At 38.1% G+C, this 72,089-nt stretch overlaps 2 protein-coding genes across 3 annotated transcripts; one reads left to right on the top strand and one right to left on the bottom strand.

The window, feature by feature from the left end:
• Window positions 1–28,779: 28,779 nt before the first annotated feature.
• Window positions 28,780–30,728, top strand: LOC104117016 (6-phosphogluconate dehydrogenase, decarboxylating 3, chloroplastic). The gene has a single exon (XM_009627995.4). The coding sequence runs from the start codon at window positions 28,955–28,957 to the stop codon at window positions 30,440–30,442; it is 1,488 nt and encodes a 495-aa protein (XP_009626290.1). The 5' UTR covers window positions 28,780–28,954; the 3' UTR covers window positions 30,443–30,728.
• Window positions 30,729–40,514: 9,786 nt separating this feature from the next.
• Window positions 40,515–45,972, bottom strand: LOC104117017 (BTB/POZ domain-containing protein POB1-like). 2 transcript variants are annotated; one of them, XM_009627996.4, is made up of 6 exons: window positions 45,612–45,972; window positions 44,544–44,690; window positions 43,969–44,093; window positions 43,820–43,883; window positions 42,048–42,327; window positions 40,515–41,580 (listed from the first exon to the last, which is right to left on the bottom strand). In XM_009627996.4, the coding sequence occupies exons 1-6, from the start codon at window positions 45,865–45,867 to the stop codon at window positions 40,767–40,769; spliced, it is 1,686 nt and encodes a 561-aa protein (XP_009626291.1). In that variant the 5' UTR covers window positions 45,868–45,972; the 3' UTR covers window positions 40,515–40,766. The 2 variants fall into 2 exon arrangements, with proteins under 2 accessions (XP_009626291.1, XP_018633436.1); XM_018777920.3 differs by having other exon boundaries at window positions 40,578–41,580; window positions 44,544–44,696; window positions 45,612–45,951.
• Window positions 45,973–72,089: the final 26,117 nt, after the last annotated feature.

The raw sequence follows: 72,089 nt of genomic DNA, 5'->3' as shown, positions 1-72,089 counted from the left end.
AACATAAATGCTACTAAGCGTATGCTCAATAGCAAGTTTGATATGAAAGACTTGGGAGTTGCTGATTTAATTCTGGGAATTAAGATCAATAAGACTCCTCAAGGTCTGGCATTGTCACAATCTCATTATATTAAGACAGTACTTGAAAAATTCAAGCACTTGGGCTTTAAAGTTGCAAAGACTCCAATTGACGTGAATCTTGCATTAGCAAAGAACAAAGGCCAAAGTATATCACAATTGGATTATGCTCGTGTATTGGGATGCTTAATGTATATCATGAATTGTACACGACCAGACATAGCTTGTGCTATAAGTAAAATGAGTCGATATACGAGCAATCCAGGCCAATCTCATTGGATGGCAATGAAACGAGTTTTGGGATATTTAGAACATACCCAGAACTTTGAATTGCACTACAGTAATTTCCCTGCGGTGATTGAGGGATACTGTGATGCAAATTGGATCACCGGTTCAACTGATTCTAAGTCCACGAGTGGATATGTATTCACTATTGGTGGAGGAGCGGTATCTTGGAAGTCGTCCAAACAAACATGTATTGCCCGCTCTACAATGGAGGCTGAATTCATAGCCTTAGATAAAGCCGGTGAAGAAGCTGAATGGCTCCGGAATTTCTTGGAAGACATTCCATTTTGGCCCAAACCGTTGGCATCAATATGCATACATTGTGATAGTCAAGCGGCAATTGGAAGGGCTGGGAGCGTCATGTATAACGGTAAATCTCGTCATATACGACGAAGACATAAAACCGTTAGGCAATTACTCTCTAGAGGAATTATCACAATTGACTATGTAAAGTCAAGTGATAATGTGTCGGATCCACTTACAAAAGGCCTAACTAGAGAGGTAGTTGAGAAATCATCAAGGGGAATGGGGCTATGGCCGAGAACAAGTCATTGTGGCGGTAACTCTACCTAGAAGACTGGAGATCCCAAGATCTAGGTTCAAAGAGATCAAACAAAGTCATTAATGACGGTTCAACATTGTCAAATAAAATTTTAGTCCATTCTCGTGATGAGACAATGTTCAGTACCAAGGATAAAGCATTAAGGCTTTTTAATGATTTCTAAATTTGATACGGGGTATATCAAATAGTGTATCTATGGCGCGGCAGTGACTATGTTTCCTTAGGTCATATTTGATGGGTCAGAAAATTTTTAGGCGATCGGGGTCCGGGGGGCAATGCATGCATCAACAGTTCTTTTCCAAGTCATTATACGAAACATAATCACAAGAAGCTATTGTCAAGTCAACGACAATCACTTTGACTAACCAAAACTAGCAAAACTTTCCACAATCAAAGTCCACATTCAATTTTGATGCTTATCATTTCCAAATGGAGAACATATCAAAGCATAATATTTAACATTCCAGATTTACTATGGCAATCAAAATCATAATCCAACCCGATATCAATCAGGCAATAACAAAACTCGAATAGTCAACATTAAATAGTCAAACCTCGATTAAATCGAAGAGAATCAAAATTACGAATATCAAACTGAACTGTGCTGAAGTCTAACACATGTGATAGGTCGGCATGATACTTCCGGAGCATAGATACGTGAAAAATTGGATGAACTCCCGATAGGTTGGGAGGCAATGCAAGCTCATAAGCAACCTCCCCAACTCATTTCAACACCTCAAATGGGCCTATAAACCTTGGGCTCAACTTGCCCTTCTTCCCGAATCTCATAATTCCCTTCATCGGCGAAACCTTCAAGAGAACTTTTTCACCTACCATAAATGATATATCACGCGCTTTCTGATCCGCGTAACTCTTTTGTTTGGACTGTGCTGTACGAAGTCGTTCCTGAATCAACTTTACCTTTTTCAAGGTATCCCTTACCAAATCGGTACCATATAACGTAGCCTCACCTGGCTCAAACCATCCAATAGGTGAACGATATCGCCGACCATATAAAGCCTCAAATGGAGCCATCTCGATGCTGGATTGGTAACTGTTATTATAAGCAAACACGGCCAAAGGCAGGAAACGATCCTACTAAACTCCAAAGTCAATCACACATGCCCTGAGCATATCCTCCAAAATCTGAATTGTCCTCTCTGACTGTCCATCGGTCTGCGGATGAAAGGCTATGCTGAGCTCTACACGGGTCCCCAACTCACTCTGTACTGCTCTCCAGAAATGTGAAGTAAATTGAGGACCTCTATCTGATATGATGGAAATTGGCACACCGTGCAACCGAACTATCTCCTCAATATAAATCTGGGCCAACCTCTCTGAAGTATACGTAGTCACAACAGGAATAAAATGTGCCGACTTAGTCAACCTGTCAACAATCACCCAAACTGCATCAAACTTCCTCAAGGTCCGCGGCAACCCAACTACAAAGTCCATAGTAATTCGTTCCCATTTCCACTCTGGTATAGTCATCTGCTGAAGTAGGCCACCTGGCCTCTGGTACTCGTATTTAACTTGCTGGAAATTTAGACACCTAGATACATACTCAACTATGTCCTTTTTCATTCATCGCCTCCAATAATGTTGCCTCAAGTCACGATACATCTTAGTAGCACCTGGATGAATAGAATACCGAGAACTGTGTGCCTCTTCCAGGATCTTTTTCCTCAGTCCATCCACATTAGGAACACATAGACGATCCTGGAGTCGCAGAACAACATCCGCTCTAATAGTAACTTCCTTGGCACCACCTCGTAGTACCATTTCACGAAGAACCATCAAGTATGGGTCATCATACTGGCGAGCCTTAATCTGCTCAAATAGTGAAGATTGGGCCACCACACATGCAAAAACTCGGCTGGGCTCTGAAATATCCAGCCTCACAAGTTTGTTAGCCAAGGACTGAATATCTGAGGCTAATGGCCTCTCCTCTGCTGAAATGAAAGCCAAACTACCCATACTCTCCGCCTTCCTGCTCAAGGCATCTGCAACCACATTTGCTTTGCCCGGATGATACAAGATAGTAATATCATAATCTTTTAGTAACTCCAGCCATCTGCGCTGCCTCAAATTTAGATCCCTCTGCTTGAACAAATGCTGCAAACTGCGATGATCAGTGTAAACTTCACAAGACACCCCATAAAGATAATGCCTCCAAATCTTTAGAGCGTGAACAATCGCAGCTAACTCCAAATCATGTACTGGATAATTCTTCTCGTGGGGCTTCAGCTGACGTGAAGCATATGCAATAACTCGCCTTTCCTGCATCAATACACAACCCAAGCCAACGCGTGACGCGTCGCAATACACTGTATATATTCCCGAACCAGATGGTAACACTAACACGGGTGTTGTAGTCAGTGTTGTCTTGAGCTTCTGAAAGCTTGACTCACAATCGTCGGACCATCGGAACTGAACACCCTTCTGGGTTAATTTGGTCAAAGGTGCTGCAATAGATGAAAAACCTTCCACGAACCGACGATAATAACCTGCTAAACCCAGAAAACTCCTGATCTCAATCGCCGAAGTGGGACGATGCCAATTCTGAACTGCCTCAATCTTTTTGGGATCAACTTTAATACCTTCGCCCGATACAATATGTCCCAAAAATACTACAGACTCTAGCCAAAACTCATATTTAGAGAACTTAGCATATAGCTTTTGTTCTCGTAATGTCTGAAGCACTAATCTCATATGCTGCTCATGTTCCTCCTTACTGCGCAAATAGATTAAGATGTAATCAATGAAGACAATGACAAACGAATCAATATATGGCATGAATACTCTGTTCATCAGATCCATAAACGTTGCCGGGGCATTAGTTAAACCAAAGGACATCACCAGAAACTCATAATGACCATATCTAGTCCGAAAAGCAGTCTTCAGAACATCCGAATCGCGAATCTTCAACTGATGGTACCCTAACCTCAAGTCGATCTTAGAGAATACCCTAGCACCCTGCAAACTGGTCAAATAGATCATCAATACGCGGCAACGGGTACTTGTTCTTAATAGTGACTTTGTTTAATTGGCGATAATCAATACACATCCGCATTGTTCCATCCTTCTTTTTCACAAATAATACTGGTGCACCCCAAGGCGATACACTCGATCTGACGAGCCCCTTGGCTAGTAACTCTTCAAGTTGTTCTTTCAATTCTTTCAATTCTCGGCTTCGGCTACGGCTACGGCTTCGGCTTCGGCTTCGGCTTCGGATTTGGATTTGGATTTGGTCAAATGATCGATTGATTGATTAATTTTTTGGACCAAATTTATTTGTTAATAGTAAATATTAACGTAAGATTATCCGTATTTGTAAACGGATATTTTCCAATCCGTGTATTGATAATTTGGCAGCCGGATAATGGTCTTCCCACCATGAAGTGCTTGCTCCACAAATATGAAGTGCTTGCTCCACAAATATGTAATGCTTGATCCACCATGAAGGGTGGACGTTTGGTCTTGCACTCCTTCTTGGCTGCTATATATATGAGCAGCAAATGTTGAAGAAATACTCAACTCAACAAATTGGCTATACATTGCATTCCTTCCTCTCAGAACTTCCATACGTTTTTCTGAGTATATACTCCTTCGTTCTGCATTGTTTTTTAACTTCAAACAAAGCAACTGTAAGTGTGATTTGCTACCGAACTTTGTGTTCGCCGAAACACTGGGGTTTGAAGTACCGCTACACCAGTGTGTTATTCGTTCTATCCTGGGAGGAAATAATCCATTACCTTGGGTACTAGGAGGGGATTAAATTCCTTAAGGAAACACTGTGAATTCAGTGGGCTCGAATTTATTATTATTGTTTCATTACGTTAACTTATATTTTGCAGAATTAATATTTACAAATACAGCAATATTGACCGGGAATAACAAATTTGTTCTCCATCGTTACATAAAAACCGAGCAAGTCTGTGCAACCTCTATTTATGATATCCATGAATATTAGAGCACAAAATTATGTCACAAAATCCCATAATGTCAAATTGATTTCTCTTTCCAATTAAAGCTGGTTAAATTCATTAGTCATGTAGGAGTATCATCTTTGGTTTCTTGATGCAAATATGCAAAAGATCAATTTTTCCAATATTGCAGTGAATCAACTAAATAAAAAATTAGAACGCAAAAATAAATTCGAGAAACGGGAGAAATTATCTAAGTGAAATGATAACTTGAAGGCAATGATAGAAGATTTCCTATTGAAGCCAGTGCATAATTCAGTGGTGAAAGCTCTGGTGGTTGTAGGAATATGATAGAACCAGAGGATTGGGTGAGCGGAGAAGATGACGGAAGTGGGAGTGATTGAAAATATATTATTTTTTTTCTAAAAATTTATTTTTAAATTATTTAGGAACAAATGCCACATGTCATCGTTTCATTTGTTGTTTGCCACATAAGCCGCATGTGAATTACACTCTTTGTATTTTTGACTAGTCAGCATTTTGTGTTTAAGTGGCAAATGAGTAAATGAGTTACAACAAAAACAACCCAGTATAATCTCACTAGTGGGGTCTGGGGAGGGTAGTTTGTACGCAGACTTTACCCCTACCCTGGGATAGAGAGGTTGTTTCCGATAGACCTTTGGCTCCCTCCCTCCAAGAACTCCTCACTTTGCTCTTGGGGTAACTCGAACTCACAACCTTTTGGTTGGAAGTGGAGGGAGTATGAAAATGAGGAAATGAGTTGAAGTATCAAAATAGAAAAGGCCCGAGTAAATGTATCAAAATGAAAAACGGAACCAATTTTAAGGGGCCGCTTATGGGTTCCGACTTTTTTTAATTTCAAATATTTACTGTACCGCAGTCAAAGAAAGAATCAAATCAAATTAAATGATTGTTTTGAAATAGTTAACTCACTCAATTTCTTGTCGCTTGTTGTTCATCAAGTATTCAAATTAATCAGCACTCAGGATAAATCCAATATCAATTAATTTATATTTGAAAAATTACATAAAAATACTGAGATATTGTCATATCAAAACGACAAAGGAGAAGAGCAAAGATACATGCTTGAAACTAGAAATAAATAACCCTATTTGAACTAAAGGAATTTGGTCAAAAACCTTAAGAAACTGGTGGTTCCCACCATAGATATGTGCAAACCAGAGTTGAAAGCAGGCACTGAACAGTGGGACTCCACAAAAATTCAAGTTTTCCAAAAGCAACTCGAAAGGCCATGTTTGATATTGTGTCAACAGAGTTATAGAGTAAATATGGCCGGCAACAGAGAAAGGCATTCCCTTCAATTATTTTCAGTGCCAAAAATCGGTTATCCTATAGAAGCACCAAAAGAACTTGTGAATGAACAACACCCAAAACTATTCAAGCCCTATGATTTTCTTGCTTATGCTCAGCATATTACAATTAGAGAAAATCGAGGATTCCTGATGTTCTCAAGGCTTTTGTTGGTGTTTGAATTTTTTTTTTTTACATTTTTTAAACTTCTGTTTATTATATTTTAATTATATTTTATGTTGGTACGTAGGTTAAGCATGGTCTTTATTCCTCCGGATTAAGATCTTTGATAAAATTAAAAGGATTTTACGAGGATTTTCTTTTTTGTGTTGTGGCTTGTAACAGGTAGTATTGTGCTATATATGCTATATACGTGAAGTACTGTGCAAAAGATTTACTAGTGTTTACGAAAATGTACTTACAATCTTTTTAGGTTACTTTCAGATGGAAAGCTGGCGATTAAGAGAAGCTAATTTCAAGAATATAGGTTGATTAGTGGTACTAGATTAATGCCTTTGTAGTTACGTTTGTGTACCTTTGGTAGCATAAAACTGTAGCATTATATCCTGAATGAGTAATGAGCTTAAATTTTAAGCACGGACAGTATAATATGTATTTATAAAATTAAGTTAGTTAAAAGATAAATATATTAAATGGGTATGTGTAATAAACATTTACGAAATTGTGTTTTAAGGAGGTAAAGAGGAAGATCATTGTACGTGAAAGGGCTAAAGAATTTTAAATTACATTTTAGTAAGATCTTTTAATTGGTTGAAGTCAAAGGTGGCCCCAGTTTGTTGTTGTCCTTTTGGAGGTCACTCGTAATGTCCTTTGGCATAAGGAATGTATGACGTTCATTCAACTATTTCAAATTATCTGTTAAAGTTATTTTTTTTTTTTGTAATAACAAAGGTACTTAACTATGCATATAGCACTCAGAAGATTACTCAACTAAATTTTCCAAATTTTTGATCGTCAAATACCTATTTTACACTCTAAATTATCAATTTTTATTTTTTTTAAATATTATAAGTTTTTTCTCTTTTTAATCTACATTGTGGACTTATCAATAGAAAAATATATTTTATTTTTTTTAAAAAAGTTTTCAGCTCATATAATGACGGAATAATAATATAATTGAGCATAATTTTTAACAATATATAATGTATATTATAAAAATACCTTTATTTAAATAATTATTTTTATATTACATGCATGGAATATATATTTTACAAACTTTATTTTCTTTCATTCTCAATTCTTTCATACTAAAATTATTACGAACAAATTATTCTAATTAATTTTTTTACTATGCTCATTATTTTGTTATTCCAGCATTATATATGCTTAAATACTTTTTATTTTTTTAATTTATAAATAAAATTTATTTATTATATAGGTAAGTCCATAATATAAATTAAAAAGGAAAAAATTATAATATTAAAAAGTTTAAAAAAAAAAGAAGATAAATATTTATAATTTAGAGGGAAAAATAGGTATTTGACAATCCAAAATTTGAAAAATCTGGTTGTAGGCATAATTAAGTGACTTTGTTGTTACAAAAGAAAGAAAAGTGACTTTAACAAATAATTTGGGATAGTTGAGTGACTATTTGAGTAATTGACTCATATTAAGCTGCAATTTGCATTAAAGGATCTCGTTTAGATTTTCTTTTATAGAACAAATAATTTTCTGCCCTTTGTTTGTTTCATCATATATGTATGTTTCTAGGGGAAGGGTAAAGATGCAAATGAACCGGACCTTAATGTTGTACCCTGACTTCATTACATGTTTAATAACTAGCACCTAGTTTTTGACAACAATATTAATTATTAGGTCAAAAAGACGTATTTATATTAACTTACAATTAGTTTCATTTCAAAGATGGAAAAAGTAGCAATGTTGTTTTCGTTTTTTCATTTATTTCTATCTCGGTATCCGTACCTTATTGGGATCCCGAATAATTTGAATTCGCGACGCATAAAGTTTATTAACGGAGAAAGCGCTTCCTACAAGATCTTTTTATTCTCATCTGAATAAGGGTGAAGGGATCCGGATCCCTACCACTACCTTTAGTAGTTTTTGAACAGGGGAATAAAGGAAAAAGAAATGTTTTTCCGTAGTTGGTTGCCTTATTTTTCTAAAATGAGAAACATAATTTTATTTGCTTATGAGTAGATAATAATTCTAATATTGACTAAAAGCATATAGTGCATGGACGAGCCCCTTCAACTTTGAAGTAGCTTTCTTTGTACTTTCATTCCCCGACCTTTGCACTTCTCTTTTGTTTTTCTACTGCACCGTAACACTAACTTAACTTTCTATTATATTAATAAAGTTCTACCACACTACAACTAGCATAGCAGCTTGCGAAAAAAAGCTCTAGAGCCCATACTCCTAAGTTGAAACAACAAGCAAGGAATTGAGCGCATCTTTCCCCATTTCATAGTATTTATTGATGCAAATTCTCGTACAACTTATTCTTAACTTTTGGGATACAAATCTTAAAACGTTATTACTTGCCTAGGACATAGAACGGGACACATAAGAGATGGAAAAACATTACAATAGCTTTGGCATTTATAGTTTGACAATTTGAAATCGAAATAAAATAGAAGTTAGATTTTCGATCTGGCTCTAAACTAGGAGAACAATCAATTTCACAAATGAATAAGCTCAATTAAATGGAGAAATATTATTGTGCAGTTTAATATAGTATTATCATTTTCAGCTGTTATATACCTCATTGTAACGACCCGGTCGGTCGTTTTGAGAGTTAGCCCCGAACCCCTAATTATTGCTCCCTCTATTTCATGTTATGGTTACGCAACTTGCCGGAGGATTTGTCTTTGGTTTCGGAGTAAAATGGGACACATAGTCCCTAAAATAGAAGCTTAAGTCATAGGAATTATCCGTAGTTTGAACTGTATCAAGACGACTCCGGAATGGAGTTTCGACGGTTCTACTAGCTCCGTAGGGTGATTTTGGTCTTAGGAGCGTGTTCGGATGTTGAATCGGAAGTCTGTAGGTCATTTTAGCGTCAATTGGCGAAAAATGGTATCAGAGCACTAGGTTCATAGGTGTTATGAGTCACAAGTAGGTTTAGTAGAGTCTCGCGGATCGGTACGGAAACGTTTGTACTTATCTTCGAGAGGCTATGGAACTGTTAGGAAAAGCTTCACTTCTTTGATTCCTTATCGTGCGAGATTTTGGTTCCTCGGGAGATCCCTTGTACTGCATATTTACTTTGGGACTACAAGGCGGTTCCTCGGGAGATCCCTCTGTACTGCATATTTACTTTGGGACTACAAGGCGGTTCCTCGGGAGATCCCTTGTACTGGATATTTACTTTAGGACTACGAGACAGTTCCTCGAGGGATCCCCATATACTGTATATTTACTTTGGGACTACGAGGTGTTTACTCGGGAGATCCATCTTGTCTTGCATATTTACATTTGGGACTACTACGCGGTACCTCGGGAGTACCCCTGTTATTTACCTCTAATTGCTGGGCTGTTATTTTTCTGAAATTTCTTATTGTTTAAATTCTTAGTCATGTCAAAATATTATTATATCTTCTGCCTTGCTTATCTTTTAAACTAGTAGTGCCCTGACCTGACCTCGTCACTACTCTACCGAGATTAGTCTTGGCACTTACTGGGTACCGTTGTGGTGTACTCATACTACACTCTACATATTTTTTTATGCAGATCCAGGCCCTTCCTACCAGGCCAGATACTAGTGAGCTGGACTGTACGTGGAGACTTCAAGGTATATCTGCCAGCGTCGGCAGACCTCAGAGTCCCCCTCTATTCTTATTATGTTGTTTCCCATATTATCTTTAGACTTTGATGTATAGAGACACTTACTACTTTTTTTTAGAAGCTTGTGACTTATTTCTACCGAGTTTTGGGAGTTGTAATTGTTACGACCCCAAATTCCCCCCGTAGGATGTCGTGATGGCACTTAGTTTCTAAGACTAGGTAAGCCTATCAATGCGGAATAATCATAAATATATGAAATAAATAAACTACAATTCAAACAATTTCAACTCTCAAAACCCGATAGAAATAAGTCACAAACTTCTAAGAATTTTATTCTCAAAGTCTCTATATATCAAGGTCTAAAGAAAAATAAGGAAGCAACATAAAAATGATAGAAGGGGACTCCGGAGTCTGCGGACGCTGACAGATATACTTCGAAGTCTCCGTGCGCAGGTAACTCACTGACGTCTAGGCTGGTAAGATGTACCTGGATCTGCACAAAAAAATATGCAGAAGCGTACTATGAGTACACCAAAGCGGTACCCAGTAAGTGCCAAGCCTAACCTCGGTAGAGTAGTGACGAGATCAGGTGAGGCCCTACTGGAATATAATAATGGCATGGTAAAATGTTTAACAATATAGTAAAATAAAATGACATTGGAAATGAATCAAGTAGTGTGTCACCATTTAATTAAGCAAAATAATGGAAAATAATATCTCGTGGAAACAAAACAGAATTTCAAATAAAATCTCATGGAAACAAAACCGAATTTCCTTTCAACTTTAAGAAAATTACAACAAATAATCAAGGCAACTGCGGTTATAAATCAATATCAACAAGGGCACTCTCGAGGTACCGCCTCGTAGTCCCAAATCATAAGCAAATTCACAATATCTCATTTCCTAATCTCACCGCGGGAGCCTTAACAATTTATTTGAAAGAAAACATTTTTTCCGAAATAGTATCCCGCATTTTAGCCATCCTTATCACACCGCATGACTTCTAGTAGTTTCCCCCTACTAGCCACGCGTATCAAGCCACTCTTAACTCACCGCATGCTTTTCAATACCCAGACCTTATACCACTACATGCGTATCAATATCACAATATATCATAATTTGTACCTCAAGTGCTCAAATAATGTAACTTGTCAAAATAATTCAACAATAATATTTTTTCACAATAAAGAGCTCACGGCTCATGCCAAAATAATTCAATAATAATAATTTTCCACAATAAAGAGCTCACGGATCATGCCAAAATAAATCATCAATAATATTTTTTCCACAATAAAGAGCTCACGGCTCCATCACAATGAGTACAAAAATCTTACAAAATATTCAAGAATAAATAATTCAGAAAAATAATATTTCAAAATCTTTAATACTTTGCTTTAATATTAAATTTAAAATGTCAAATACTTCATATTAATAATATTTAATTTAAATAAAATCACCCTTCAAGTAATGCACAGAATAAAAGAAACCAAGTTTCAACTAAACAGGTATAACAATTAGCAGGAAAAGGTCAAACAAATTTAAGGTATATATCTCAGATCAATGATGAAAAATATAACAAGATAAAATAATTTAATAAATGCGCAATAATGATCTATACAATTTAAAAATATAATCTCACATTTAGCCCGTGTACACACTCGTCACCTCGTGTACACGACTTTCAACACGTTTTAATAATCACATTAATATCAATTCTAGGGAAACTTCCCCTCACACAAGGTTAGACAAGTCACTTACCTCGACTTGCTCCAATTTAACCAAGTAGTATGCTTTTTCCTCGATTTTTCGATTCCGATTGACTCGTATCTAGTCATAATTAATTCGATATAGTCAACAAAAAATATATAATCAATTCCATAAGAAAATACTATATTTTTCAATAAAATCCGAAATTAACTCAAAAATGGGTCTCGGAACTAGACAAAAGTTACAAAATACAAAAACTCGTTCAACCACGAGTCTAACCATACCAATTTTATCAAAATCCGACCCCAACTCGACCCTCAATGCTTCAAATCTTATTTTCAAATCCCTAAGTTCCAACCCCCAATTTACACCTCAAAAACATGTAATCTAGTCGGATTATTTGATGATAATTCAATATTATGGAGTAGAAATGATCATAAGGGACTTACCTCAAGTTTTCCCGTGAAAACCTTGCTCAAAATCGCCCAACCCGAGCTTGAAATGCCCAAAAATGGCAAAAGCTCGGAACCCCTCTGTTTTTGTACTGTCCAGGGATTTCGCATCTGCGACAACTTGGCCGCTTCTGCGCTAACCGCATGTGCGGAAAAAGTCCCGCATCTGCGCCTTTGCCCGCATCTGCGCTTGTTTGCGCTCCTGCGCAGGCCGCTTCTGCGCGCGTCCCTCCGTATCTGCGCTCACGCAGGTGCGGAATTTCCCTCGCACCTGCGACCACTTCCCCATAGTCCATTTGCGCATCTGCGCTTGCGATACTCGCTTCTGCGAGCTCGCACCTGCGATAGAATTTCCGCAGGTGCGAATGCAGCAGAGGGCAGAAACTTTAGCTATTTCTTCTACGTCCGAATTTGATCCGTTAACCATCCGAAACTCACCCGAGGCCCCCGGGACCTCAACAAAATGTACCAACAAGTCCTAAAACATCATACGAACTTAGTCGAGCCTTCAAATCACATCCAACAACACTAAAACACGAATCACACATAGATTCAAGCCTAATGAACTTTGAAATTTTTAATTTCTACAAATGACTCCGGAACCTATCAAATCACGTCCGATTTACCTCGAATTTTGCGCACAAGTCATAAATGACATAACGGAGGTATTCGAATTTTCAGAATTGGATTTTGACCCCGATATCAAAAAGTCAACCCCTCGGTCAAACTTCCCAAAAATTTAACTTTCGGCATTTCAAGCCAAATTTCACTACGTCCAAATAAAATTTCGATCACGCTCCTAAGTCCAAAATCACCATACGGAGCTGTTGGAATCATCAAAATTCTATTTCGGGGTCGTTTGCACATAATTCGACATCCAGACACTATTTGAATTTAATCTTTTAATTTTTCTTTAAAATTTCATATCTCGGGTTAGGGAGCTCGGGAATTTGATTCCGGGCTTAAGCCCAATTCCCAAATCACAATACGGACCTACTGAAAGTGTCTAAACACTAATACGAGTCTGTTTGCTAAAAATATTGACCAAGGTCAACTCAGTTGAGTTTTAAAGCTCTAATTCACATTTTAATTCATTTTTCGCATAAAAACTTTTCGGAAAAATTTTACGGACTGCACACGCAAGTCGAGTAATGATAAATAGTGCTTTTCGAGGTCTTAGAACACAAAATTAATTATTAAATTTAAATATGATATTTTGGATCATCACATTCTCCACTTCTAAAACAAACGTTCGTCCTCGAACGGAGTTAGAAGAAATACCTGAGCTGGTGAATAAGTGTGGATAACAGCTGTGCATATCATGCTCAGTCTCCCAAGTCGCCTCTTCGACCAGATGACCCCTCCACTGAACCTTCACGGAAGCAATGTTCTTTGACCTCAGCTTTCGAACCTGCCTATCTAAAATAGCTATTGGTTCCTCAACATAAGATGGATCCTTGTCCAACTGAACCGAACTGAAGTCTGTACCCAATAGTCTAGCCTCGCCCGGTTCGAATCAACCCACTGGAGACCGGCACTGCCTACCATATAAAGCCTCATACGGAACCATCTGAATGCTTGACTGGTAACTGTTGTTGTAAGCAAACTTCGCAAGTGGTAAGAACTGATCCCAAGCACCCCCAAAATCTATCACATACGCACGAAGCATATCCTCCAGTATCTGAATAGTGCGTTCGGACTGCCCGTCTGTCTGAGGGTGAAATATTGTACTCAACTCTACCCGAGTACCCAACTCACGTTGTACTGCCCTCCAAAATCGTGAGGTAAATTGTGTACCCCGGTCAGAGATGATAGATACTGGTACACCGTGAAGTTTGACAATCTCGCGAATATATACCTGAGCTAGCTACTCTAAAGAGTAAGTAGTAATCACAGGAATGAAATGAGTTGATTTGGTCAGCCTATCCATAATCACCCAAACTGCATCAAACTTCCGCTGAGTCTATAGGAGCCCAACAACGAAATCCATAGTGATCTGCTCCCATTTCCATTATGGAATCTCTAACTTCTGAAGTAATCCACCCGGTCGTTGATGCTCATATTTCACTTGTTGACAATTTAGACACCGAGATACATATCCCACTATGTCTTTCTTCATCCGCCTCCACCAATAGTGCCGTCTTAAGTCCTGATACATCTTTGCAGCACCAGGATGAATGGATTATCGCGAACTATGAGCCTCCTGGAAAATCAACTCACGCAAGCCATCTACATTGGGTACACACAGCATGCCCTGCATCCGTAGTACACCGTCATCTCCAATAGTGATTTCCTTGGCATCACCGTGCTGAACTGTATCCTTAAGGACAAGTAAATGAGGGTCATCATACTGACACTCCCTGATACGATCATAAAGAGAAGACTGAGAAACCACACAAGCCAAAACTCTGCTCGGCTCGGCTCGGCTCGGAAACATCCAACCTGATAAACTGTATGGCTAAGGCCTGAACATCCAAGGCTAAAGGCCTCTCTGCTACCGGTAAACATGCTAAGCTGCCCAAACTCTCCGCCTTACGACTCAAGGCATCGATCACTACATTGACCTTCCCAGGATGATAGAGAATGGTGATATCATAATCCTTAAGCAACTCCAACCATCTTTGTTGTCGCAAATTAAGATCCTTCTGTTTAAACAGATGTTGTAGACTCCAGTGATCGGTGTAGACCTCAAATGGACACCGTACAAATAATGCCGCCAAATTTTTAAGGCATGAACAATAACTGCTAACTCCAGGTCATGTACATGATAATTCTTCTCATGCACCTTTAACTGTCTGGACGCGTAGGCAATCACCCTACCATCTTGCATCAACACTGCGCCGAGACCAATACATTACGCATCACAATACACAGTATAAGGCCCTGTACCTGTAGGTAATACTAATACTGGGTTGTAGTCAAAACTGTGTTGAGCTTTTGAAAGTTCTCCTCACATTCCTCGGTCCACTTGAACGGAGCACTCTTCTGGGTTAATTTGGTCATAGATGCAGCAATAGAAGAGAAACCCTTTACAAATCGGCGATAATACCCTGCCAAACCAAGAAAACTCCGGATTTTCGTAACTAAGGACGGTCTGGACCAATTCTGCACTGCTTCAATCTTCTTCGGATCTACCTTGATCTCATCGGATGAAACTATATGACCCAAAAATCCCACCGAATCAATCCAGAATTCACACTTTGAGAATTTTGCATATAACTTCTTTTCTCTCAAAATCTGAAGCACAGTCCTCAGGTGTTGTTCATGATCTTCCCGACTCCAGGAATACACCAGAATGTCATCAATAAATACAATGACGAATGAATCAAGATAGGGCTGAAATACACAATTCATTAAGTGCATAAATATTATTGGGGCGTTGGTCAACCCAAAAGACATCACAAGGAACTCGTAATGGCCATACCGAGTCCTGAAAGCAGTCTTCGGGATACCTGGCTCCCAAATATTCAATTGATGATAGCCTGAACGTAAGTCAATCTTAGAGAATACTCTGGCACCCTGAAGTTGATCAAATAGGTCATTAATACGTGGCAATGGATCCCTGTTCTTCACGGTAACCTTGTTCAGCTGGCAGTAATCAATACACATCCGTATAGAACCATCCTTCTTCTTCACAAATAAGATAGGAGCACCCAAGGCGATACATTAGGCTGAATGAAACCCTTATCAAGCAATTCCTATAACAGTTCTTTTAATTCTTTCAACTCTATTGGGGCCATACGGTATGGTGGAATAGAAATGGGCTGAGTGCTCGGTAATAAATCAATGCCAAAATCAATATCCCTATCGAGTGACATACCCGGAAGATCCGCTGGAAATACATCGGGAAAATCCCTTACTATAGGAACCGATTCCACGGTAGGAGTATCAATACTAACATCTCTTACATAGGCCAGATACGCATCACACCCCTTCTCAACCATTCGTTGAGCTTTAAGAAATGAAACAACCCTGCTAGGAACATGATCCGAGGTACCTCTCCACTCTAGCTGCGGTAGACCTGGCATAGCCAACGTCACCGTCTTGGTGTAACAATCAAGAATAGCGTGATAGGGCGACAACCAGTCCATGCCCAAAATAATATCGAAATCCACCATACTGAGCAATAATAAATCATCTCTGGCCTCAAAACCATTGATAACAATTAAACACGACCGATACACACGGTCCACAATAATATATTCACCCAGGGGTGTAGATACATAAACAGAAGAACTCAAGAAATCACGTGATATGCCCAAATACGGGGCAAAATAAGATGACACATAAGAGTAAGTGGAGCCTGGATCAAATAAGACTGATGCATCTCAATGAAAGACCAGAATAATACATGTGATAACAGAATCGGATGTAACGACATCTGCCTTAGTAGGAAGGGCATAATATTTGGCCTGGCCTCCCCCTTTAGGGCGATCTCTACCTGCCCGACCTCCACCTCTAGCTGGCTGTGCAGGTGGAGTAGCAACTGGTGCAGTAATCATGGCTTGGGAAGCCTGAGGACCCTGCGGAATAGGTGGGGCCTGAGAAATCCGTGGAGGTGCACCCCTCCTAAGTCTGGGGCAATCTATCATGATATGACGAGTGTCACCATACTCAAAACAAGCCCTCGGAGTACATGGCTACTAGGACTGACTCGGGTCTGATCGACTAGACTGCCCGCTGAAAGTACCCCATACCGGAGGTACAGAAGACACTGGCGGTGCATAATATGAAACCTGAGGTTTGGGAGTAGCGGGAATACCACTGGAAGCTGGAAGTGCTGAATGAATAGGACAGCTCACATAACCTCTACCATGACGGGCTGCAACTGGGGCACAGGAATTATTATATATGCCAAAATCTCGGGGTCTCTTAGCTTCTCTCTCTTCCCTCTCCCGAGTCCGCATACCTTCCAATCTCCTAGCAATTGACACCACCTGTTGGTATGTGATATCACTCTCTAGCTCTCAGGCCATACTGTATCTGATACTAGGGTGGAGACCCTTAATAAATCTGCGAACCCGCTCTCGAATAGTAACAACTAAGGCTGGTGCATGCCTAGCCAAATCACTAAATCGGACCGCATATTCTGACACGGTCATAGAACCCTGGCGTAGCTGCTCAAACTCTGCGCGCCATGTATCTCTAAGACTTTGAGGAACATACTCCCTTAAGAACATATCTGAAAATTGAGTCCAAGTAAGTAAAGCTGCCTCAGCAGACTATCCAACTCATATGCCCGCCACCACTGATAGGCTGCTCCTCTAAACTGGAATGGAAAGAAACCCCACTGGAATCCACAATACCCATAGTACGAAGGATACAGTGACATTCCTCCAGAAAATCCTGAGCATCCTCTGAAGCTAAACTGCTGAAAGTGGGAGGGTGGTACTTCTTATACCTCTCGAGCCTGAGCTGCTCCCCCTCTGAAACTGTTGTCCTAATCTCAGGCCGAACTGGGACAACTGGCTGCACTGGTATAACCTCTGGGGCATGGCCAACTTGGGCCCGTGGCTCTGGAGTACGGGCGGTGGGAGTCTGCGCTCCTCCCCCTGGCTGAGATGTGGCAGGAGCAAGTGGAATTAATCCTGCCTGAGCTAAAGTGCCAGACATGCTCATAAACTGGGTAAGAGACTCCTGAAGTGCAGGAGTAGTAACAAGCGTCTCAGGTGCCTGCTCTCCAACTGCATCTACTGGTCGCTTTGGTGCAGCAGCTCGTGCAGGTGCTCTGTCTGCACCACGTAGTCTTCCTCGGCCTCTGACTTGGCCTCTGCCCCATCCCCGGCCTCTTGCGGCTCCAACGGGGGTGCAGGTGTCTGATCATCAGATCCAGTTATGTGTGTCCTCACCATTTGTGAGAAAATAGAAAGACAATTGTTTAGAACTTTGAAATCAACAAAGGCGCATGATAAGGAATCAAAGAAGTGAATATTTCCTAACAGTTTTATAGCCTCTCGAAGATAAGTACAGACGTCTCTGTACCGATGCGCAAGACTCTACTAAACCTACTTGTGACTCATAACACCTATGAACCTAGTGCTCTGATACCAACTTGTCACGACCCCAAATTCCCTCGGTAGAGTAGTGACGAGGTCAGGTGAGGCCCTACTGGAATATAATAATGGCATGGTAAAATGTTTAACAATATAGTAAAATAAAATGATATTGGAAATGAATCAAGTAGTGTGTCACCATTTAATTAAGCAAAATAATGGAAAATAATATCTCGTGGAAACAAAACAGAATTTTAATTAATAGAATTTCCTTTCAACTTTAAGAAAATCACAACAAATAATCAAGGCAACTGCGACTATAAATCAATATCAACAAGGGCACTCTCGAGGTACCGCCACAATTTATTTGAAAGAAAATATTTTTTTCGAAATAGTATCCCGCGTTTTAGCCATCCTTATCACACCGCATGACTTCTAGTAGTTCCCCCTACAAGCCACGCATATCAAGCCACCCTTATCTCACCGCATGCTTTTCAATACCCAGACCTTATACCACTGCATGTGTATCAATATCACAATATATCATAATTTGTACCTCAAGTGCTCAAATAATGTAACTTGATAAAATAATTCAACAATAATATTTTTCCACAATAAAGAGCTCACGGCCCATGCCAAAATAATTCAACAATAATAATTTTTCACAATAAAGAGCTCACGGCTCATGCCAAAATAAATCATCAATAATATTTTTTCCACAATAAAGAGCTCACGGCTCCATTACAATGAGTATAAAAATCTTACAAAATATTCAAGAATAAATAATTCAGGAAAATAATATTTCAAAATCTTTAATACGTTGATTCAATATCAAATTTAAAATGTCAAATCCTTCATATTAATAATTTTTAATTTAAATAAAATCATCCTTCAAGTAATGCACAGAATAAAAGAAACCAAGTTTCAACTAAACAGGTATAACAATTAGCAAGAAAAGGTCAAACAAATTTAAGGTATATATCTTAGATCAATGATGAAGAATATAACAAGATAAAATAATTTAATAAATGCGCAACAATGATCTACACAATTTAAAAATATAATCTTTCATATTTAGCCCCTGTACACACCTGTCACCTCGTGTACATGACTTTTAACACGTTTCAATAATCACATTAATATCAATTCTAGGAAAATTTTCTCCCACACAAGGTTAGACAAGTCACTTACCTCGACTTGCTCCAATTTAACCAAGTAGTATGTTTTTTCCTCGATTTTCCGATTCCGATTGACTCGTATCTAGTCATAATTAATTCGATACAGTCAACAAAAATTATAGAATCAATTCCATAAGAAAATACTATATTTTTCAATAAAATTCGAAATTAACTCAAAAATGGGTCTCGGAACTCGACAAAAGTTACAAAATCCGACCCTCAAATCTTCAAATCTTATTTTCAAATCCCTAAGTTCCAACCCCCGATTTACACCTCAAAAATATGTAATCTAGTCGGATTATTTGATGATAATTCAATATTATGGAGTAGAAATAATCATAAGGGACTTACCTCAAGTTTTCTAGTGAAAACCTTGCTCAAAATCGCCCAACCCGAGCTTGAAATGCCCAAAAATGGCAAAAGCTCGGTACCCCTCTGTTTTTGTACTGTCCAGGGATTTTCGCATCTGCGGCAACTTGGCCGCTTCTGCGCTAACCGCATGTGCGGAAAAAGTCCCGCATCTGCGCCTTTGCCCGCATCTGCGCTTGTTTGCGCTCCTGCGCAGGCCGCTTCTGCGCGCGTCCCTCCGTATCTGCGCTGATGCATGTGCGGAATTTCCCTCGCACCTGCGACCATTTCCCCATAGTCCATTTGCGCATCTCGCTTGCCAGGCTCGCTTCTGCGAGCTCGCACCTGCGATAGAATTTTCGCAGGTGCGAATGCAGCAGAGGGCAGAAACTTTAGCTATTTCTTCTACGTTCGAATTTGATCCGTTAACCATCCGAAACTCACCCGAGGCCCCCGGGACCTCAACCAAATGTACCAACAAGTTCTAAAATATCATACGAACTTAGTCGAGCCTTCAAATCACATCCAACAATACTAAAACACGAATCACACATAGATTCAAGCCTAATGAACTTTGAAACTTCTAATTTCTACAAATGACTCCGGAACCTATCAAATCACGTCCGATTTACCTCGAATTTTGCGCACAAGTCATAAATGACATAACGAAGGTACTCAAATTTTCAGAATCAGATTTCGACCCCGATATTAAAAAGTCAACCCCTCGGTTAAACTTCCCAAAAAGTCAACTTTCGGCATTTCAAGCCAAATTCCACTAAGTCCAAATAAAATTCCGATCACGCTCCTAAGTCCAAAATTACCATACGGAGCTGTTGGAATCATCAAAATTCTATTTCGGGGTTGTTTGTACATAATTCAACATCCGTACACTATTTAAATTTAATCTTTTAATTTTTTTTCAAAATTCCATATCTCCGGTTAAGGACCTCGGAAATTTGATTCCGGGCTTACGCCAATTCCCAAATTACAATACGGACCTACCAAAACTGTCAAAATACTGATATGAGTCCGTTTGCTAAAAATATTGACCAAGGTCAACTCAGTTGAGTTTTAAAGATCTAATTCACATTTTAATTCATTTTTCACATAAAAACTTTCCGAAAATTTTTTACGGACTGCACACGCAAGTCGAGTAATGATAAATAGTTCTTTTCGAGGTGTTAGAATACAGAATTAATTATTAAATTTAAAGATGACATTTTGGATCCTCACATTAATTATGAATTTGCGGTTTTATATTTATATATATCATGTGTTGAGATTGGAATTCAGTTTATTATTCATTTATTCCGCAAATTATTAGGCTTACCTAGTCTTAGAGACTATGTGCCATCACGACATCCTACAGAGAGAAATTGGGGTCGTGACAAGTTGCAAATGCGAAGGAGGCAGCGCAGAAGCGGAAGGGACCTGGCATGGGAGGCTCCGCAGAAGTGGCCTTCGTCTCGCAAAAGCAAGTCCGCAAAAATGTATTTAGGACCGCAGATATGGTAGAGTTGACCGCAGGAGCGTGTGAACCACAGATGCGGGTATGTTGTCGCTTCTGCGATGCCGCAGATGCGGGTAAGTGTTAGCAGAAGCGGAAATGTTGGGCAAAAAGTTAAATTAATTTAGTATCAACTTCGTACAGCCTAGTCCAGGCAGAAGAGTTATGCGGATCGAAAAGTTCACGATGTTGCATTCATGGTTGGGGAGGAGGCCTTGCTCCGGGGTTCGCCCATGAAGAGTGTTATGAGGTTTGGAAAGAAGGGCAAGTTGAACCCTAGGTATATTGGGCCTTTTGAGATTCTTGAGAGGGTTGGAGATGTGGCTTACAGACTTGCATTACCTCCTAGTCTCTCTGCAGTTCATCTAGTATTTCATGTTTCCATGCTCCGGAAATATCACGGCAATCTGTCTCATGTGTTAGACTTCAGCTCAGTCCAGTTGGATAAGGACCTATCTTATGTTGAGGAGCGAGTGGCCATTTTGGACAGGCAGGTTCGAAAGTTGAGGTTGAAGAACATCGCTTCAGTGAAGGTTCAGTGGAGGGGTCATCCAGTCGAGGAGGTGACTTGGGAGACCGAGCATGATATGCGCAGCCGTTATCCTCATCTTTTCACTACTCCAGGTATGTCTCTATACTCGTTCGGGGATGAACGTTTATTTTAAGAGGAGAAAGATGTAACGACCCGACCGGTCATTTTGAGAGTATTAGCCCTGAATCCCTAATTATTGCTTCCTCTATTTCATGTTGTGGTTACGTAACTTGCCGGGAGAATTTATCTTTGGTTTCGGAGTGAAATGGGATAGATAGTCCCTAAAATGGAAACTTGAGTCATAGGAATTGGCCGTAGTTTGAACTGTGAGAATACGACTCCGAAATGGAGTTTCAACAGTTCCAATAGCTCTGTAGGGTGATTTTGTCTTAGGAGCGAGTTCAGATATTGAATCGGAAATTCGTAGGTTATTTTAGCGTCAATTGGCAAAAGTTGATATAAGAGCACTAGGTTCATAGGTGTTATGAGTCACAAGCAGGTTTAGTAGAGTCTCGCGGATCGGTACAGAGATGTCTGTACTTATCTTCGAGAGGCTATGGAACTGTTAGGAAAAGCTTCACTTATTTGATTCCTTATCGTGCGAGATTTTGGTTCCTCGGGTGTCACGACCCAATTTTCCCTCCGTTAGGTATCGTGATGGCACCTAGTCTTAGGGACTAGGTAAGCGTAACATTTATTAAATAACAACAATAATTAAATAATATCTAACAATCTTTGAAATGAAAATCTCCAAAATTAAATTTAAAATTCCCAAAACCGGTAGTACAAGCTATAAGCTCTACAGAGTGTTTGCTAGAAAACTTTTAAATACAACTGTCCAGAATTTAAGAATAAATAGTGCCAAACGAAAACTTGAAGGTGACTCCGAAGCCTACGAACGCAACAACAGGTTTACCTTGAGTCTCCACAGCAACGACCCGCACAACTACTATCGAACAAATACCTGGATTTGCACAAAAATATGCAGAAATGTAGAATGAACACACCACAACGGTGCCTAGTAAGTATCAAGACTAACCTCGGTGGAGTAGTGACGGGGAACAGTCAAGACACCCACTGGTCTAATAAATTAAACAAGTATAAGTATATGAACAACAGAAATATGATATCCACATAAAGATTATGCAATATGGCTCACAATACAAGACTATGCAATATGGCTCACAATACAGTAATGACAATAAGAAAGGAAACAACAAGTATCAGCGGAATACCATAAAAATGACACATAAGAGTGAATGGAACACAACCTAAATACGGAATCACAATTAGAGCAAGGACAAGTAATAACTCAGCAACTACAATCGCTTTTACATCAGGTTTTAGTCAACAAGCTCCACGAGGTACCGAACCTCGGACAAAACACAACTCACGGGTTTCAATACCAGAACCCAACGCTTGGCATCCTGTGCCCTCATAACACCTCATAACCGTACTGACGACTCACGTGCCAATAAAGCCATTCTCACATAGAAGGCAAGTAAACAAGGGTGAGCATGTATGCTCAACAATATCAAGAACACCTCTTATCCGATAAGAGTGCTTAACTACGTGTATGCTTGTGCAGGTGTCCTAACATAGTCCATACCAGCAAATAAGCATAAGGATAAATAAAAGAACGGACAGCACATAGAATATTTTTCTCACCACTTTCACAACATAAAGCTCACACATGTAAGTGTACCACTACACAAATATCAACAACAAGAATACTCCCTGGCCATCACAAATCATCACAATTCAATCCCTGACACAACCCACCTTGTCTCGCCACGTGTGCAATAATAAAGTAAGTGCCCGCCTTATCTCGCCACACATGCATAACAATGTTTCCACCTTGTCTTGCCACATGCGCAACCCCCCCCCCCACACACACACACATATATATATATATATATATATATATATATATATATATATATCCCGCCTTGTCACGCCGCATGTGCAAATATCAATAGTAACAATAGCATGACAGAAACCTCGTGCAACCCCATAACAACAACTGCACGGTAGAAACCTCGTGCATCACAATAACCACAATAGCACGACAGAAACCTCGTGCATCACCACAACAAGTACAACAGCAACAATGGCAATAATACAAAGTACGACAAGTAAATCAACTCAAGAACTTTAAATCACAAGAAACAGTAGAACCAATTCACAAGGAATAACCACAGTAAAGAATGCTAGGCGTAAAGAGATCAGCTCAATAAGGGAAAACTAATATGTAGCAACGATCCCACAATATACATTTCAACAACAGGGAAGCTAACACGAGTCAAATAATTCCAAATAAAACATGTCTACTAAGATATATGATATCTAAACTTCTTTTAAGGTTGAGAAATTACGAAAGATATTCAACAATTTAATTAAGAATAAGTAACGTAAAGATAATCATAACCTCAATTAAGACTGAACAATTATAAGATGAGATAATAATGATTTCAAATAAAGATAAGCAGATATGAAAAGATAGCATGGCAATAGAAGAGGTAAAATCTTCAGTTAAATCAAATAAGAGTGAATCCTGAATCAATTAATTCTAATTAAAGCATGTAGAGGTGAAACTAGTAAATAGGAACTTAATCATATCAAGAACAACTTCATACTCGATGAATATAAGGACCTAAGAATCCTAAAAGGCCAACTTTCCACAAATAAGACCGAGCACGCACTCGTCACCTCGCGTATATGGACTACAATCAACATAGAAGACTCAAATCCTAAGGGAAAAATCCCCAAACAAGGTTAGGCAAGATACTTACCTCGAACCAAGCTCAATCAATCGGTCACAATGCCTTTCCCAAGAATATCCGACTCCGAATGGCCCAAATCTACCCAAAATAATTACATATCATAAATACAACTATAATAGGCTAATCTAATTAATGAAATCAAGATTTTAATAAAAAATTTGAAATCTGTCCTAAAAGGTCGACCCGGGCCCACGTCTCGTAATAGGGTAAAAGTCACAAAATACGAACACCCATTTACTTACGAGTTCACTCGTACCAAAAATATCCAAATCCGATGTCTAAATCCCAATCAAAACTCAGAAATCTTAGTTGGAGAATTTCTTCCCATTTTTCCTAAATTTTCAATCCAAACCCGAAATTTAATAAAGAAAACAACTATAGATTAATGAAATACAACTAAAAATGATTTAGAAATCGTTACCCCACAACTCTCTCTGAAAATCCCTCGAAAAATCGTCAATTCCCGAGCTCCCAAGTCCAAAAATGAAGAAATGAATCAAACCCTCGATTTGGCCCCTTTTCTGCAAGTTAAACTGTATTTGCGGACCTGCCTTCGTACATGCGTCACCGCACCTGCGGAATTCCCATCGCAGGTGCGGATTCCACTCAAAACTCAGTGTCCGCTTCTGCGATCCAAGGGTCGCACCTGCGTGTGCGCACATGCGGACCCATGTCCGCTTCTGCGGTCCTTCACCGCTCCTGCGATTGTTCCATCGCATTTGCGGGCATCGCAGATACGGAATTTACCTCGCACCTGCGACCCCTGGCACTCCTCCACTTTTCCGCTTCTGCGCTTGCCTCTCCGCACGTGCGATCCCGCACCTGCGGTCTCTCCACCGCAGGTGCAAAAATACCAGATGCCTGAAGACTTCAGCAACAACACAAATTCAACTTTTGATCCGTTAAGCACCCGAAACTCACCGAGGTCTCAGGGACCTCAACCAAATATACCAACCAATCCTAAAACACCATACGAACTTAGTCGAGCCCTCAAATCACATCAATTAACGCTAAAATCACGAATAACTCTCCAATTCAAACTTAAAGAACTTGAAACAATAAATTTCTACAACCGATGTCGAAACCTATCAATTCACGTCCGAATGACCCCAGATTTTACACACAAGTCATAAATGACATTACGGACCTACTCCAACTTTCGGAATTAGAATCCGACCCCGATATCAAAATTTTATCTACCGGTCCAAATCTCCAAAAATTTGACTTTAGCCATTTTCAAGCCTATATAAGCGAGGGACCTCAAATTCACAGTCCGGACATGCTCCTAAATCCAAAATAACCCAACGGAGCTAACGGGACCGACGAAACTCCATTCCGGAGTCGTCTTTACACAGTTCCGACTACGGTCAAAATCCTAAGACTTAAGCTTCCGTTTTAGGGACTAAGTGTCCCAAATCACCCTGAATCATCCGGTAACTGAATTTAACCATGCGTGCAAGTAAATACACATAATACTAAGCTTTTCAGGGCCTTATGCCGCCGAACGGAACTTAAATTCTCAAAACGACCGGCCGTATTATTACATCGGGAGACCCTCCCATGTACTGCATATTTACTTTAGGACTACGATGCGGTTCCTCGGGAGATCCACCTGTACTGCATATTTACTTTGGGACTACGAGGCGGTTCCTCGGAAGATCCCACTGTACTGCATATTTACTTTGGGACTACGAGACGTTTACTTGGGAAATTTTCCTATCTTGCATATTTATATTTGGGACTACGATGCGATACCTCGGGAGTGCCCCTGTTGTTTACCACTAATTGCCGGGCTATTATTTTTCTAAAACTTCTTGTTGTTTAAATTCTTAGTCATTTCAAAATATTATTATATCTTCTGCCTTGCTTATCTCTTAAACCAATAGGGCTCTGACCCCTCGTCACTACTCTACCGAGGTTATGCTTGACACTTACTAGGTACCATTGTGGTGTACTCATACTACACTCTGCACATCTTTTTGTGCAGATCCAGGTTCTTCCTACCAAGCCAGATACTAGTGAGCTGGACTGTACGTGGAGACTTCAAGGTATATTTGCCAGTGTTCGCAGACCTCGGAGTCTCCCTCTATCCTTATTATGTTATTTTCCTTATTCTCTTTAGATTTTGATGTATAGAGACACTTACTACTTTCTTTTAGAAGCTTGTGACTTATTTCTACCGAGTTTTGGGAGTTGTAATTATTAAATTGTAGTTTCTATCTGCATATCATGTGTTGAGATTGGAGTTTAGTTTATTATTATATTATTCTGTAAATTGTTAGACTTACCTAGTCGTAGGGACTATGTGCCATTATGACATCATACGGAGGGTGAATTGGAGTCTTGACATTCATTTTCTAAATTAAATGAGTTGTAGTTTACATAGAAATATCATTATCATGCTGTCCTTTACTTTTTCTTTGTAAACAATTTACTAACAGGGAAAAATAGATTGAAAATGGGATGTTGGAGCTCAATTCATTATTTCTTTGTTATATATTTACGAAGATTATTTTTGAAAATACTCTTTTTTTAATGAAAAATTCATTCTCCTTGAGTTAACAACAACAACAAATTCAGTATAATCCCATATAGTAGGGTATGAGAAGGATAACATGTACGCAATCTTACCCCTACCTTGTGAAGATATAGATGTTGTTTCATTCTCTTTGAGTTCTTATATAATTTTGAGCAATTAATCAGACATGATATTTTTCTTCTTTCGTCCTACCTGGATATTCCTTTCCACCGCGGCACCAACTCACTAACTAACCAACCAGCTGACCTAAGCAATACGGTGCCGTGGTTAATACCTTTAAGAGGTTGTTGGCCTAAGGGATAAATATCTTTTTAGTAGGGTAGGATGATATTTGATTAAGTTATAAAAAGAGTATTTAAAATTGTGGCAGCTCGGTGTATAAAATATTCCGCCTTTATAAAGGGTCCGGAAAAGATAGCCGTATCCAAAGGGGGTCTGATGTAGACAACCTACCTTGATGCAAGCATTAGTGGTTGATTCCACTGCTCAAACTCGTGATCTATAGGTCACAAGGAGACAACTTGACCGTTGCTCCAATACTCGTCTTCTAAAAATAGTATTTGAAATTAAAATTAAAAATCTATTTAAAAATTTGTAATTGTGTTTAGACATTATTCCACTTGTTTCCTAGTTCATTGTTAATGCATACTGAGCCGTCTGTTTCTATGTTCTATTACTTTGTTGTTACTACTATATGTTTATTGCTTCTTTTCACTATTCTTGAGTCGAGGATTTATCGAAAATAATCCATCTACCTCTCTATTATAGGGGTAAGGTATGCGTACATATTATCCTCCCCAGATCTTACCAGTGAGATTTTATTGGGTATGTTATTGTTGTTGTTGTTGTTCCACTTGAGAATTTTTAATATTTTGTGAGTGAAAAGCATCTTTTAGATGGAAATGATCATCAAATAGGTTTTTTAATATTTCACCAATATATATTAGATATTATGTTAAATATTTGTAACTAGGGGGTGGCAAAAGGGCTAATCGATAATGGGTACTGCAAAAACGGATAAATAATTCGATCAGAATTATATTTAATATGAAAAAAATGGGTTAACTGGCTGATAATATGGATAATCATATTATCCATGGCTTCTTGAATATGTTACTTTTGAGAGAATTTAGTCTCCCAAACTTGAGAAACCCCCAATTTGAGTCTTTGAAAATCTAAAAGTTAAACTCATTAGTTATCCATTAATTATCTATTTTTTAAGTGGATAATATGGATCTTATCCATACCATATTTGATCTATTTTTAAAAAGTTTATTATTCAACTCATTTTTAATAGATAATATGGATTTTTAATCCATTTTGCCACCACTATTTGTAACTTTTTTATCCGATGTCCTCGAAGGGACCCACTATTTGTAACTAATGAAGGTAAATTTTTAGTATAATTGATGTATCATTTATAAAGCATTTATTGTTAGTATAAAATTTTGTATTATTTCATACATATTCTCCACATAATAACTTTGGTTTGAGTTATTAATCTCTGCATAATTTAGCATAGTTTTTTATTAAAATCTGAACACGATATCGTCAATACAAGTATAAATTTTACGATATATATATATATATATTCAAAATTCTATACATTATGAAACAAGAATATTTGAACTAATAATGAGTGGATAAAACCTTAAAATAAACAATATTTATGATATAACTTATATATTATTATAATTAATCTATTATGATAATCTTGATACAATTGTTCATTTACATAACCCAAACAATCCCTATGAATTACTAATAGAAAATATCGACGAGTACGCCAACCTCTCGTTGGCAGTTTCAGCCACTACCCTTTCACTCCCTCGACGAGTCCGCCACCAACCTCACCTTACTCCCATTTTCACTATATATCTCACTTCTTCATTTCCTTCTCAAAAAAATCTCCCTTTCTCCCTTTTTCCTTTCTACTTTCCTCCTAAAATTTTCTCATTCATTCCGCCATGGAAGGAGCTGCTACTGCACAAGCTCTATCTCGTATTGGGCTAGCTGGTCTAGCTGTTATGGGCCAAAATCTAGCCCTAAATATCGCCGAGAAAGGGTTCCCGATTTCCGTTTACAACAGAACCACTTCTAAAGTTGACGAAACCCTAGATCGCGCTCAACGCGAAGGTCAACTACCTTTAACAGGTCAGTACAATCCGCGTGATTTCGTGCTGTCGATTCAACGGCCCAGATCTGTTATCATCCTCGTTAAAGCTGGGGCCCCCGTTGATCAGACGATTGCAGCTTTAGCTGAACACATGGAGCCTGGCGATACGATTATTGATGGCGGTAATGAGTGGTACGAGAACACTGAACGGCGTATTGGTGAAGCTTCGAGTAAAGGGCTTTTGTATTTGGGTATGGGTGTTTCTGGTGGTGAAGATGGGGCCCGTAATGGACCCTCGCTCATGCCCGGTGGGTCCCACGGGGCTTACATGAACATCAAAGACATTCTCGAGAAAGTTGCGGCTCAAGTTGAGGACGGGCCATGTGTTACTTACATTGGCGAAGGTGGGTCGGGTAATTTCGTGAAAATGGTGCATAATGGGATTGAGTATGGTGATATGCAGTTGATTTCGGAGGCGTACGATGTGTTGAAGAATGCGGGTGGGTTGAGTAACTCTGAATTGGCGGATATTTTCGCTGAGTGGAACCGTGGTGAACTGGAGAGTTTTCTGGTTGAAATTACAGCGGATATATTCAATGTGAAGGATGAAAAAACCGGGAGTGGTGAGTTAGTGGATAAGATTTTGGATAAGACGGGAATGAAGGGAACAGGAAAATGGACTGTGCAGCAGGCAGCTGAGCTGTCAATTGCAGCTCCCACAATTGCTGCTTCGTTGGATAGTAGGTATATGAGTGGGTTGAAGGAAGAGAGGGAAGATGCAGCAAGGATTTTTAAGAAGGAAGGATTAAAGGAGGAAATAAATTTTGATGTAAATGGTAGTAGTGTTGATAAGAAGAGATTGATTGATGATGTGAGGCAGGCATTGTACGCGTCGAAAATTTGTAGTTACGCTCAGGGAATGAATTTGCTGAGGGCAAAGAGTGCTGAGAAAGGGTGGAATTTGAATTTGGGAGAGATGGCGAGGATCTGGAAAGGTGGGTGTATTATCAGGGCAGTGTTCTTGGATCGGATTAAGAAGGCGTACCAGAGGAATCCCGGGTTGGCTAACTTGATGGTGGACCCGGAGTTTGCAAGGGAGATGGTGCAGAGGCAAGCCGCGTGGAGGAGAGTCGTGGGACTGGCTATCCAGAGAGGAATTAGTGTTCCTGGAATGTCTGCGAGTCTTCAGTATTTCGATACCTATAGGCGTTCTAGGCTTCCCGCAAACCTCGTGCAGGCTCAAAGGGACTATTTTGGGGCACATACTTATGAGAGAGTTGATATGCCAGGAGCATACCATACTGAGTGGTCAAAGCTTGCTAGGAAGGCCAGAGTGTAATGCTGCTGCAGCTGTTGCCGATTATGATAGAAATCTGGTATTAGTTGGGCTTTGTCAACTATAGATTCTGAATTGTGCTATTCAGGCATTTAAAATTTAGAATGTGACTTGTTGAGAATTTTTACTTGTTGCTAGTTTTGCAGTTAATAATGTTGTATGCCTTTGAACATTACAGGGCCTTGGCAATTGAATGACTTCTTTATTGAAGTTAAAGAAGTTGCATTTCCTACATTATGCATAAATGTTCCCTGCATTTTAGTGATCCCAATAAATATGGGTTCTTTCAGCTTCTCCTATCTCCAAACTGCTATATCTGATATTTGAAGATATGATGATATAACGAGTCTTATGTGTTTGTCTTCAGTGCTCTGCGCCGGTAGCCTTATATGTATGTGTACATTGATTTAAACTAATGAACTTAGTTGAGAAGAATAATTTACCGTGAAATAGAGTATAGTTGTAATGCTGAAAGAACCTCAGGACTGTGGATAAATTATGCCGCAATGCAACAACAACAACAAAATCCCACAAGTGGGGTCTGGGGAGGGTAGAGTGTACGCAGACCGTACCCCTAACCCAGAGGGGTAGCCTTATATGTATGTGTACATTGATTTAAACTAATGAACTTAGTTGAGAAGAATAATTTACTGTGAAATAGAGTATAGTTGTAATGGTGAAGAACCTTAGGGCTGTGGATAAATTATGCTGCAATGCATCAGTAAAAATGTGGATTAAGCAAGGAATGCTTAAATTGAAAGGGTAAACAATCATGAGTATGTGGTCAGGTGGAAAATTGTATAAGGCTCTATCCCTTTGATGCTGGATGGAAGAATAGGAAGGAGGGAGGGGAAGGAGATGAGAAGTGGCAGTGAAAGGCAACTGCCTGGTCATTGGAGGCAAGAAGCGGAGGAAGGATGAGAAGAGGCAATACTAAAAAAAAAATAGGTTACTTCTTGATTAGTGCAAAAATTTAAATTTATCAAAGAGGCATTGGGTATAAGACCTTCTGATCAGAAATTGAGGTTTTTTTTTTTTTTTTTTTTCAATTGAGCCCCCCACCCACCTCCCCACGCCAAACTCTTGTTCTTATTGCTCTCCACTGCTCTCTCTGTTTCTATTCTACCTAAAAAGGAAAAAATTCATTGACTTTTGCTTTTGCGCTTTAATGTGGTCAGTGAGAATTGCTATAGCCGATTCCAACATGTATGGGATTGAGGCGTAGTTGTTTTTGTGCTTCTTTACCATTTCTCAACAGGTGTTTCTAAACTGCCACTTCCAGAGTTTCTTTTTTTCTTTTCTTGGTTTTTATCCTTACTAATGATTCCATCTTATTAAAAATTGTTACAAATAACATGATTCCTGCAGTCCTATGCATGCCATGTCTAACTTTTTCTAGAACCTGCATATCTGCTAGGTTTATCCTATTTAAGCAAAATCTTTGTAAATATATTTAAGGTTATTCATTGACATATTCACGGAAAACCGCTGCGTTTGATGTAGTTTCAATTTGGATATTTTCAGATTTTTGTGATTACTTTCAGTAACTATAGTTTTGCCCGACTGGGGTCTAAACCATTTGAAATTCTTTAAAAATGCTCTGGTCTTATGACTAATAAGAATTGGGGTTGATTCCTGTTCTCTTTTTGATAGTTACAGGATGGTTTTCAAGTATTTCCCATAGATCAAAATACATTCTCTCACCTCAAGAAATTGATATTACAATCAAGATTGTTTTACTTAATTTTTCTTTTCTGCCAAGTGATCGTGCAGTTATGTCTGTAGTGCATGTTAATCGATTGTGGAGTAAATGATGGGTACATTTCTCAGCTTGACGTGCTTATGTGATTGGCATTAAAGTTCTTCTGCAACTGGTTTCACCTCAAGAAATTGATATTACAATCAAGATTGTTTTACTTAATTTTTCTTTTCTGCCAAGTGATCGTGCAGTTATGTCTGTAGTGCATGTTAATCGATTGTGGAGTAAATGATGGGTACATTTCTCAGCTTGACGTGCTTATGTGATTGGCATTAAAGTTCTTCTGCAACTGGTTTCATCAACATCAAGCTTATTCTTTGAGGGTTTTCACTTATGAATGTGACATTTAAATAAATGCCTTCTCCTACCTTGGATGCTCAAGTTTTTCCTTGCTGATATTCACAGATATCTGTGATATAGACTTTCAATCTCCCATTTTCTCGGTGATGAAGATGAAGTACCCGAGTTAAGTTCTGAATACCAGTGTTCCTCCATTGACAGTTTGCCCTTGAAAAGATTGATCTCTTATGTGGATTTGCCTTCATCAGGAATTTGTTTGTTCTAGCTTAAAGTCAGATATTCTGTCTCTGCTTCTCTGAAAGAACTTTAGTTCTATCCTTTACTGCTCTCTGTCTAGAGTATTGTCCCCTCCTCTTTGCACGTATCTTCAACATCATTGTTAGTTTTGAAGCTTTGATGCCAACATAAATGACATAATGCAGTGTAGGGTTGTAATTAATAATATTCTTATTGACTGCTTCTGGGAGCATCTTGCTTTTGAACTCCAACTGTAGAGCACTACTGCTTTTGAGAATACTGGATTAAATTTTGGTGGCTAACAGTGTCTAATATTCATGCTGTAACTATAAGATGTTCTGCTCCTTAATTTTTTTTCTTCTTCTGCATTGTGGTTACTAGATTGTTTTTCAGTGAGAAAGAGCTTGATCCGCTTATTACCATGTCCAGGTTTCCATTTCACTTGACCCTAGGAGTCTTGTGGTGTCTCTGAAAACATAACATATGCCTAGCCTTCCCCCCCCCCTTTTCTTTTTCTTTCTTTGTTCTCCCACCTTCGAGCTTCTACTTATATATTAAAGGCATATTAACATAGCCTTCCCTGTCAAGGCTGCATCTAATTTTCCCAAATGTCTTTCATTCTTTATCCGTAGTTTGAGATGAAGTGTTCCTTGGTTTCTGGTACTAGTGTCAGTTTGTGGCGTGGAAGTTGGGGTTGGGTCAAGACACGTTAATATTAACCATGCGGTTTAGCTATAATATTTTATTTTATTCTTTATGAACAATTGTTTATTTGATTTATTCAATTCAATAAAGTATTATTTTAAATAAATTATTTGTTACATGTGTGTCCTTTAATTACGGAGTAGACGATTTAGTGTATGGAATTTTTCCTTTCAGGAGAAGTGATCATTGAACAGGGGCATGTAGTAGGCCAACTTTATTTTGTCTGTCATGGTGTTCTGGTACATTGCTCTACCATTTACTATTGCTGCTCGGTATCTTTTTTCATGAAACCATTTATTATATTCTTTTGTCATCTCAGAAAATGTGTATTCTACCATATGTTAGCTTAGGTTTCCAAATCATATTAATATCACTTGTTCTGTATCTATTATGGACTTGGTTCCGGAACTGCAGCTAGAAAATTGTTAGACTATGATGATGTCATCAGCACTCTAGAAAAGGAGAGAAAATAGCAATTTGCTTGTTTTCTAGTTTTCCATTGCTCCAAAATTTTTGCAGATCTTACAACTGCTGACTTATCTATTATAATGTTTAACGTCGAGTTGCAGCTAATAGTTTGAGACTTATTGTGGTTATCTCGGTCCAGGAGGAAATTGGTATTGGGAAAAGATAAGATGGGTCAGAAGAGACAGTAGCACTTCTCGAGCCAAATAGCTCGTTTGGAGAAATATCCATTCTTTGCAACATTCCACAACCATATATTGTTCGTATTTGTGAACTATGCAGACTCATAAGCAATCGTTTTCAAATTTTTTGGAGATCTATTTTCATGACGGGAGAAGAATTTTGACTAACTTATTAGAGTTAATCTGTCTTCGGTAATGGGTAGCATGCTGTTCTCGACCCTTACTAATTGTATTTCTCCTTTTGGGCATTAACTGCTTTTGCATTAGAAATGCTTATGGACTCAAAAGGCCTAAAAGCAGTCTTAACTGACAGGGAAAGGATTCTGATCTTCGCGTGAAGCAAGTGGAGTCAGATATTACATTCCATATTGAATGAGCTTATGCCCCTAATCTTGAACGGACCAAGTAGAAAAAAAATATTTTTGTACTGAATATATAAAACATTTTTTCTGATTCATTGAATGAGCTTATACTCCTAATAATTAGTTGATAGAATCCATGACTCGGACTTGAGTTTGATAATACCCTTTTATGTAAGCTTATAAGTTTTCATGTGAAAACCTGGTCAGTGAATTTTGTATCCGTCTCATGAAATAGTTTAAGCGAAATTATAAAGGATTTAATTAGTTGATTAAATTAAATTATCAATGATTTAATTTAATTAACTAGTATTTGTAATCTTAACACGGGAAGTTAAAATAAGTGTTAGGTGAATTTTGAAATTCATATTGAGGAGTTCAATTGCAGTTTTTAGTGGAATAAATTGTGATTAATTATAATAAAATTTAATTCATCCGAATTTCAAATTAATACTATAATTTGTAGCCTCTTATTACCTATGTGGTCCCTGCTATACCGAGTGTAATGATCCGACCGGTCGTTTTGAGTATTATAACCCCGTTCCTCCATTTACTGTTCAATTTATGCTTTACAGTCGTTTTATGACTTACCAGATTAGTTGGTTCGGGTCCGGAAGGAATTCGGAGTGAAACGAGACACTTAGTCTCATAATTGAAAATTTAAGTTAGAAAAGTTGACCGGATGTGGATTTATGTGTAAACGACTTCGGATTCGAATTCTGATAATTTCAATAGCTCTGTATGGTGATTTTGGACTTAGGAACGTGTCCGAAAAATTATTTGGAGGTCCGTAGTAGAATTTGGCTTGAAATGGCAAAAGTCGAATTTATGGAAAGTTTGACCGGGGAGTTGACTTTTTGATATCGGGGTCGGAATCCAGTTCTGAAAATTTTCATAGCTCCGTTATGTCATTTACGACTTGTGTGCAAAATTTGAGGTCAATCGGAATTGATTTGATAGGTTTCGGCATCGAATGTAGAAGTTGAAAATTCTTAAGTTCCTTAAGCTTGAATTGGGGTATGATTCATGGTTTTAGTGTTGTTTGATATGATTTGAGGTTTCGACTAAGTCCGTATGATGTTATAGGATTTGTTGGTATGATTTGACAGGTCCCGAGGGGTTTGGGTGTATTTTTTTTTGGATCATTGATTGAGAGACTAGTAAGGTTAAGAAATTTGAGAGTTGGACCATGGTCAATATCAGGTCAAAATGACCTCTTTTCAGTGTTTTGAGTGCGCGAGCAGGTCCGTAGCGTGTTTTATAATTAAAATTCATATATGGTTTGTGTCCGGGAGGTTTCGGATGGTTAACGAATCAAAAGTTGGACTTAAACAACTGCCGTAAAAGTTGCTGCAATTTTTATTCTACTGGAAATTCGTGGGCAGGACCGAAGGTCGAGGACCGATCCAAGGCCGAAGACTGACCAAAGGCCGAGGACCTGGACAAAACTGTAAGTTATAAAGTAGGGGACTTCGTCCCATTTTTAATTTTTGACAAATTGGAGCTTGAGGAGAGGCGATTTTTGGGAGATTTTCAGAGAAAACATCGGGGTAAGTGTTCTTAACTCAATTTTGGTTAGATTACCCGAATCCATCATTATTTTACTATTTAATTAGTGTTTTGAGATTGAAATTTGGAAAATTTTTAGAAATCTCATAAAAATGAATTTTTGGTGTCGATTCGGAGTCGGATTTGAGTGAAACTGGTATGGTTGGACTCGTAATTGAATGGGTTGTCGGATTTTGTGAGTTTCACCAGATTTCGAGACGTGGGCCCCACAGAAGATTTTTTGAGCTAATTTTGGATTTTATTGAAAAAATATAGTATTTTATTATGAAATTGATTCCTATAATTTTTGTTTACTGTATCGAATTATTTTGGCTAGATTCGAGCTATTCAGAGTTGGATAATCGAGGAAAAGACCTACTAGTGGATTAAATTGGAGCAAGTCGAGATAAGTTACTTTTCTAACCTTGTGTGGGAGAAATTTCCCCTAGGATTGTTATTGATGTGATAATTGTAATGTGAAGAAAGTCGTGTACACGAGGTGACGAGTATGTACACGGGCTAAATGTGAAAGATTATGTTTTAAAATTGTGTAGATCACTGTTGCATATTAATTAAATTATTAAATCTTGTTATATTCTTCATCATTGATATGATTTATATACTTTAAATTTGCTTGACTTTCTCCTGCTAATTATTTTTATATGTTTAGCTGAAATTTGGTTTCTTTTATTCTGTGGATTATTTGAAGGTGGAATTTCTTTAATTTAAATATTATTAATATGAAGTATTTGATATTTTAAATTTGGAACTGAGGCAACGTATAAATTTTTTTTAAAATATTATTTTTGCCGAGTTATTTATTATTAAATATTTTGTGAGATTTTGTACTCATTGTGATTGAGCCGTGAGCTCCCTGTTGTAAAAAGTATTGTTGATGTTGTTTATTTTGGCAAATTAAATTATTTGGGCACTTGAGGTGCAAATTGTGATATATTGTGATATTGATACGCATGCGGTGGTATAAGATCTGGGTGTTGAAACGCATGCAGTGAGATACGGGTGGCTTGATACGCGTGGCAAGTAGGGGAACTACTAGAAGTCATGCGGTGTGATAAGGGTGGCTAAAACGCGGGATGCTATTTCGGGAGAAATATTTTTCTTTAAAATTAAATGTGAAGGCTCCCGCGGTGATATAAGAAAATGAGATATTGTGAATTTATTTATGATTTGGGACTACGAGGCGGTACCTCGGGAGTGCCCTTGTTGATATTGATTTATGGCCGCAGTTGCCTTTGATTATTGTTGTGATTTTCTTAAAGTTGAAAAAAAAATTATTTTGTTTCCACGAGGTATTATTTGTCATTATTTTGTGTAGTTAATTGGTGACATACTACTTACTCGATTCATTTCCATTGTCATTTCATTTTTATTATATTGTTAAACATTTCACCTTGTCTTTTATTATTCTAGTAGGGCCTGACCTAACCTCGTCACTACTCTACCGAGGTTAGGCTTGGCACTTACTGGGTACCGCTGTGGTGTACTCATAATACGTTTCTGCACATCTTTTTATGCAGATCCAGGTACATCCTATAAGTCTAGACATCAGTGAACTACCTGTGTACGGAGATTTCGAGGTATATCTGCCAGCGTCCGCAGACTCCGGAGTCCCATTTTATCATTATTATATTGCTTACTTATTTTCCTTAGACCGTGATATATAGATACACCGAGGATAAATTTTTAGAAGCTTGTTTCTACCGGATTTTGGGAGTTGTAATTATGTGAATTGCAGATTTATTTATTTCATATTTCAATTGTTATTCCGCATTGATAGGCTTACCTAGTCTTAGAGACTAGGTGCCATCACGACATCCTACAGAGGGAATTTGGGGTCGTGACACCGAGTAAAATCTTGACAGACTTGGGAAGAAAGTTACTTGGGAGAAAAGTTCTCTATCTGAGTTGGACTAGGATTCTACTACCATAGCAGAATCCTAAATGATTTTTTGGGATGTTTTTGCTCAATTTCGGGTCCTACAAATATAAGAGTAGTTTCACCTAATAACTCACTCTTCAGAGTAGTAATATTAGCCCACACAAGTATTTTCGTCCAAGGCTTACTAGGAGCATAGCAGAAGACTGCAGTCCTGGATTCTTGCTTTGTGAACGAGTTGTGCAACAGTTTTGAGAGGTTCGTGCTTCTAATCTCCGTAATTAAATCATTGTCTAGATTACATGTTTGTGATACCCGTATTTTTTACTTACTTCCACTACGCATATTTTAACATCCATAACTATGTTTAAATCAATAATAAATTGGATCAAATTTGATTTAAGCAGCATAACACAACTCACCTAATCAACCAATTTATAGTTACAATAAACATATTATGGTGAGAATTTTTACCTAACTATACTATATTAGAAACTTATTTAACTATTTTCTCTATGTTTTGTAATTTTTAATAAGTATCTACATTTCTCTTATAAATTATATACATTACTCCTTAAATGGCTCCCACCCTATTATTAATGCCTTCAATTAAGGGATTCAATTATATCATTTTCTTTTTTCCCTCTCCTCTTCTCTCTCCTTTTTTTTACATCAAAATCCCTTAATCTCCGCCCAAAATCTCCATCTTCTCTCTTCCCACCACTGTCGACAACTTTACATTACTAAAAAAAATCATCAACTGCCTCATTCTTTTGCTGGGAGACTGGACAATACTGAAAATGAAGAAACATTCATATTGTTGCTAGAATTATTCCTAATTACGTTCCATTAAAAAGCTTTGAAGCTTTGAATCGATATTCATATTTTTAGATTTTGTGATTTATTTGGATCGGATATTCTTGCAAATGATTGAGAATATGCTTTGGAATTTATATCTCAATTATGAGGGATATTAATTAAGTATAGAGTTGGTTTTAGGTAAAATTTCATATTGAAACCCGAAAAAGAAGAAGTTGTAGGAATTGTATGATAATTGTATGATAACTATATTTGAATTGTATTAGATATATCAATGCCTAAAACATAATGTATCATACTTGTATCACAATTGTATCTAACTTGTATCTAGTACATTAATACCCAAAATAATAACTGATACAATACTATTAATTAATATACAACTATCATATATTTGTGATACAAATTATGAAACTAGTCACGAACTCACAACTGTTCGTAACAATATACAATGAATATATAATTATCATACATTTGTAATACAATTCCTGCAAAAATTATGATACGTATACAATTATAATACAATCGCGATGCATTTGTGAAAAATTATGATCTTCATCTTTTTCAAGTTTCAGTCACAACTATATACTAAAAATCTAATATAATAGTATTATGATTATATTAGTATTGTATCAAGTATTGTTTTGGGTTGTTGATGTATCATATACAAGTCACATATAATTTGTTGTGAATTCTAAAACAAATCTGATACAATTATCATATAATTCAGATTTTTTACCTATATGTGAAGACATCAATTGCAAATCGAAGTTCAAACCCGTAAAGATTTTAGTAAAGAGATAGCAATTTGGAAAGATTTCAAGAATGCAGATAATGATAAAGTTGAACAAATTATATAAGAAGAAGGATTCCTCAGACTTTCGTTAATATATAAAATATAAATCAAGTGGACCACTTTCAATAGAAAATAAATGCTAGTGCTAGGATAAAAGGAATAATCCATTGTTTTACAATTACCTTAGAGGACTCGGACTTTTAGAAAATTGAAGCAATAAACAAGTTGGGCAATTGTGAGATACTATGATTATTTGGTATAAAAATATAGGCTGCACTTTTGTTAAGTAGTACTCGTTTTAAGACCTTTTGAAGAAAAAATTCGTAATTGTAGGGGATAATTAAGCTGGTAGATGTGGGAAATTGGGGGGTTACAGTGGAATCCCTAAATTTAAGGAATATCATGATTTTGTATACAAAAAGTAAATATAGATATACAATATAATTTTTAAGGAACCTAAAGAAAAGTTATAAATAAGTTTCTAATATAGTATAGTTAGGTTCACTCTTTCCATTTGTTTTCTTTTTTTAGGATAATTTAAAAAAGTTTAGCCCAAAATAGAGGACAAAATCATCCAGCTCGGTCGTGCTCGTTTAGTTCATCTTGGCCTTTTCATTGCAAATTGTACTCCGAAGCTCAATTAATATTGATTCCACTGTTACTAGAATATGTTATGTTTGTTAACAAAGAAAAATAGATGATACAGAACATAAAATTACATCTGCTAGAAATTCGTCAGCGAAATATAAAGATGCCCTAAGATTTTATCCATAAGGGGAAAACGAAGGCCTCCAACAGAGACAGAACGAGTATATCATATTAGTCCAGTTAGAATAAATTTTAAGATTTACCTACATCACCTCCGCAGAGAGCCAATAAACCTTAGGAGAACCATAATTTCATTAATCTATGGCAAGTTATCATAGGTAAAATTCAAAGATTTGTTGAGACTTTAATTACACATCTCAAAGCAACTGGCAAGTTAAAAGTTAGTGCAATATCAACAGATGAAGCTACTGATTCTCTCAATTTCACTAACACGCAGCAGTGGATATACAGCAGCAGGATAAATACAAGCCCATCCAACAGTTTCTACATAGGCACTGAACCATTAACCTGTCACTACAATTTAAACCTTTCTGAAACTAGGCTCGACGATATCTTACAGTTAGCATTCCACCTCTTCCCAAAGCCCTCACTGACATCTAAAAAAGTCCAGTGTGGCTGTGAGCAAAGGTATTATGTTAGTACCGAAGCACTTTATTGTCGGATAGTAAGCTCAGCTCGAAGATGGAGAATCCCATTAATGAAGTATACACTATCTTCCGCCACAAAAGCAGTCCAAGGGATGCCAAACAGGTTCCTGTAGCCAACAGCCTTGCCACCGGTGAATGTGTAGTTCCCCTTATACTTGCTCACATATTCCTCGGTTGGCTTTGTCCGAGCTGCAAACTCATAATCCACTGCAAATGACACTGATCCCTTCTCTTGCATGCCTAAAAACAACCCAAAGCAATGGAATGAACTCTGTTGATCCATGTTACAATGAGCTGATAGGAAAAAACCTTGTCCGCCCAAATGGAAAGCCTGAGAGTAAACTCTACCAGCAGGGAAGAGATTATTGCACTCTTCCCGTTTTAAATCTAGGTAAACAATACACTGCTGACGAGGCAGTTCAAACTCGACAACTTTAGCTGGTCTATACTTGTAAACACGCTCCACAAAACGATGGTGTGAGGCACTGCCCTCCTCAGCAGCAAGAGAACGCTGCCTGTATGGTGCTTCAGCTTTGAAAAATAGAGCCTCCAGGACAACCTTGGAAGATAGTTCAGGATCAAAGTCATTGCAAGTTAGAACTTTCTTCAGCTTCCTGCATGTCATGTACGGAAAACGAATGAGGCGACAAAGACGTGAGCCCAATATTTCACGTCGTTCCTCAAAGTTTGGGTAATGGATGCGAGCCCACTTTAACACAAAGTCATATACAGCATCCTCTGAAGCAACCTGAAGGTCGTCATTGGAGAGAACAGCCTCAATTCCTGCAAGAGGCAAGTTCAACACCTCTTCTTGGAACCTGGGAAGGATTTTAGGATAACATTTCAGATGACGAATTCCAGACGGAAATAATCAAAAACCATATCTAAAGAGTGAACAAGTCTCTGATAAATAGGACAACTTGAAAACACTCTGAAATGTGATACAAGAAGCTCTTTACTAAAGGGAAGACTGGAGGTCCTTTTATTCACTAGTTACTAATGAAACAAACAGCTAGTTTCTAAAGGCCCAAAATTAGGCTATGTCAAATGAAGTGTTTAGGAAAAGCAAACTCATTCTGAAATAGGGATGACGGAATGAAGTTTGTTCGTGAAATCGGGATGACAGAATGAAGTTAGCTCGTGATGAAGAGGAAAATTGAAACTGATGACAAGCCTCTTGCTTTCCTTCACTTTTCTATTTCCAAGCAACAGATTTAAGCTCCACTTTCAAAATCAATCAACGAGAGTGAGTAATAAAAAAACTATTTCTTGGAAGAGCTCTCACTTGGTTATATCCTTGAAACGTGCAGCGAGAAACTGTTTTGCAGCATCAGTCAGTGGCAGAACTGCATCAGCCATTAAAACGCCAGAAGGAAGATCCAAATAAAGCAAGGCCGATTCACAAGTCATGGGAAGATTCCGCAGTAAACGGCTGCAGTGTCTCATGCATGATGCAACCTCAAATTTGTCAGCAGCCATAAGCACGTCAAGCAAGGCAGTAGGCGTTGTCGTAGATAAAGTATTGCTATACATAAAATTCAATAGGTCCATGAAGGCAGCTTCTTCTGCGAAAATGATTGAGAAAGGTGGAGGTCAAAAGAAGAATATATGTTATTTCTAATTAAAGAAACTGTGTAAGAATTTCTTCTTCAAGTATGCTTTAGAAAGCAAAACAAACAGTAGTGCTTGGAGCATGTTTATAACCCCGCAAACATATTGGTAGACAATCAATGTCTCACATGGATGCTTTTAGGAGTAGCAGACATGATTCTTGATTCTTGATCTGGTGTTCGACTCTTCTACATTCAGATTTTTTTGGATTCATCAAGATAGACAAAATAACGGATACTTTAAGGCATACAGCAAACAAGCACATGGGTTAAAGTATGGTTTATCAGGTACATAGCCCCGTATGGTAACACGTTTTTAAAGTTTAGAATCGTGTTTGGAGTTCAAATGTCAGACCTAAATCATGTACACATTTGGGCAGCTCAAATGTAATTTTCACATTCACGTTGGAAGCTGTTTCCAAATAGCTTTTTTTAGAATGTGACATTTCTAGTATAACACTCCACGCTGCTTAACATAAAATAACCTTTGCCCATGATTTTAGATACTCCGTAGGAGATAATATATTATTACTTAGTAATCACATTAACATTTAGTTTCCAAACACTAACAAAAAAAACTTTCCATCTTTTTTTCTTTTTGACAACGAAAAATATTTTTTAATGTTATATGAAACTTTGTCCTTGTTGGGCCGTCAAAAGAAAAGATATCTTTCTGTATTTGAATCTTTTTCCTTTAGTTTCTTACTTAGTTATGTTATATATCTAACTTATATGTCAAAAGTTTTTTTTATCTTAAACTACAAATCCGATCAAATACCGTCTGAAAAATGGAAAGAGAGGGAGTATAAGAATCTCATTTATCAAAATCTATTCTAAGAATTCACAGGTGTTCAAATCTATTTTGTCCCCCAGTTTTCAGACCACCGCTTATTAATCTAATGGTTAAACAGCTCAAAAACTCAATATTCATTTAGTGATTGATATGTGATGCTCTCTAATTGAACATCCCAATTATTGAAAATTTTCTTAAAGAGAAAATAAATACTGATTATAAGCATCCCGAGCTGATTCATTCCAATTTTCAAACCCGAATAGCAGTCAGCACACCTATAGGAATGTCAAGTTATGTGCACGGTATAAGGGGGAAGTGGCGCGCCCATGTAAGTAGGAGTACAGCGCATGATGCTTTTTATTCCTTTTCTTTTTTGAATTTTTTTTTTTTTTGGGGGGTGGGTAGGTTAGTAACATAGAGCACAATATAGTACAGCCTACAAGCAATTCCAGTAACTGTTTAGTCTAACCAAATGGAAAAAGAGCTAGATAACAGACACATTTGATGCTCAGACAATACAACTGTATCCAGATTCTGACATGGGACATTATCTGGTTAATATTATTACCCTATCAGGACGGTTCAGTCTAAGGGAAAGGACAATACCATGAAATGAGAACACAAGAAACCACAATTAAAAAAGTTATTACTAACCCGAGGCATGTATTTGTACAGTAACATGCCGCTGCTCTGACTCTCTCATGCCATTGGAGAACAGCTACGAAGAAAACAAAAAGATGTCAAAAGAAAGAGCAAATGAAAGTTCCTGACTAAGATAATACAAAGCATTATAGACTTCTAACCTTATAAAAGAATGGACTCTTTGCGGCCAAAATAGGAGAACTGATGTGTATAGTTCGAACTTGAAGCCCAGTTGAAGAGTCCATGTTTGTGGACGAGTCACTGCTCTTAGGAGCTTCACCATCCCCTACAAACGCCGTAAAGTTGTTTCAAAAACCAAAAAAAAAAAAGGAAAAAAGAAAGAAAAAGACCAACAACAACAAACCTAGTGTAATTCCACAAGTGGGGTCGGGGGAGGGTAGAGGGTACGCAGACCTTACCCCTACCTTGTTAAGGTAGAGAGGCTGATTTCGATAGATCCTCGGCTCAAGGACAGAAGGGGAAAGAGAAAAAGACCACGCAATGATAAAGGAACTTAATGTTTCACATGCTATTACATTGTAACAAATTCAGGTTTCAGATTATGCACACAAAGGATACATCCATATTCTCCTAAAAGAGTGATAGCCATGTTATGATATCTCTTAGATTCTTGTTAATATCAGGATCTAATGTTAAAACAGTTAGAATCCTTGAAATAGCAGCACAATGATGGAAACGAGATAGTTTGATCCATAGTGGGGAAGTGCATAGGTACCAGGGTGATCTGTGGTCATCTCAGTGCCGGATGGAGATTCCTCAACCATTGCAACAGCTTCCTCATCTTGGTTCTCATAAGAAAGACCATCTACTGTATCCAACATATTACAATTCAACACCTCCTCCTCACTTTGCGTGAACACATCTGCATCTCAAAGGTTTATGAGGTGAGAATCCATTAGACTGGAGAAACTAATTAATAAGCACAAATTATGTTCAAACATAAAAAAACTGGATTCAGTTTTCTGTGCACCGGTAGCTGACAAACTTAAGTATGATTTAGAACAGCAGAAAAGCTTTAGTTTGTGGTTAGACAGAGAATTAAAGTATTTCGCCAAATTTGTCAGAAAGACACTTTCAGCGACAAATGACAAGAGGATTACTACAAGATCATTAGTTTATTTTTTCTTTTTTTTCTTTTTGTAAGCAAACAAGCTCATTGGTATTTAGTGCTCAAGCAACCATATTTGCAAAGGATTTAAGTTATGTACACTATCATTGTATAAAATGGTTACACTATTAGTAAATTTAACCTGTGATAGCATGTAGTTACCATTTTTACCAGCTCACAAATTAGTGTTTATCAAAAGAGATTTACTGTAGTTAACTAATAAGTCAGCATCAGTGCATATAAAAACTCATTTGAAATTATCTGATGAAGTTAGTAACTTATACTGCAGCTACATCTGCAACACCACTCGCATGATTTTCAATAGTAGTCAACGCTAAAGCAAATTCGTGCAATTCTATCATTTTAACATAGCTAAATACCTTCCATTTCAAGTTGTAACTCAAGTTTGAACAAAAAATATAAAAAGGAAAATAGAAAGAAAGAAATTTCAAATCCTAAATTTTGCATCTTCTCCCTGTAAAGCTTGATATGTAAATGCCCATTCTTCACACTCATTAATCATAAATACAAAAATATTAAGCATTTTTTATGTGAAATTTTAACCCTTCAAACCAAAAAAAAAATCAAATTGCATATCTAAAATATGAAATTAATAAAAAACCAAAATTAGATAAAATAATTGTTTAAAACCCTAATGGAATTAAAAGAGCTAACCATTTTCTTTCCTGATTTCTTCTCTCCTACGTTTGCGTTTGCGGGCCCAATCAACGATACTGCTACAATCCTCACCATCGGATTTGGAGTCACGCGAGTCAAGAACAATCTCAACTATCAAAATCCGGTCGGAGAAATTGCTGTCGTTGAAAGCGAACCCGAAGTCGGATTCTGTACCCGATCCGTATCCAGGAGAGAAATCGGAGTCCATTATTATTGTTTGGGGATCAAAAATGTCGTTGTTCAAGTTTTTCATCCAAAGGAGAGAATTTGTGAGGATAATAATATTATTGGTGGTAAGTTGTATAGTTTTCTGGTTTGGTACTTTGTTTTGTTTCTACAATTAAAAAATGTGTAAATTGGATAAAGTATATTGTCTATTTGTCTTTGATTTCCTTGTTTAGTTATACTTGCGTTAATGTTGATTAATACTTTTGTCTTCTTATAAAGTGATTTGAGATGCTAATTCTCTAATTGAGGGTTAAATCATATTTGTGTTTTTTTTTCTCTAACTTTATTAACACAAGTACGCAACACGCACGACTAAAAGATAGAACTACTACGGTATCAATTTTTTTTGTTTCGGGCTATTATATTTCAATACTGCGAACTCAAGGACATAACCAATTAGTTAATTTGACAACTTGGCCTCATGAGTTCAGAAGTTTAAAATTTTAATCTGGAACCAGTGACTTAGAAAAAACAAAAAAAAAAACAAAGGAGGTAATCAGATTTTGCCAAAAAAACAAAAGGGAGAATCAAGTTATCTTTGGTAAAAGAGCGGTGACTGACAAAAGTCCAAAATGGTCTTTTCGAATTTGGCATTTTTAATTAAGTACGAGCATTAGCAGTTGTCAAGACCTAAATCTCACCAAATTATTGTGAAAATAGCACGAGCTAGCTAGTTTTCGAACTGGTTATTCAAAAATAGCCGGCGAGTGCCAAGTCATTAAAAAATAGCCATTATTTTGCTGTAACAGAGATCGGTCCAGCATAATATACTGGAGTTCGGTGCACCTGTGTATGAACTTCCAGCATATTATGCTGGACCGGTATACTTTGCTGGCTCCAGTATAATATACTGAAATTCCAGTATATTATACTGGAATTTCAGTATATTATGCTGGAGTATTTTCCTGATTTTGAACAGTGTTTTAGTTCAGATTTATCTTTACATAAAAAGTGGCTAAATTTCGATGATTTTTGAAATTGTGGCTATTTTTGAATGACCACTTGTAAATCTAGCTATTTTTTAATTTCGCCCCAAATTGTTATGGCACCTACCCCCATTTGCTAGGCGAACCAACTATTATAAAAGGCGAGCCAAACTGAAGTTCATCGAATAAATAATGAGAACACGAAAGTTAATACATTATATCTCAAGAACTGAATTGTCACAAGTCATAAGCAACTAAGAATAGAAATATAATATTTTTTTAAAGCAAATTTCACTAGGCGCTACACCTAGATTTGATTTTCATATACATATAAAGTAAAGTACAATAAAGGAGAGGGACATAAACCTTACCTCCGAATATGATGGATATACACTTGGTCCTCTAAACAAGTTGACCAAGTGAATCCTTAAATTTGATGAGCTAGACCTATGTAGATGTACCGATTGACTATTCTTAGGTGATAGACAATTGAGTATACCCAAAAAACTTTGTGGAGTGATCCTATGTAACTTAAACAGAACAGTATGGAGTTCATCTTCCATATACAAAAAGACCAACATCTAAAGTATATGTAGATTTCTCCTATAGAGTAATGTAAAAAATAGTGGAATGTGCTATTAACTATCTTTAACTTGGCTCTGAAAACGAAAGCCAACTTGAAGATAGCTATCAAAAAGACCCATGTAACTAGACAAAACCGCTGCTGCTGAATGATATTTTGGACAGAAAAGATTGAGCAGATTCATGCTTCTGTCATCAAGGAAACTTTGGAGCATGCATGTTTAACTGATGAGCTGCTGCATCCTGTAAACTTCTGCTCATGTGAATTGATAAGGAATTGCATGATAGCTAGGTTTAGGCCCCTAGGTATGTCATGCTGAGTTCCTGCAGGTGTAGCAGGTTGGTGCTGGTGTCTAAAAGTATCCGTTTGAGTAGGAACCTTCTGCTGATGAGTTGAAGAGTAGATACTGGATGTTGATGGTTAGGTCTTGAGGTCCTGGTTATAGGAAGCTGTGTATGTTGGTTGAGAAACCTGATGTTTCTCTGAAGGAACCTGCTATTAGAGTTTGTCTGTTGTGACAATTTAGCATAGTCGTTATGACAGATCGAATGTGATTGGTACAGTGACAAGGGATTGAGTATCTAAGATGCTAATACCACCCTTTGCAAATGCATCAATTGATTGAATCTGTCTCTTGTACCTGTAAAATGCAACAAGCAAGTAAAAGATAAAAAGTGATTGGGTTGGTTAGAGTTCATCATTAGGCAAGTGCATGCGTTGACATCAGTGAGTTGCAAGTCTTGTGAGTTGCTGCTCTTTGAACTCTAAGTGAAGTATGTGCCCGGGTTCTTGTGGTTTCTGGGGATATACTTATTCTGGAGGTACCAGCTGTTATAGTGGACTTCAGGGAGCTGTTGGTGGTGCTTATGCTTAGTCTTGTAGATGTTACTAGCTTAGTCAATTGATACACCCTCAATAGGATGATTACTATAAGTACTAATACCACACATTGAGGGTATGTCAATTGTTTTAAACTGTAGGTACTTGCAAAAAAGAAAAAAAAATGTTAGTTGTAACCAGGGGATCATATCCTTTTTGCTGGAGAGTTTGAGCATGCTGGAGTTGCTGCCCCAGAACTCTGGTGTTTGGACTGTATGGTCTGCTCCCCGGTATTTCAGATGTTTAGCCATGTCCATTAGAGTTGGAGGTGGAAGTGTGGTATGACGAAAGCTGAAGTTTGCTCGTTTTCTTATGTCTGAAGGCTGGGGTGTTAATTTGGTCTAGTATGATTTGACCTCTGATTTGTTTCGGAAGATCAAGAATGTTCTCAAAATAGGCGATTTGAGGGAGATCATGGATGAGCTTAGACAAAGAATCAGCAGGACAATAAGCTTCCCTATATACATGAGAGCATTTGAATTCATGACACTAGGAGCCTAGAGCAATCAGATTCTGCAGTTACATCTCTAAACTCCAAGGGTGCTCAGAGTCGTAGTTGATCCAATGAACAAGTAATGCAGAGTCAACTTCTAAGTGCACTTTGAAGTGGCAATTCTCCAAGCACCACTTCATGCCAATAATGGCTGCTTCAATTTCTGACATGTTATTGGTTCCTTCTCGAAGTGGACTTGCTATGGCATGGGTAAATCTCCCCAGATGATCTCTAATAATTGCCCCTACACCAATTTTGCCTGGATTGTATCACTATTTAGCTTAACAAATCTATACTCAGGTTTGTGCTAGGTATCCTATGCATATTTGATGTTGCATTAATTCAACTGTGGAGTAGAGTTCATTCCAGTGAAGAGGCCAGTGGAAAGAATGATAGGTGGCTATGAGGAGGAGGTTGATGTCAGAGTTGACGGAGAATAGAACTCTGATCATAGATGATTGCTTGGAACCATATTTAGCACTACATTTATTTTTTCAAAGGTTCTAGCAAATGATGATTGGAAATGTATCTATAAAGAGTTTGTGTGCATCATTCCTGCTCTTCTGCATCTACCATTTCATTAGAAGTAATCTAAGAGGCATGGCTTGGAAAGGGAAGGTAGCTGGGCCTGTGAAGTGTATCAATATTGCCTTAGCAAAGTGGCCCATACTGAAAATGTGATCTACTGATTTATCTTGAGGTCTGATACAACACACACATCTAGTGATAGTAGGTTGACCAAAGGAGATGACCCTATCATCAGTGGGGAATTTATTTCTGAGGGCTCTCCAGATGGAAAGCTCAAATGGTTGACTTGAGGACCCTTTTTTTCAATGTAAAAACCATTGAAGAACTGATCATTGTTGAGAATGTTGAGCGTTCTGGAGAGAAGTTCTGCCCCAATGATGAAGAGGGATGGTGCCAATGGATCTCCTTATTTTAGACCCTTAGTGGATTTGAAGAAGCCATGTCTGATTCCATTTATCACTACAGAGTACCAGTTATTGGACATGGTTCTCCAGATCATGTCGATAATCATCTCATTGAACCCCATTCCTCTAAGAATGATGCATGTAAAACTCCAAGACACTCTATCATAGGCCTTTGCCATATCAAGCTTGATAACAACATTCGCCCCAGTGTTAGGTTTTTTAATGCCTTGGATAATCTCCTGAGCCAACATGATATTTTCAGAGATGCTTCTTCCTCTAACAAAACCAGACTGGTTGGCAGAGATGATGTTTGGTAGAATTGGTGCAAGACTGGAACAGATTAGCTTGGAAATGATCTTGTTGATGAAGTTGCTTAGGCTAATAGGTCTGAATTCAGTGAATGAGTTAGGAAATTCAACATTTGGAAGGAGGACCAAGCAGGCATTTATCATATATCTAGGCATGTCACTACCTCTAAATAAGTCAAGAACTACATTGAGTAAGTCATTTTTGATAAGATCCCAGCAGGCTTGGTAGAATTTTCCATTCATTCCATCCGGTCCATCTGCACTGTTTGGGTTCATGGAGAAAATAACTTCCTTTAGTTTACTTAAAGTAGGATCCTTGGTTAGATTTGTGTTATCTTCTGGAGTGGTCATGGTAGGGATGCAAGAGAGAAGATATTCTCTAATGTGGACCCCTTGTTCAGTAAAAAGATCTTCAAAATAATTGCAAGCAGCTTTTCCTATTGCTTCATCACCCTGGATCCAATCCCTATTCTCATCCTTAATTTTTTGAATATAAAGCTTTCTTCTTCTACCCCTTATCAAACTATGAAAATATTTGGAATTGGCATCACCATCCTTGAACCATTGCAATTGAGTTTTTTTGTTTCAGAACTTCTTCTTCTAATTTCAAGTGTTTGGTGTATTGAGCCTGTAGGTCATGCAGATTATGTCTGTCCCCAGGATCATTGGATGCTGCCCATTTTTCTTCTGCTTCTTTGACCTGTTGTTCAAATTCTTTGGGTTTCTGAAAGATGTCACCATATTGTTGTCTGGATAATTTGCTCAAAGCACTAGAAAGAGCCTTAAGTTTTTTATGAAAGATCCACATAACACTTCCATTGATAGGACCATTCCACACTTCAACTAGAGGCATAAATGATTCATTCTTCACCCAACAGTTGAGGAATCAAAAGTATTTCTTGATTGAGTTTTGTCTCAGATTCATCTCCATCAGAAGAGGAGAATGATTTGAGCCAGTTGAAGCCAGGTGAGTGATGGTAGTTGCAGGAAATGAGCTTAGCCATTTGTCATTAAATAGACCTCTGTCCAATCTTTTCCATTCAATAGAGCATGGACCCCTTCAATTAGACCAAGTGTATCTAGGTCCATAGAAACCCAAGTCAGTCAGACCACTATCTTCAATCATGCTTAGAAAATTAATGCTTTTGTTCATTCGGTAGGGAATTCCCCCAGTCTTTTCCCTAATGGAAGCAATTACATTAAAGTCCCCAATTACACACCAAGGAATATTGCATATGGTAGACCTATGTCTCAAATTCTCCCAGAATAGAGCTCTCAATGTTGGTTTGCATTTGGCATACACAACTGTAAGCTGAATAATTTCACCAAGTTCAACATGCTTCAGTTAAATAGTTATTTGTTGTTCATCCTGATCCAGAAGAGTGCCAGTAAAGTCTTGATCCCAGAAGAGCCAAATTTTGTTATTGATATTGGCAGCAATTTGGTTCATAGAGAGCTGAATTCTGAAGTAATCAAGGTAGAAATCAAGGTAAGGGTTGTCCTGGAATGGTTCCAACAAAGCAAAGAAGGAAAGTTTATGAATTGTTTTGAGTGTTTTGAGTCTCTCAATGGCTCCAGAGTTTCTGATACCTCTAACATTCCAAGTGATTGTACTAATCATTTAGGAATGGTGGGGGTTCTTGATTTTGGTAGATTGCTGCTGCGTGAGGCAGCTTTGCTTCTAGTAAGTCTGGGTGAAGGTCTCATTCTGGGGGGTTTCTCATGAGAAAATATGAAACTGTCTTGTTCAGAAGCATTATTAACTGCTGTCAATAGGAGATCACAATTCTGAATTTTATCAAAACCATCACTGAACCCATCATCCTCTTTTGAATCCACAGTTAACTCATCCTTAGATTGTATATGTCTGTATTCATCATCAACCTGACCTGAAGGATGTCTGTCGAAAGAGAGTATCAGAGCAGATTGATTCCCTGGGTCTGGTTCAGTAGTTTCTGTAGGTGTGGTTGTGCTTGGGAGTTTATCTTTGTCAAAGTATGCCACTGCCATGTGAATGTCATCTCCATTAAAAAATTGACAATTATCCTCTTGGTTTGGAGGATGCCTTGCCATCGGGGGTGGTGTCTAAGAATAGTTCTCAGGAGCCTTGTCAGGAGGTTCCACTGAATGTTCAACTATACTGATACCTACATTTTTCCTTTGAAGAGCTCTTCTCTTTTTCTGACTTGATTTATTTTTCTGTCTTGTATGTTGAATGAGAGCATCAGTAATATCATGACCTTTGCCTTTGTCTATTCTTTTTACTGCAAGTTGTTCTACCTCATAGCGATCATCAACGAGATCCTGAGTTGTATTTGGTTGAGTACCAATGATAACAGGGGTTCTAGAGTCATTTCTATGGCCAATCAAAGGTGCTAAAGCACACTCATGCAAAGCATGAGGAAATCCCTCCCTTTTTGGATCCCCATCCTGCATGGTTAAGGTTATATCCTGACCATTCTCCTTTCCTCCATTAACTTTAGCATTATTAACAACATTAACAAGGGAAAGAGAATAGGGAGGATTCTGAGCCACATAATCAGCATCATTCTCCATTGCAACTGGAAGATTCATAGAGGTGTGGGCTGTGATATCTGTTTTAGCCTTCTGTTGTTTGGAGTTCTCAATTACATGAGAGTGCTTATTTAAGTGCATCAGTTGGTGGTGATCTGAGGTTTGCTTTGGTACATATGTTTGATATTGCTTCTTATTCTGTTGTTGTTGTCCCTTAAAATGCTTTCTTTTCTGATTTTGCCATTCATTGTTTGAAGGATTGCCCCCTGATGTTTAGTGTTCCTGAAGGCTTTGTTGAGGTGCAACACTGGCTTCTTGATGTTGTTGTTCTTTTTGTTGCTATCCTCGGTTCTGGCTTGTTTATGCTGCCCCCAAAATATTTTGCTGTTGTTGCCTTTCCCTGACTCCTTCATGTGTGAAAAATTTCTTTTTTCTTTTATTTTCTTCATCTTTGCTTGTAACTGGACAGGATGCTGAAGTATGGTTCAAGTGTTTGCAATACATGCAATAATCAAGAATGTTTTCATATTGTACTTCCAGCTATTGTCCATCACCATTAACTTCTTGGTTCTCATCAGATCCTAACCACACATGATGCGGTCTAGGTTTTGTAAGATCAATCTGCTTCTTGACTTTGGCCATACTTTTTCTTGTTTTTGAAATGATATCAGGTTTAGATGTAAAGCTTTCCCAATATAAGATAGTAACACTGTGAGGATCTCCATGTAATAGAAATGATAAGGTAGTTCAGGGATGACAACCCATATAGGAATTACATGAGAGTCTTCAGTTGGATTGAAAATAGGTGTCCAGGCTTCAAGCTTCATCATTTGGCCCTGTATGTACATAAATTGCCTAGTCTATACAATGACATGATCATACTCATTGTCTAGGTCTATTATAACGACCCGACTTGTCGTTTTAAGAATTAACGCCCCGTTCAGTAACTTAAGATCTCGAGCAGATTCGTAATATGTATTATGACCCGCGTGTGTGGTCGAGTTTAATTTTCGGAAGATTCGGAATTTAATTTGAAAGAACAATTCTCATTTTGAAGCTTAAATGGAAAGAGTTGGCCATAGAGTTGACTTTTGAGCAAACGACTCCAGAATAAAATTTCGTTGATGTCAATAGTTTCGTATGGTGATTTCAAACTTAGACGTATGTTCAGATTTAAATTTGGAAGTTCGTAGGACAATTTGACGCATTTTGGTGAAAGTTGAAAAATAGAAGATTTTTGGAAAGTTCGACCGAAGGTTGAATTTTTGATAACGAGGTCGGATTTTGATTCCATAAATTAGAACAGTCCCATCACATCATTTATGACTTGTGTAAAAAATTTGAGGTCAATCGGACTTGATTTGATAGATTTCGTCATCGATCGTAGAAGTTGGAATTTCCTTAGTTTTAATAGGCTTGAATTGGAGTGTGATTCGTGTTTTTGATGTCGTTTGGTGTGGTTTGAGGGCCCGACTAAATTCGTATCGTGTTATAGGACTTGTTGGTACATTCATACGGGGTCCCGAGTGGCTCGAATGAGTTCCGGGGTGAGTTTTGAGCGAGTCCGTGCATTTCGGCACTCTGACGATGTTACGGGGCAGTTGAAGTGCGGAGGGCACATTTTAGAGTGTAGAAGTGCGGCCGCAAACTCCCAAAGTGTTGTAGCAGTAGGAATTGTGCGGACTGCAGTTGAAATTGTACGGTCCGCAGAATTCTTCTTGCGGCCGCAGAAAGGTGATTTCGCAAATTCGATGGTCCGACTTCGGAAGCTTATAGCTTTCAATCTACAAGGAATTTGTAGATTATTCAAAAACAAAATGTTTAGCTCTTTGAATCTAGTTTCCAGAAAGGTATACTATTAATCATGTGGACATTTGTAGAGAAAGTTATGGTCAGTGTACTGAAGCCTGGTAGTGCAGAGCTGCTGAAGTGCGGCAGCACAATTTGGATTGCGACAGCAGCACCTGGGATGTGCGACCGCACAAGAAAATGTGCGGTCAGCACAATGAGGATCAGATTTTATACTATATGAATGAGGGTTTCATCTCATTTTCCATTTTTGGACTTTGGGAGCTCGGTTTGTGGCGATTTTTCGTGGGATTTTTAAAAAAATCATCGGGGTAAGTGATTCTAACTCGAATTTGGTTAATATACAAGAATATATCATTGTTTTCATCATTTAATTAGTATTTTGAGATGAAAATTTGGGTAAAATTGTAGAAATTTTATAAAACGAAAATCAAGATTTGGAGGACGATTTGTTATAGGAATTCGATAAAATTGGTATGGTTGAACTCGTATCGGAATGAGTGTTCGAATTTCGTAAAAATTATATCGGGTTCCGAGAGGCGGGTCCCGCGTTGACTTTTGGTTGACTTTTTAAAATAAAAATTTAAGTCGACGTTTTATTATCCGAAATTATTTTCGATAAATTTTAATGATGTTATACAATTAATTTGGATAGATTTGAGTTGCCCGGAGGTCAATTCAAGCAAGAAGGCAATTTTAAAATATCAGCATAACTTCAAAAAGGTAAGTATCTTGCCTAACTTTGATTGGGGGAATTACCCCTTAGGCATCGAGTCTTATGTGTCATTTGTGAAATGTGAAGCCGTGTACGCGAGGTGACGAGTACGTACTCGGGCTTATATGTGCAAGTTTTATTGGGTTAAAGTCTTAGGCATTATTGTGTAGTAAATTAAATAATTGTTGGCATTTATTAAATCATCTATTTGCCATGCCTCAATCCTTGTTTGTTGAATTTATTTTTATATGACAATTTGATATGATTGTTGCTGGAATATTTATGTAAATTCCGTGAGTATGTTGATTTGATATTTCCTGGAAATAATTATATTATGAATTTTTTCATCTGCAAATAATTAATGAACTAAGTTTAACTGAGGCGTTAATATAATTATCAAGAATTTGGATTAATGAAGGCGTTGCCCTATACTGAGTATTTTCTATCTCTGTTGATTATTTTTAAGGTTTTATATACGTTGTGTGGAGCCTTGGGCTATTTTTGAGAAATTTATTGATTTTACTATATCATTGGAATGGTTGTGGTTGTTGGGCAAATTATGATAGGAATTGATTGTGTTGTGTTGTCGTGATAATATCTGTGTAAATTGTTGTGTGATTTGAGTTATTATTATGAGGATATAAGGGTTGCATTTCACTGTTGATATTATGTGGGTATAAGGGTGGTATTTCACCGTGGTTATGTGTGTTGGGATATTGTCTGGGCGGAGAGATAAGGGTGACTATTATACGGAGCGATAAGGGTGGCTATAGGAGCGATAAGGGTGGCTATTGATATTGTTAGGGCGGAAGGATAATGGAGGCTATTATATGAGTGATAAGGGTGGCTATAAGAGAGATAAGGGTGGCCATTGTTAGGGATGATACGTGATGATGTGGAGTTATTGTGTTGGTAATTTTTATGTGATGATGTGGGGTTATTGTGTTGGTAATTTTCATGTGATGTTGTAATTTTTCTTGTGTTTATTTTTATATCTTGTGCAATTTGTCTTGTTGTTGGTAAATTTATAATAGTCTGATCTATGTTGAAAGTGGGAGCCTGTGGCTATTGCCAGACGAATTATGAAATGAAATATGGGCACGCGGTACCGTGAGTAAATAATGATGATATTGGCACGTGAACTGTCCGTGCAGTTGTGATATGAAATGTGGGCACGAGATTCCGTGAGTAAATGATGATAATATTGGCACGTGAGTTGTCCGTGCGGTTGTGATTGTAAAATTGGCATGAGGTGCCCTGGTATTATGAAAGTGGGCTGAGACCCGTATTTTTATGATTTTGAAATGAGGTGTCACATGGTGACTTTTATTCGAAAGATATTTATTTAAAAGAATTATATTTGAAATAGATTTATTTTAAAGAATTATATTTGAAATATATTTATTTTAAGGGAGTATATTCGAAATATATTTATTGGAGAATATTATATCCTGAAAATTATTATTTGAAAAAAATATATAGGCGAAAGATTTATATTTAAGGACTTGATTAATTGGTTGTACTTGTATTCATTATTTGTTGAGCAATATTTATGGTGTTCTTGTTTCCCTACTATGTATATGACTAGTTAATTATTGTTGCCATCATTATTATTTGTTTCATATTATTTTTGTATACTATATTGCACAGGTTATTAGACTAGTGAGTGTCTCGACTGTACCTCGTCACTACTCCACTAAGGTTAGTCTTGATACTTACTGTGTACCGACCGTGGTGTACTCATACTATACTTTTGCACATTTTTGTGCAGAGCCAGGTATTAAAGCTATCGGACTTGGACAGAGTTAGAGTGTGATCGCAAGGATTCAAGGTAGAGCTGCTTGGTCGTCGCAGTACCTTGAAGTCTTTCCATTTTATTGTACTTTTAATTATTAATCAAACAATATTGAGTATTCGATCCTTGAGATCATTTCATTTATTCAGTTAGAGTTCGTGACTTGGTATTACCAGTCTTGGGAGGTTGTTTGTAACTATTTCCGCTGTTAGTTTCTATTTTAAAAAAAAATTGGCTTGAATTGTAATTATAATCGGTTTACTTAGTCTTAAATACTAAGTGCCATCACGACGCCTGTGGTGAGATTTTGGGTCGTGACTTCTATATAGACAGTCCTAACATTAAATTGTGCTATCTTTACTCCACCTTTCAATTCAGTTTGAGTGACAAAGCTTTTTCTGATAATCTTCATTCTAGGCATGGTGTTGGAGAACTTTCCAACAATTGTGTATTTGCACCTTGCTTCAAGCTTGACCATATAGTCATTTCTGCTGAAGATCACAGTTGGTTGACCTTGTTTTGTTGTGATCCTAGGTGGTGTGAACTCTATCGGTTTAATTTCTAATTCATGTCTTCCTCTCAATTTGGTTACATATGAATGAGTGACAATGAGCGGTGGTGGGGTAGTGGAATTGTTTAGTTGTTTGGCCTTAGGGATAATATCTTGAGTTTGGCTTCTGGTGTTGGTGTTGGGTTGAGTTTGATTGATTATTGGATGTTGTATGGGGTCTTTGGTGTGATTGGGCTTTTCAAAATTAGATGCCACTTTAGGGAGGTTATTGTTGCTGGTGTTATGGTGGTTTCTTGGTACAGGGGATGATATTGGTGCCTTTATTATTTCTAAATGTGGTAAAAGAGTTAACAATGTGAAGATTTGGGTGTAGTTGGGGTTGTTGTGATGGTGAGTCTTTAGGTGCTTCTTCTCTGGATTGAGCATGTATAATGGTCACTCCAACAGTAGAAAGTAATGGCTATAAGTTATTATTTTGTCTTTGACTGTTACCTGGTAAAATGAGAACGCTGCACGATTGATTATGAGGGTGCTTTACTGGAACATCTTTTTCGCTTTGTACGACAATCAAGTTAGTAGGAGCAGCTTTTGCATTTTCTCGAACAGGCGGTGGACCATCAGTTGCAGAGGTCGTTTGTTGAAATGTTGTGGAAATTGAACCATTCAAATCAGATGGAGATGGATTAGGCACATTCTCCTTACCTAGAGACATTGTTTCGCATAACTTTTGACCAATATGGACATCTGTATCTCCATGAGCGACCAATTAGTGTTCAGCTAGTCTGCGGGGTCGATTCTGGCTGTGGAAAGATCTAAAATTTGGTGGACTGGTAGCTCTTTAGATGGAGAGGAATCTCTAATGCTTGGAATTCCAAGTTTTGACCCAGAAATTAGCTGGAGATTTTCAGCATCTCCCAGGTGAATTTTTTCTATGGTGTTATCTCCATTCAAATCTGTAACAACTGAATTAGATTTGGTAAGGGAACCCAGATGAGGTTTGTGTGCATTGTCAAGCCAATTTTCACGAGTCTAGTCCGATGGCCTTTCGCCACCTGACGGAGGAGTTGTGACCATAAAAGTACGACGGCCTGAGTTTCGAGTTTGGAAAATGGACTCCCTTTGAAAAATACAATGTTGATATGAAGAAAATACATTATCTTTTTAAATATACATAAACAGAAATACAAGATTCTAGGCTACACGAAAAAAATGACAGCTAATGACTGGTATGTTGAAATATCTTCAATGCTCGCCCTCGAACTTCGCAACAACTCAGTTTCAAAATTTACACACTAGGTGCAAAAGTGTAATATGAGTACAACCGACCATATATACATAGTAAGTATTAAGACTAATCTCAACAAAGTAGTGACGATGTTTAGTTAAGAGATACCCATTTTATATATAACCTGTGCAGTTTATAAGCATATAGAAAAATAGAGAAACAACCAAGGCAACAAATATGAATAATAAGGTGCATAGTCGAAATAGAAAATAAGAAGCATATATTTCTCAGATATCAATGTACTGAATTCGCATATAGAGGAGATATGTATCAAGCAACATTTATTCGAATGCATCTATATGAGTCTAGAATATCTATGTATGATAAAGACTCAAACTTTACATCAATCGACACCTTCCAAGTGTCCAACAACATATTGATAAGTCTCATGCATATGTAAAATGCTTCGAATAGCATATGAGGATGATATGCATGGATACTATATGTAAGAATGCACGAATACGTGTATCTCATGTCAAACCAGAAACCCGTTAGTTTCTCAATGTGCACACATAAAGCCCAAGATAACATAGTAATCATATGATTCCGAAGGGATGGATCCAGACCATATGCCATATCGAGCATAATAGCTCCACAATCAATCATTAATTCGCACGAAAATGGCTATCGTGCCAATATCCCTTCCATCCCCACCATGCATATATATCAAAATGCACGAAAATACCAATTTTTGCAATATCCCTCTTATCCTCACCATGCATATATATCAATCTGCACGGAACACACTCATCGTGCGAATATCACTCTCATCCTCACCATGCATATACATGAAATACTGACATGTATGATGCAATGTATATGTACAAGAAGAATAATCATGCATGGCGTATGCATATATACAAAATACTCGATATGCATGGTGTATGTATATGCATAATATACGACCACAACTATAACATGTAATTAAACATATATTTAACTTATCATGTTCAAATAAAATGCCAAAAGCCTAGCTCAGTTATCCATACAAACAAGTAAAGCATATCACAAGAAGAACATGTATCAAAACAAGGCATAAAAAAGTCTAAAATCTACCCCCAAACATGGTACGATCTTAGAATTCGCATATACACTCGTCACTTTGCATATACGTCACCCCAAACACGTAGCATTTAGCATACAAGTTTATTTTCAAACAGAATTCCCAAGTCAAGGTTAAGTAAGATACTTATATTATCCCATGCTAGCTCTATTCTTCAAAATTCGCCTTCTAGCTCCAAAACCATCACATGAGCCCGATATAATCCAAAAGATGCTCAAGGAAGTCAAATAAAACTATAAAAATTAATTCCAAATGATAAGAATTTGATCTTTAATAAAATATCAAAAGCCAACAAAAAGTTAACCTCGGTTCACTTGGTCAGAATTCAAATTAAAGGTCAAATTTCGATGGCCCATAACCTTCCGAGTCCAAATATGTGATTAGTTTTTAAATTCGAGTCCAAATCAATATTCAAAGCACAAAAAAAACTTTCTTAACTCTCACGTTAAAAATTCTTTTCCCCCCTCTTTTGAATCCTTAATTCTAAGGTAAAATTATGATAGATTCATGTTACAATCATAGATTTGAGTGAGAATCACTTACCACATCATCTTAGGTGAAAACGTATTTTATAAATCACTATAACTCTCAAAGTAATAAAATAAAGTCTAAGTATAAAATAGAGTTATATACACAAGTGCAAAATTTTCAGTGCAATTTTTCAGAAATAAAATCATTGCCCCTCGTTACTAAAATAATCACAACTTTTTGTACAGACGTTGAAATGACAAATTATTTAAATTTTTGGATATTAGATTCAAAAGGATACAACTTTTATTTTTGGATCATCACCAAATTCTTTATAGTTAGGAGATAAACTCTTGTGAGATTAGACCAAATGCAAAAAGGCTTTGTTTCAGCAACTTAAATCTTTTCCAAACTTGCTCCAAATACTCCGAAATTCACCCAAGCCCCTCGAGTCACCTCTATACCATTCTAACAAGTTGAAATACCCTATATAGATTTATTGAAATACCTTAACAAGTTGAAGGGAACCACTGCAACACAAAGCCAACTTTCAAGTCAAACTTATTGTCACGACCCAAAATCTCACATGTCGTGATGGCACCTATCTCAATAAACCACCATATCTTTTAAATTTAAAAATATAATTATTACATTCAGCGAAAAAAAAACTCACAAACACAAATATAAACACTCCCAAAAACCGATGTCACTGAGTACATGAGCATCTAATATGAATACAAAGACTGATTGACAAAACACTATCTGAAAGTATAAAACAGTACAATAACTGAAAAAAGGGAGTCAAGGTCAGCGGACTCCAGGCAGCTACCTTGATAATCTCCAACTGATAGAACTCTGAGATCTAACGGTCGCCATGTCCGAAAGTACCTGGATCTGCACACGAGTTGCAGAGTTTAGTATGAGTACAACCAACACAATAAGTAACAAGACTAACCTTTGGGCTAAAAGTAGTGACGAGCTCCGCAGGTACATTCCAGTATAAATAATAACAATACAAAAATGTAGGCATGCTTTCAAGTTCAAAATTTGGTCTCAGTACAAATAAAACAGATCAATTCTGAATAATACGAGGAATATGACATTTCTGTATCTACATGCCAATGTACATACTGTATGTGATTCACCTTAGTGAAAACTCCATGTACTCACAATCTAAAATACTCAATTACTCAGTACTGTATATGGTCAATCCAGCCTAGAGAAGATCCATCCCAAATATATATATGTATATCCATCAACTGACAGTCAGTCACTCAGTACTGTATAAGGCCAATCCAGCCTAGGGGACGATCCATCCCCAAATATCAATGATTCGGACTATCCAGGAAAAATCCATCCCTCAATATAAATGCTTCGGGCAAGATCCATGCCCAGGAAAGATCCATCCCTCAATATTAATGCTTCGGGCAAGATCCATACCCAGAGAAGATCCATCTCTCAATATAAATGCTTCGGGCAAGATCGATGCCCAAGGAAGATTCATCCCTCAATATAATTTAACCACGCTCACTGGGTGTGTGTGCAGACTCCGGAGGGGCTCCTTCAGCCCAAGCGCTATAAATCAACCGCGTTCACTAGGGTGTGTGCAGACTCTGGAGGGGCTCCTTCAGCCCAAGCGCTATATAAAGCCGATATGGCCTACTGCGGCGTGCAGTTCGATCCCATAATAATAATAAAGCCTATAAGGCATGCTGCAGGCGGGCAAATCCGATCCATATAGTAATAAAGCCTATAAGGCCTGCTGCGGCGTGCAACCCGATCCTATAATAATAATAATATATATAAAGCCGATATGGCCTGCTGCAGGCGGGCAACCCCGATTCAATAAATATTCTCACAATGGATGAGCATGACTGAGTATGAAATGTATATTTTAAAATAATTAATTCAACAGCAACATGACCCTATGGGTCCCAAAAAATCGGTGCATATCCTAAACATGATCTTTATTACGAGCCTCAGCTCAATTCCTCTAACACGTATGGCATGTTCAGATAATAACATGATTCTTTAACTTTGCAACTTCACAGGATTTATTCAAGTCAAATTATATGGTGCACGTCCACACGCTCGTCAACTATCGTGTGCGTCACCTCCAAATAACTTATATAACACCAATTCGGGGATCCATACCCTCAAAACCAATTTTAGAAGTGTTACTTACCTCAACCCGTGTAATTTCTCATTCTGTTATGCCCTTGCCTCGAGAATTGGTCTCTGAAAGCCTCGTATCTAGTCACAAATAATTCGCTTCAGTCAATAAAAATTACTGGAATAAATTCCATAAGAAAATATAAATTTTCCAACAAAATTCAAAATTTAGCTAAAACAAAATCGCCCGTGAGGCTCACATCTCGGAACCCGATAAAAGTTACAAAATCCGAAAGCCCATTCAATCACGAGTCTAACCATACCAATTTTACCAAAATCTGACCTCAACTCGACTCTCAAATCTTCAAATTAAACCAAGAGGGTTTTCTATTTTTTTTAAAACTCAATTCACTAATTTAGTGATAAAAACAACAATAGATTCATGTAATTTAACCAAAATCAGGTTAGGAATTCTTATCCTAATGTTTTCCTTGAAATTTTTTCGAAAGATCGCCTCACCCGAGCTTCCTTGGTCCAAAAATAAAAGAATGAGACTAATTTGGACTTTATTCTGCTTCCTAGGGGTTTGTTCTTCGCGTTCGCGACCCTCCCTTTGCGTTCGCGATGAACAAATTCTCCAACAACCATTTTCAAACCCTTCTTAGATAACCTCTTGTATAATGGTCATAACTATTTCTACAAAACTCTAAATGATGATTGGTTTAACTTTCTGAAAACTAGAAACCAAGGGCTATAACTTTCATTTGTTGCTCATTTCCCAATTCTTTATAGATTTCGAGATATAAGCTTTCAAAATCACCCCTATGCAACAGAGATTTCCAAACTCTTCCAAGACAGCTTGTAGTTTATCCACCATAATTATTTTGTACACAACTCCAAATGATAAATGGTTTAACTTTTTGAAACCTAGACACAAAGATCTATAATTTTTATTTTTGAATCAGCTCCAAATTCCATATAGATTGCGAGATATGAGCCTCCAAAGTCAGACGACGAACAACAAAAATTCCTTCTTCGCGAACGCGAAGAACAAAGTCTCAACAGCAAAATCCTTCTTCGCGAACGCGAGAGGCTCCTCGCGAACGCGAAGAACAATACCAGAACCAGCAACCAACAACATCAAAACACTCAAACTTGGTCCGGAACCACCCCGAATCAAACCAAAGGCCCCCGGGACCCCGTCCAATCGTACCAACGAGTCCCAATACATAACACGAATCTGCCCGAGGCCTCAAATCACATCAAACAATACTAAAAACATGAATCACACATAGATTCAAGCTTAGTGAACTTTGAAACTTTCAATTTCTACAAACGACACCGAAACCTATCAAATCACGTCCGATTGACCTCAAATTTTGCACACAAGTCATAAATAACATAACGGACCTATTCAAATTTCCAGAATCGGATTTCGACCCTGATATCAAAAAGTAAACCCCGGTCAAACTTCTCAAAAATTTAACTTTCGCCATTTCAAGCCTAATTCCTCTACAGACCTCTAAATAATTTTTCGGACGCGCTCCTAAGTCCAAAATCACCATACAGAGCTATTGGAATCATGAGAATTCAAATTCAAGGTCGTTTACACATAAGTCAACATCCGATTTACTTTTCCAACTTAAATTTTTAATTATGAGACTAAGTGTCTCATTTCACTCCGAAATCCTTCCGGACCCGAACCAACTAATCCGGTAAGTCATAAAATAACTGTAAAGCATAAATTGAGCAGTAAATAAATAAATGAGGTTATAATACTCAAAACGACCGACCGGGTCGTTACACTTATGAACCTTAAGCATCTAATTTTCATGCTATAGTGCCAAATTGAACTCGTCCTCGCGACTCCTAATTCGAACATTCATACAAGTCCAAAATCGTCATACGAACCTATTGGAATATTCAAATCATGAATTCAGGCTTGTTTACCCAATATTTGACTTTGATAAACTCTTCTAAACTTAAAGTTTCAAGTTAGGAACTAAGGGGTTGTTTGGTATATGGGATAAGGATAGTAATCCCGGGATAAAGTTTGGGATTAACTTTATCCTATGTTTAGTTTGGGATATTAGCTAATCCGGGGATAACTTTTACACTAAAATGATGGGATTAGTTATCCCACCGTGGGATAACTAATCCCATGGAATTATCACATCCCATGGGATATCCCATTATACCAAATGACTAAGTGTTCCAAATTCTTCTCGAATCTTTTGAACCCGAACCAACCCGCAAGTCATAATTACCAAATGAATCTACAGAAACTTTTAAAAGTATGAAACGAATATTAAAACTCAAAATAATCGGTTGGGTCATTACAACATTCTTCATGTTATACGGACTAAAGCTGATTTGCTCTCACCACAGAAAATTGGTGTCGAACTAACGGGAGAAATCATGTCACGTGCGAAGGAGATAACTCATTTCTAGTAAATGTATGGACCGTCACAATGCGTCACATCTTTGTAAATTATGAAAAAGATCTGGGATTCGCATAGCTTAGTTGGAAATAATATTGTTTTTTTTTTTTATTCCCTTCCTCTTTATCCGTTATTTTAATTCGCAAAGATATTATGAAATTGATACTTCACGATCAATTCTTTATTATGATCCGCCTTAAACTCTGGATTTAATATAGTTGGTCCTCTTATTTAGGAAAAAACACTCACCTAAACCAAAAAGAAAGAAAGAAAACAAGACTGTTATAAATAGAATTGTATTTAAGGTGAATGTCTATATTTTAGAGAGATTTTAGGTTTTGTTACTTTGTGATTAAGTCAATTTTCCCCTATAAATATAGGGGTTCTATTCCATTGTAATTAATCCCAAATCAATAAGAATTCTCTCTCTACTTTTCTATACAATACTCTTCTTCTTCTTTTATTGTTTCATAACACGTTATCAGCACGAGACTCCAAACCATTGAGTAGAGGCTTTGGGATACGCATGGTGCTCAACATATACATAATATTGAGCATAATGATTGTCAAGTGTTCCATAAACTTCCTTCAGGAATAAATTCTGGATTTAAGGTAATTTTACCTTCTTTTTTTAAAAAATTCTATAATTTGATTTTAAATACAAAAAAAGACAATAAATTTTGTTTATAACTCTAATAGAGTTTGTAAGAAATTATAACTACCCGAAATGGTAAAATTTGTATGTATTTCCATGATCAAATTCATGTATGATTGTGAGCACAAAAAAGTGCATACCCGTTCCATTGAATTTGCTTTATTCTCGTTATCTTAATAGAATGTGATAAGTCTGCAAGAAGACAAAATATTATCGTGAAGGTATCAATAGATGTGGACGTGGCAATAGACGAAATAATAATCATCATCATTGTGGTAATGAGAACAATAAGGATTCTCAAAATAATCCTTCACTCTGTGAAAATAATGTTTGTCATCGATTGACATGAGATTTTGTAAAGCACATATAGATGATTATGATCCATTCATGATGTGAATGCGACAACATGTGATTTATGAACTAGAAAGAGGTTTGAGATGAAATAAGAAAATAATTTTATTATTATGGCATGAATGGTCATTGATCACGTACATATTTTTAATATATCAAAATATTATGGCAATGTGATTATTATAAGGCAAAAGTAATGGAAGCAACATATCTTGCCTATAATGAGTTTGGCCATGACCATAATTGTCACGACCCAAAATTCTAACATATCGTGATGGCGCCTAACGTGGTTCTAGGCAAGCCGACATTTAAAAATATTTCCAACACTTTTAACAGAAAACGAATTAAAGCAGTTTAAACAATAAAAGTTCTCATAAACGGGATAGAAACCCAAAACACAACACGAAAGTTCCCAACCACCGGGGTGTCACATAGTATATGAGCATCTATACATTACAAGTCTGGAAAATACTGTCTATGATAGTCTGAAACTAAATACAATAAGTGGAAAGATAGGGAAGGAGAGACAAAGTCTACGAAACGCCAAGCAGCTACCTCGATAGTCTTTGAGAATCCGAACTCCACAACTCAGCAACCGCCGTAACCAGAAGCACCTGGATCTGCACACAAGGTGTAGGGTGTAGCGTGAGCACAACCAACTCAATAAGTAATAAATCTAACCTTTGGACTGAAAGGTAGTGACAAACTCAGCAGGTACAGTTTAACATAGAAATAACAGTACATGAATGTAGGCATGCTTTCAAGTTCAACAGTTAAACTCAATTCAAGTAAAATAGATCAAATTCCGAATGATATGAGTAGTATGACCTCTCTACATCTACATGCCAATGCACATGCTGTATGCAATGCACCACACTGAAAGTCTAGTGTACTCACACTCTCAGAATACCCAATCGCTCAGTATTGTTTATGACCCATCCAGCCCAGGGACGATCCATCCTATATATATATATATATATATATATATATATATATATATATATATATATATATATATATATATATATAGAGAGAGAGAGAGAGAGAGAGAGAGAGAGAGTCAGTCACTCAGTATTGTATAAGGCCAATCCAGCCCAGGGGAAGCTCCATCCCCGAATATAAATGATTCAGACAAGATCCATGTCCAAGGAAGATCCATCCCTCAAAATAATCAACTGCGCTCACTGGAGGTGTGTACAGACTCCGGAGGGGCTGCTTCCGCCCAAACGCTATAATAAGCTAGATCCAGGCATAAATCAATAAACATACTGCGGCGTGCAGCCCGATCCCATAACTGTCACTCCCAATCAGGCCCTCGGCCTCACTTAGTTATCAATCTCTCCAGTCTCACTCTCTCTCGGGCTCACAATGTCATGAAACTAGCCCAAAATGATAATATGACATAGCAATAAATAGCAACAGAGGCTGAGAAATGATATGCAATGAATAAATATGACTGAGTACGAAATATCAATGTAATCAATAAGTCAACGGCAAGGAAACAACCACTATGGGTCTCAACAGTACCAGCAATAGCCTAAACATGATTTCTAGCATTATTGACAACTTAATTACTTCATCACATGATGAAAATACGGATATCAACAAGATATATCCACTGTACAGTTTCTTGGAAATGACCAGGTCACAGTCCGTAAGGTGCACGCCCACACACCCGTCACTTGGCATGTACGTCACCTCAACACCAATCATATAACATATAACTCGGGGTTTTGAATCCTCGGAGCCATGTTTAGAAGTGTTACTTACCTCAATCCTAGTAAATCTCTACTCCAACACACCCTTGCCTCGCAAATGGCCTCTGAATGCCTCGAATCTAGCAATAAACAATTCGATATAATCAATACGATCTAAAGGAATCAATTCCAGAAGAAAAATACTAAGTTATTAATCAAAAGTCAAAAATTGACTCAAAAGCCGGCCCCCAGGCCCACGTCTCGAAATTCATTAAAAGTCACAAAACCCAAAAATCCATTCAACCACGAGTCCAACCATATAAAATTTATCAAAATCTGACACCAAATCATCACCCAAGTCCCTAAATCAAACTCTCTAAATCCCTAGCCTCAAACTCCCAATTTACACCTTAAATACACACCAACTAGGTGAAAATATCCATGGGGAAGCAAGATTATTAATCAAAAATGAGCACAAGGGACTTACTTTAAGAATCCCCTCGAAAACCCTCTCAAGAATCGCCCAAACCCGTGCTTGAAATGTTTGAAATGAAGCCAAAATCGCGAACCCTTGCTTTAATAATCTGCCCAGGCTTTCCGCTCCTGCAGTCCCTCAATATGCTTCTACGAGCATCCAAGCCACTTCTGCAGACCAAGCCCGTTTTCCCACTTCCGCTTCTGCGGTCCCCCTGCTGTATCTGCAGTCACGCAGGTGCGGAATTCCCTATCGCACCTGCGTGCCTTCCGCTTTTGCACACCTCTCACCGCACCTGCAGCCATGCAGGTGCGGAATACTCCTCGCACCTGTGACCTCCTGCACACTTCCCTCCAAACTCGCACCTGCGAGCTCGCATCTTCGATCAAAGCTCTGCAGGTGCGGTTACACCAGCAGAGGTCCGACTTCGGCAATATCTCAACTTCAACTTTTGATCCGTTAACCATCCGGAATCAACCCGAGGCCCCCGAGACCTCAAATAAATGTACCAACAAGTCCTAAAATCTCATACGAACTTAGTCGAGCCCTCAAATCACCTCAAACAATATCAAAAACACGAATCGCACCCCAATTCAAGCCTATTGAAACTAAGGAATTTCAACTTCTACAACCGACGCCGAAACCTATTAAATCACGTCCAATTGACCCCAAATATTTTACACAAGTCACAAATGACATTAGAGACCTACTCCAACTTCCGAAATTGAAATCCAACTCCAATATCAAAAGATCCACTCCCGGTCTAAGTTTCCAAAAATCCAACTTTCGCCATTTCAAGCCTAATTTCACTACGGACCTTCAATTCACAATCCAGACACGCTCCTAAGTCCAATATAACCCAACAGAGTTAATGGAACCATCAAAACTCCATTCCGGAATCGTTTACTCATAGATCAACATCCGGTCAACCAATTCAACTTAAGTTTTCAACCATGAGACTAAGTATCTCATTTCCTTCCAAAACCCCACCGGACCCGAACCGACTACCCCGGCAAGTCACATAACAACTATAGAGTACAAAATGAGCAGTAAATGGGAGAAACATTACTATAACTCTCAAAACGACCGACCGGGTCGTTATATCCTTCCTCTCTTAAACAAACGTTCGTCCTCAAATGGTTCTAGAAACGTACCTGGAGTCTCAAATGAGTGTGGATATCTGCTCCGCATCTCTCGCTCGGTCTCCCAAGTAACCTCCTACTGGATGACCTCTCCACTGCACCTTCACTGAGGCTATGTCCTTTTACCTCAACTTTCGAACCTGCCGATCTAAAATATTGGCCGACTCCACATCATAGGTCAAATCATTGTCCAACTGAACTGTGCTGAAATCCAAAACATGAGACATATTACCGACATACTTCCGGAGCATAGAAACATGAAATACTGGATGCACACTCGACAAACTAGGTGGAAAAGCAAGCTTGTAAGCCACCTCCCCAATCCTCTGAAGTACCTCAAACGGACCGATATACCAAGGGCTCAACTTTTTCTTCTTCCCGAACCTCATAACACCCTTCATGGGTGAAACTTTGAGCAGAACCTTCTCCCTAACCATGTAAGCAACATTACGGACCTTCCTATCGGCATAGCTTTTCTGTCTAGACTGCGCCCTGCGAAGCCGATCCTGAATCAATGTAACCTTGTCCAAAGCATCCTGAACCAAGTCAATACCCAATAGCCTAGACTCACCCGACTCAAACCAACCCACCTGAGATCTACACCGTCTCCCATACAAAGCCTCATACAGAGCCATCTGAATGCTCGACTGGTAGCTATTGTTGTAGGCAAATTCCACGAGTGGCAGAAACTGATCCCAAGAACCCCTAAAATCGATGACACAAGCGCATAGCATGTCTTCCCATATCTGAATAGTGCGCTCGGACTGTCCGTCCGTCTGAGGGTGAAATGTTGTGCTCAACTCAACCTAGGTGCCCAACTCTTACTAGACGGCTCTCTAAAACTGCGATGTAAAATGCGGGCCCTGATTTGAAATGATAGACACTAGTATACCGTGAAGGTGAACAATCTCGTGGATGTAAATCTCAGCCAACAGCTCCGAAGAATTAAGTAGTCCCAACTAGAATGAAGTGCACAGACTTGGTCAGCCGATCCACAATCACCGATATAGTATCAAACTTCCTCGAAGTCCGCAGGAGCCCAACTACAAAATCCATGGTGATCTGCTCCCATTTCCACTCTGGAATCTCTAACCTCTAAAAAAACCGCCCGGTCTCTGATGCACATACTTCACCTGCTGACAGTTGAGGTACCGAGCTACAAACCCCACTATATCCTTCTTCATTCTTCTCCACCAATAATGTTGCCTCAAGTCCTGATACATCTTCGCGGCACCCAGATGTATGGAATACCGCGAACTGTGGGCCTCCTCAAGAATCAACTCACGTAGTCCATCCACATTAGGCACACAAATCCTACCCTGCATCCTCAATAGCCCATCATCCCCAATAGTAACATCTCTAGAATCACCGTGCTGAATCGTGTCCTTAAGGAAAAGCAAATGGGGATCATCATACTGGCGCTCTCTGATGCAATCATATAAGGAAGACCGAAAAACTACACAAGCTAGAACCCGACTGAGCTCAGAGACATCTAATCTCATGAACTGGTTGGCCAAGGGCAGAACATCAACTGCAAGAGGTCCCTCCCCAATAGGAATGAAAGCAAGGCTACCCATACTCACAGCCTTTCTACACATTGGCCTTTCCGGGATGATACAGAATAGTGATATCATAGTCCTTTAGCAGCTCCAACCATCTCCGGTGCCTCAAATTTATATCCTTCTGTTTGAACAAATGCTGGAGACTCCGATGGTCTGTAAACACCTCAAAAAACATACCGTATAGATAATGCCTCCAAATCATCAATGCATGAACGATGGCAGCTAACTCCAAATCATGGACAAGGTAGTTCTTCTCATGAGGCTTCAACTGACGCGAAGCATAAGCAATCACTCTACCTCCCTGCATCAAGACACATCCAATACCGATCCGAGAAGCATCACAATACACTGTATAAGAGCTTGAAGCTGAAGGTAAAACTAGAACTGGAGATGAGGTCAGGGCAGTCTTGAGCTTCTGAAAGCTCTCCTCACACTCATCCGACCACCTGAAAATAACACCCTTTTGGGTCAATTTGGTCAAAGGCGATGCAATAGACGAGAAACCTTCCACGTAGCGACGATAATAACTGGCCAAGCCGAGAAAGCTCTGAATCTCTGTAGCTGAGGACGGTCTGGGCCAACTCTGAACTGCCTCTATCTTCTTTGGATCCACCTGAATCCCCTCACTGGACACCACATGCCCCAAGAATACCACTGAACTAAGCCAAAACTCAAATTTGGAGAACTTTGCATAAAGTTTTTCCTCCCTCAACTGCTGAAACACGATCCTCAAATACTGGGCATGCTCTTCCTGGCTACGGGAGTAGACCAGGATATCATCAATGAACACTATGACAAACGAGTCGAGATAAGGCTGAAATACATAAATTCATCAAATGCATGAATGCTGCTAGGGTATTGGTCAGCCCAAAAGACATCACGAGGAACTCCTAATGACCATAACGGGTCCTGAATGTTGTCTTTAGAATATTCGAGTCCCGAATCTTCAACTGGTGATATCCAGACCTCAAGTCAATCTTAGAGAACACCCTTGCTCCCTGAAGCTGGTCAAATAGATCATCAATGCGCGGCAAAGGATACTTGTTTTTTATTGTAACTTTGTTCAACTGCCTGTAATCGATGCACATCCTCATAGTACCATACTTCTTCTTCACAAACAGAATCAGTGCGCCACAAGGCACCACACTGGGCCTAATAAACCCCTTATCAGAGAGTTCCTGAAGTTGCTCCTTCAATTCCTTCAACTCAGATGGTGCCATACGATATGGTGGAATAGAAATGGGCTGAGTGCCCGACACAAAGTCAATATCCCTGTCGGGCGGCATGCTCGGTAGATCTGTAGGAAACACATCTGGAAAATCTCACACCACAAGAACAGAATCAATAGAAGGAGTATTAGCACTAACATCCCTCACAAAGGCCAAATAAGATAAATAACCCTTCCCAACCATCTACTGGGCCTTCAATATGAAATCACTCTGCTAGGAACATAGTTTAGAGAACCTCTCCACTCGATCCTTGGCAACCCCGGCATCGCTAGCGTCATGGTTTTTACCTGAAAATCCAGAAT

This window comes from Nicotiana tomentosiformis, chromosome 12 (genome assembly GCF_000390325.3).
Source record: "Nicotiana tomentosiformis chromosome 12, ASM39032v3, whole genome shotgun sequence".
NCBI classification, from domain to species: domain Eukaryota; kingdom Viridiplantae; phylum Streptophyta; class Magnoliopsida; order Solanales; family Solanaceae; genus Nicotiana; species Nicotiana tomentosiformis.
This window is presented reverse-complemented; position numbering and strand designations above follow the sequence as displayed.

Excerpts from the sequence above, each read along its gene's own strand:
- LOC104117016 (XM_009627995.4), top strand. The coding sequence starts at position 28,955 with ATGGAAGGAGCTGCTACTGCACAAGCTCTATCTCGTATTGGGCTAGCT.
- LOC104117017 (XM_018777920.3), bottom strand. The coding sequence starts at position 45,867 with ATGAAAAACTTGAACAACGACATTTTTGATCCCCAAACAATAATAATG. Across the intron at positions 44,094-44,543 it reads GATGACCACAGATCACCCTG|GGGATGGTGAAGCTCCTAAG; the intron begins GTACCTATGCAC and ends CGGCGTTTGTAG. Across the intron at positions 41,581-42,047 it reads CGTTTCAAGGATATAACCAA|GTTCCAAGAAGAGGTGTTGA; the intron begins GTGAGAGCTCTT and ends AATCCTTCCCAG.